Source organism: Malaya genurostris, chromosome 3 (genome assembly GCF_030247185.1).
Source record: "Malaya genurostris strain Urasoe2022 chromosome 3, Malgen_1.1, whole genome shotgun sequence".
Classification (NCBI taxonomy): domain Eukaryota; kingdom Metazoa; phylum Arthropoda; class Insecta; order Diptera; family Culicidae; genus Malaya; species Malaya genurostris.
This window is the reverse complement of record NC_080572.1, coordinates 116,242,669-116,299,031: the sequence shown is the minus strand read 5'-3', so window position 1 is coordinate 116,299,031 and position 56,363 is coordinate 116,242,669. Positions and strand designations below refer to the sequence as shown.

At 40.1% G+C, this 56,363-nt stretch overlaps 4 protein-coding genes across 7 annotated transcripts in view; 1 reads left to right on the top strand and 3 right to left on the bottom strand.

Moving 5' to 3' along the window:
* The window catches only part of LOC131436660 (G patch domain-containing protein 1 homolog), a 2,824-nt gene extending 1,332 nt beyond the window's left edge, over positions 1-1,492 (bottom strand). Inside the window, exons 1-2 of the mRNA XM_058605512.1 lie at positions 1,241-1,492; positions 1-1,177 (exon numbers count right to left, since the gene is read on the bottom strand). The exon at positions 1-1,177 is cut by the window's left edge and continues 1,332 nt beyond it. Coding sequence (XP_058461495.1) covers positions 1-1,177; positions 1,241-1,301 — 1,238 coding nt within the window. The 5' untranslated portion in view covers positions 1,302-1,492. The remainder of the gene's footprint in view (positions 1,178-1,240) is intronic.
* A 15,375-nt stretch (positions 1,493-16,867) lies between these two features.
* Positions 16,868-28,543, top strand: LOC131435183 (polycomb protein suz12-B). 3 transcript variants are annotated; one of them, XM_058602808.1, is made up of 7 exons: positions 16,868-17,014; positions 17,073-17,379; positions 25,017-25,063; positions 25,124-26,736; positions 26,804-27,161; positions 27,228-27,510; positions 27,642-28,543. In XM_058602808.1, the coding sequence occupies exons 2-7, from the start codon at positions 17,280-17,282 to the stop codon at positions 27,905-27,907; spliced, it is 2,667 nt and encodes an 888-aa protein (XP_058458791.1). In that variant the 5' UTR covers positions 16,868-17,014; positions 17,073-17,279; the 3' UTR covers positions 27,908-28,543. The 3 variants fall into 3 exon arrangements, with proteins under 3 accessions (XP_058458791.1, XP_058458793.1, XP_058458792.1); XM_058602809.1 differs by having other exon boundaries at positions 16,888-17,014; positions 17,119-17,379; XM_058602810.1 differs by having other exon boundaries at positions 16,882-17,379; positions 27,781-28,543.
* Positions 28,544-32,657: 4,114 nt separating this feature from the next.
* Positions 32,658-34,705, bottom strand: LOC131435184 (RNA-binding protein 28). Of its 2 annotated transcripts, none has more exons than XM_058602811.1 (2): positions 34,605-34,705; positions 32,658-34,555 (listed from the first exon to the last, which is right to left on the bottom strand). In XM_058602811.1, exon 2 carries the CDS (start codon positions 34,520-34,522, stop codon positions 32,681-32,683), a length of 1,842 nt encoding a protein of 613 aa, XP_058458794.1. In that variant the 5' UTR covers positions 34,523-34,555; positions 34,605-34,705; the 3' UTR covers positions 32,658-32,680. The 2 variants fall into 2 exon arrangements, with proteins under 2 accessions (XP_058458794.1, XP_058458795.1); XM_058602812.1 differs by having other exon boundaries at positions 32,658-34,546; positions 34,605-34,682.
* Positions 34,706-38,205: 3,500 nt separating this feature from the next.
* LOC131433948 (uncharacterized) lies at positions 38,206-43,566 on the bottom strand. The gene has a single exon (XM_058600567.1). It carries the CDS (start codon positions 43,564-43,566, stop codon positions 38,206-38,208), a length of 5,361 nt encoding a protein of 1,786 aa, XP_058456550.1.
* Between the last annotated feature and the right edge of the window lie 12,797 nt (positions 43,567-56,363).

Sequence of the window (56,363 nt, the reverse complement as noted above, 5' to 3'; positions counted from 1 at the left end):
GATCGATGGTTTATCATGTCTGTTATTGAGCTTGTAGAGGAATGGGATAGTGAGTTTGAACTTTCATCTAAGATCTGTCCGCGTTTCTTCGGATCCAAATCATGTCGCCCAAGCCCTTGAATTTTATAGTGTGATTCTGTCAACAAACACTGAGCTCGTGTTTTCTCCAAAGGTTCAAACCGACTAATTCTTTGTCCTAAATGACGAGGAGAGTAATTATCCGGTAAATCGACTTGAAACACTTTCTTATTTTGTTTGCCAATTTTCTTAGATAAACAAAACCCTTCCAGACACGCACTTTTGTTTACTGATTTGATGGTTACAGGTTTTTTTGGCTTGTCGTCCAAAGAGTAATCATACCTGGACATGTCATCTCTAGCATAAATATCCTCGTCGTCATCTTCTAAAGCACCAACTCCAAATGCCTGACCCCGAATTGAAAGTTTTTTGTTGTTCCTATCTACGACTTCCAACGTGTTGGGAATGTTCACATATGATCCCGATTGCCTTTCTAATCCGGAATATCCTAGACCAAATGTATTATTTTTAATAGCAGCAACCAGCGGATCGAAATCATCAGGAGCAAACGTAATTTCGTAGTCTGATATATCGCTTTCTGATCCAGAACTATCTGAAGCTGCTTTTTCTGTGGGTAGTTCACATCCGTACATCTTCATTACGTACTCTTCCTTTCTGTTACGTGCGTTTGCCTTCTTTTTTTCGACTTTACTTTGTCGATCTCCTATGCCTTGTCCTTCTCGCCAACCCATGTTTTTAAGTATCAATAATGCAGTTTTTTCTTTTGCTGGTTCGAGTAATGCTTTGAGGACCGGTTGTCCAGGAATTGGACTTGACCAATTAGCCGTTGTTATTCGACGCTTTGAAGATTTACTGGACTGTGCGAAGTCTTCTTTTGTGTGAACTCTTTGAGGCGCTATTCCGAATTCTCCCAGATCTTCTTCATCCATGAAATCCATTGGATTTAAGGGTTTGAAGGACGACTTTTCCTTACGTGAACTTTTGAATTCCGTGGGTTTCCATCCTTCTTCTGAGCCGACAGTATTCCAGTATCCGGCAGAAAATCCTCCTGTGAATGCCCCATGAAAGCGTCGCTTTCCGTTAACATCTAAAACAATTTGATCCTCTACCGAGACAGGTTTTTTGGCCGGAATTTCATCTTAAGTAGAGAAATCAAAACAAATATTATATACACGATAATTAATAAGATTTTTCTTTAAACCTTCTTCATATGCTGGTAAAGGGTTGCCGTATCTACACAATGTTTCCTCGTCTTCGCTCATGGCTCCGATTGTTTAACATACAAATAAGTTAATAGGTTTAATTAGAGTGACTATGGTTATAGGCACTCTAGGTTTAATGATATAATTTTGAATATTTTGATTGAAATTTGTTTTTTTCTGTTCTTTTGACTGATATCTCTTCTTTTTCTTCATTGAATCTTGATGTCAACACGAGATATCGGAACACGATGTAGAATGAACACTGGTGGCGAGATAGGGCGGTTTTTTTGGTGTTTGTAATTGTCTCCCAAAATAAGGTTTTGCGCCGAGATCCTGTAAACATCGGAACAAAACTTGGCTCAACATTCTATTTCAGAGCTAATATGTGGTATTGGTAAATATGAAATAATTTTTTTCTCGGTTCTAGCAACTGGATCTGATACGACGGTGATCCTAAAACGCTCAATGATTAAACTTATCTTCCCCATATCTTCTTGTTTTCCCCAAAAAAAAGACAACCGCACTCGCGCATAGAAAAAAACTCGCCACCTGTCCATTCACCATCACGATTTCGGAACAAAACTGTTGTCAATTTCATTTATTTGATATTGTTAAAATTCTAATCTAGTACTACAAACACATTCATTGAATGCACGACGTAAAATACACTGGTGGCGTGATAAGACAGTTTTGGTTGTGTTGGTAATTTTCTCACGAAAATAAGTATGGCGCGCCGGGATTCAAGCATGTAAACATAAACAAACGACCATTTCAGATCGGGATTTCACTTCTAAGTTACTCCAGTTGTCGCGCAGCCTGGCGAATCTTTGGCACTAATTGAAAATCTGGACATTTTTTCTTCAAGGGCTTGCAAAGGTTACGTCGAAATATAGAAAATTGTACACACATCCGATTCTGTTCATTTCGTTGGAGGAAGGATTTGGCGGATCGCACTGTGGTATCTATTACAGTTATTGTGGATAATGGAGTGATTGTACTGTGGGTGGCATTTCAAATGCAGGTGATGAAAACGATTGAAACATCCCGGAACAAAACACCGCATTTCACTGTCAATATTTTCGCAAACAGAACCAATTCTAAATAATTTCATAAAAGCAACTCCCGGAACGTCATTTGTTTATGTTTTTTGTTATTCACGTCTCTCTGTTATTCCAAAATAAAATGACAACCGCACTAACACATAGAAAAACGTGATCACCAGGGTATTTTACATCGTGCATTGAATGTAAATCGAAAATGAGTGGCACGGCACATCACTTATGGCGTTTTCGTTTTTAATTTGCACTACACCGGTGCAGTGCTACACTGAGGCATGAATAAACGAACAAAAATGACGAAAACATAAACAGTAACCATTGACTACAATAAACGATTCCATTTCACAGAGCTACACCAAACTTTTGATGAGTGCTACACCAGTGGTATCGGTGCAGAAAAAGTGTAGCACTGGTGTAATACAATTGGTAAAAACGAACGGTTTCAGTGCAGCTTTCGCTACACCAGTGTAGTGCAATTTAAAAACGAAAACGACATTAATTTAATTGAAAGTGCACGTAGGGTAAAACAGGTATTTTGGTCCACTTTAGGCTGTGAAGAGCTGCCCTTACACGAGACAATATTATTGTCAATACAAGGAGTATTGACAATACTTTTGATCGTGTTGTGGAAACTTTATTGGATTGACGAAAACATTGTCCAAAAATCAAAACGGCTCATCAATCCTACAATACTTTCTCTCCAGAGAGGAAACAGATAAATATGTACAATGACATTTCTCTCGATGTTTCAATATTCAGTTGCAATATTTAAAACTCCAAACGCTTGATTTTTTCGAAAAACGCGGACTCAAGTTACCAAGCCAATTGGATTGACGGTATTGACAATACTTTGGATTGACAATAATATTGTCACGTGTAAGGGCCGCTAACCATTTCGCGGTCAATTTTAACTTTTGGTTGAAATCTGATGTTGTCAAAAATAACCCTGCTTGAAAGCATGGTTATTTTTGACAGATCGATGGTTATTTTCCGACAAATCTTGCTAATATCAATTCATTGGCTAAAATTATTTACAGTGCAAAATAAACCCAAATAACTTTCCATCCGTCAAATTTTGAAATGAGCCGCAGTTTTAGTTAAATTTAGCTACTCGACACAAATAACCACTTAAGTGTCAGATTTCAACCAAAAGTTAGAATTAATCGCGAAATGATTCACACATAATACTATAGAGATTGTGTTTGTAATTGTCAATTCCAAATGTGATGTTTATTTTCGCCACCCCAATTGTATTTTGGCCCATGACGAAAATATATTTTGGCCAGAGCAAATATGGATCAACAATATTTTTACCCACTTTTTAAAATGTTGTTTTTACTTAATATAAATAAAATAGGTCACTTTGAAATTCACCTATAGTTAGATCGACGACACGACCAGACACTCTGAATAAATATTGAAATTAAAAGTGTTTCTTAACGGATCATACCGAATATTGAATGACCCCTTGTTAATGAACAAAAATAATTTCTCGAGCAACACTGTTTTGGTTGCTATACAAAGTAGTCGTCAGGTTACCGCAGCAAAACAAACAAACAGATCCATTGGTATATCAATTAAAATACGGAATTTATTTTAAAAATTTCGCTAGATTAAGAAGTATTTAAAATAAATAACAGAAAAAACCGCTAAAAGGAATGAAGAATCATTCGTCAAATAGTTTGGAATAATTCTTGTAATACTTATTTGTCTTTACTACAAAACCATAGTTTTCGTTGCGGCCTTATTTGAAAAAGAAAATATTGGGGACATATCTACTTCCATGTTTAACATATTGCTACAGTGTTCCTGATATTCAGGTACCATGATGGTATCAATCGAAAATTCACCATGGATGATACTTTGGAGTTTTTGAAAAAAAGTTAGCTTGTTGGATTCTCATAATATGGAACGGTAAAAATACATTTCAATTACTGATTGTTGCTGACTTTGATATACGATTTAAATATTACAGACAAATTTCTCTGGAAGCATTTTGTGGTCTGCTCTCCAAAACAACCCGTTCTGACAATGAAAATATCAAATCACCCCAGGTTATCACGGCTTCTAATGGCTTGTAGGGAAAGTTACATCGCAGATATTATTACTATGATGCCCACCATCTGCCGCATGGTAATGTGGTAAGCAATATCGTCTAACAAACAGCGTTCAAGAACGATTTTCTTACAAAAACTACCTGCAGCCGTACGAACACAACGAAAGTAGTTTTCATCAATCTATATTTCTGCATATAATTAGGATTAACAAATGATATTGAAAATTATATTGCTTGTTAACATAACTCCCCCGGAAATGAATAATCGATTAGTTCCAATATTGTTTTGTTTTAAAGTTTATGAGAAACCAATAATTTATGATCTAAGGTACACAACATGTAAAAAATAGTAAAAACACAAAATATGTATAGATTCGTCTCATTTTCAAAGCAGTGACGGATTGAATATTGTGGGAATTTCATGTACTTTAAAAGTTATAACTGTAGCGGCACACCATAAACATTCGAGGTCGGAAGCATTCACATGAGCGTTGCGACGAGAGACCACGAGATTTTTCTGCCCACTGAGTATCACACCGTATCCTGTTTAAGAGGTCGTACGCGATATGGAGAGATGCTTTGACAGGCTGAGGAACAACGTAATGTACATCGAAGCAATATTCAGCGTTGAATCGAGCAAAGCAGCAATAGAACAGCAGGTCGGCCAATCACCATTAGGACCTAGAACGACTGTTCTTTACCGGTAACAAGATAAATAAATGTAACTAGGGTTACGGAGCTGTTGTTCCGAAAACAACAATTCTTCAGACTGAGTTGCCAGTTTATACCATTTTTAAAAGATTTCATTTTGACATTTCGAGTTACTGAGGGGTAGTAAAATTTACGATACAGTTTTGAGTAGCGAGTGGCACGTCGTGTCGTCGGTTAGATTGCAAAGCTATTCTAGCTATCAATAGAAGAATGTCATCTCTAATTCAAATTCAAATTAGTTTGCTCAAAGCGCAATTTTTCAATCTGTCTTCTTAAATGCAAAAAGTTATCGCTATATGATTTTGCAATTTACGACGTGAAGTAAAAACAACTGGACTCGATGTTAAAAACGTCTTTTCTACTGTTCTATGTGGCGTTTCCGGTGACGTTAAAAATAGAAAATGTTCAATGTGGCAAAACACCCACCGGTGGATTCCATTGGCCGCACAAGTAAACAAAGCTGTTATCTGATGGCCATACCGAAAACTGAATATAAAAAATGTTTCGAGGATTGGATCAAGCTGTTATAAGTGTGTTGCAGTAGATAGGGAGTACTTTTATGGGGACAATATCGATTTTGATGAATATTTTTGTATTTTGAATTTTCTGAATGAATTCCGGGAACTTTTTAATCAAGGTAGTATATATTTTTTATTCTCCACGTCTAGAAATCACCTTACACAATATCAAAAGCCTTATGGCGAAAACGTAATTTTTCTTAAAATATGGAGGGTATTTTGGACATGACGTAATTGTTAATTAAACAAGATTGTTTGCTGTTTATTTTCATAGTCCTTGTTTCAAATAGCTCGTAATTATTGACCTACTTCTTTACAAACAACAAAACACGTCGTTTTTGAGATGCAATATCTTTTGAAAATTGAGATGTAATATCTTTTGAAAAATTAACCTTCTCTTAATTTTTCGTCATCCGTAGGTATCAACTGACTGCCATGTTTGAAAAAAATATTTTTTTGTAAAAATATCTACCAAATATTATAATAACATTTAAAAATCTTTCCGCAACAGGTTATTTAATGTGATAAGCTTCAAATTGATGCGACATGAGTTAATTAACATCGGCTCAATCCTAAAGTTTGTTATGTGGGCTAAAATATATGAAGTGGCCAAAATACCTCTGTTCAGGAATCAGGAATCAGAACAAATTGGCTCAAATGGCACGTTCCCCTTGATATTTGGAGATTTGTGCCTTGCCATCAATTTGTTTTTAGCATCATTTTCCCGATATATAAGAGGGAAGGATTGAAAGGAAATGGTAAGGGTTGGACTAGGAGGATGGGAAAAATTGACGACACAAAAACACATAAAAGCAGAAGTAAATTCTGCACCCCTAAGGGATGCTGAACAATCTGCTGAGGATCACATTTAGTGGAAGCAGAAGGAAATTCTGAACCTCTACGAGGTCCCGAACAGTCTGCTGTTAATAAAACCTCCAACCCCCGAGAGGATTTAGAGATCTTACAAAAGCGACACCATTCTGCACTCCCGGAAGAATGCAGAACGACTCGCAGTATGTACGAGCAGAAGTAAATTCGGTACCCCCCAAAGGATACCAAACAATCTGCCAAACCCTATTTAAGGTGAATACAGAAGGGATTCATTCACTCCAGGAAGAACGATGAACCCTTCTGTCTATAGCTCCTTACCACATTGGGTGAGAAACGAGAGAATATCTTTCAATTTTAGCTCCGCATACACAGACTCAACCATGTATGGAGAACCAAAAACCCGGATACGTAGCTGCGTCAATGCGGGACAGTTACATATCAGATGATATGAAGTACCATAATCGCATTCACACAAATCACACGAATAATACTCAGCACGTTGAATAGTAGCCATGTGATAATTGAGTTTGCAATGTCCAGTCAGAGCTCTGACCAGAATACTTCAATGATACTTGGTAAAATGCAGTAGACACTTTGACATTTTTAGATTTAAATCTGGTAGAAATGCTTTTGTCTGAGCGCAAGTTTGCAAGCTGCGTCAGTAGCTGGCATGTTTGGATGCAGCCCAAGAACGTATCTTGTGCTTTATCCAACTAGTTGAAAGTGGTAAAGCTGGTTCAGGACCAACGAAATCATTCGTTGCACCAGCTCTAGCCAACTCATCAGCCCATTCATTTCCAGTAATACCAGAATGGCCGGGTGCCCATACGAAGTAAACAGCATTTGAAATGCTGAGGTCTTCAATTTGAGTTCGACATGCGATCACTAGATTCGACCGTGAGTCATTCGAACTGAGTGCTTTTAAGGCTGCCTGACAGTCGGAACAAAAATAAATACGTTTACCACAGATCCTCTGCTGAAGTGCCGATTGTACTCCACACAGAATTGCGTAGATTTCTGCTTGGAACACAGTACAGTATCTACCAAGTGAATGAGACTGCTCCAGCCTCATTTCACGACAGTAGACACCAGCACCAGCACGACCATTCAACAGAGAACCGTCCGTATAACAAACTATGTGTTCATCAAGTTGTCGTTCCAGACAACCATTTCTAACGAAGAGGATAGCTCACATTGAATGTTTTAAAAGGAAAACTGCATGTGAGAGTTAGGTCACTAGGAGCGAGTAAATACTCATCCCACGTAACCATTTGAGACCACAAGCGAGTGTGACTGGTAGCATAATCTAATGGGTTACTGTTCCAAAGCCCTGCAACCCTAAGACGGTATGCACAAGATAATGCTTCTTGTTTTAGGAACACATGTAGTGGTTTAATGCACAGTAGCGCCTCTAGAGCAGCAGTAGGAGTTGTCGTGAATGCTCCTGTCATCGCCATTAGGACCATCCTTTGGAGATGATTTAGCTTTGACTGTCGCGACTTCTCCTTTCTGCCACCATACAAGACATCCATATGCTAAAATTGGTCTAACGATAGTTGTGTAGATCCAATGAATATATCTGGGTTTGAGTCCCCATGATTTTCCAAAAGCTCGTCTGCATTGGCCGAAAGCCATGCAAGCTCTTTCAATCCTGAAATCAATGTGAGCAGACCAATTCAGTTTTGAGTCAAGAATAACCCCGACGTATTTAACTTGATCGACCACAGTGACCTCTGAACCAAAGAACTGCAACGGACGAGCTCCTGTAATTATCCTACGATGAGTGAAAAGCACAATTGATGTTTTACCCGGATTTACAGATAATCCAACCTGACAACACCATTTTTCAACAGATCGCAGGGCTTGCTGCATTAAATCAAAGAGAGTGTTAATGCTTATACCGGTCATCAATATATGATAATCGTCGGCAAAACCATAAGTCGGAAATCCAAGGTTATTAAGTTTCCTTAACAAACTATCAGCGACTAGGTTCCATAAAAGTGGGGATAGTACACCACCTTGAGGACACCCACAGACACTCAGCTTTCTAATCTCTGGCCTGTCGAAGCGATGATCAAAGAAGTTGATTGCTAAGCATTGCGTGTATCCAGTAAGGGAAAACCCCAAGATATTCCGTTCACGACTGCATTGTTTAACCTCCTGCAGCCATTCAGCCATCGGCACGGATATACACCTTGACTTAGGAGTTCCTATTTTTGTGGCCTTTTACGACATGGAACAGGAAACCAGTGGATCAATTCTTGGTAAAAAATAATTCCGCCGGATGCCACACGGCTTACCTGTTTGGTGGACTTATACCACCGGTACAGGTGGACCGTAGCGTTATTCTTAGCCAGTTGGGAAACCGCTACCGACACTACACGGCTATCTAGGCTGCTCAGAGAGGGAAGTTAAACATTGATGGTCAACTTCCATAGATGGCCGAGCAGCCGTGTCGAAAAAATATTTTTTTGTAAAAATATCTACCAAATATTATAATAACATTTAAAAATCTTTCCGCAACAGGTTATTTAATGTGATAAGCTTCAAATTGATGCGACATGAGTTAATTAACATCGGCTCAATCCTAAAGTTTGTTATGTGGGCTAAAATATATGAAGTGGCCAAAATACCTCTGTTACCCTATAATCGAATCAGGAATTTAAAAAAATCATTTATTCGAAATTTGAGTGACTTTTACTTAAAATATGAGTTCTTTGCACTCAAATAAAAATATCTTTTCACTTACGTTTATATACATGAAATATCCAATTGCTTTTTTTTCTAATAAGAACATCAAAAAGATTAAAAATTGTTCACTTTTTGTTCCATACAGGTCCCGTAATAGATAAAAATCCAAGTAAAAATTAAACGGTTTTGAAACACTTATATTGGATTTCTCAATTGGCATAATCGAATTCATAAATTATGAAAACTATTGAAGTAATTAATGATTGATATATGATAGCTTTAAAAACAGGATCTAGACATTGCAGTGGAAAACGATATGTTCTTGAATTTTTAAGTTTGATAGAAAAATATGTCGGGAATGAGAATGTATCGAACAGCACGACAAGGTTGAAGTTTTATTTTTACTCAAAAGTTTGAACGCTCAACGCTTACCCAAGTAACCACAACGCTTTATATACCTACATTACTACCACCTTATATAAATTCAGTGCGACTCTGTATAAATGCCTTAAAACTAAGAACTTGTATAATGTGAATATAAAGTGGAAATTGGCAATTATACGTCTAATAAAAGATAACATCTGTGTACAGCCGGAATTCGCTAGTTGGAATATTTTGCATTCCATCTAGCGATGTTGAACGCGGGTACTTAATACGTGAAACCGAAATTAGGTAAATCACATTTTCCTTCTATTTTAAAAAGCAAATTCTGAATAAGTACCGGCGAGTATTTTTTATATGGATGGAAATAGAAATAACATCGACTTCTTTTACTTATATCGATTTCGCTTGAGAAAACTGAAACTGACCAAGGGTTGTTTCATCAAACAAACACTTTTCACGAAACTGTTTTGATTTCGCACTTATCAACGGGGTTTCAGTAAAGCTGATACAAAAACCAGGTTCGAAACTGACTTGATTTTTAGTTCATCAACGTTGAAACAAGGTTCGAAAATGGCGCAAACAAATGGTTTGAAAGTATTTAGAGTGGAAACTGGGGTTAAGTTTGGCATCAAGCGATAACGACATTAGTGAGTATTTGCCAGCGTTACCAGGTCATTTTTCCAAAAATCTGTATTCGGCGCAAAAATTTATCTGTACCAAGAGGCAAATCACTCTAAACTCTAGACAATCTCATACTAATAAACTCATGTCATTCCAAAACAATTTTCTCTAATCTCTTTTAATCCCAACTAGTCTAGATAAATTTGGGTAATTTAAAATTAATCCAACCTAGTTCTGCCTAATCTTGTTTGAAGTGTATCTGTCATTCGAGCTCCTACGCAGAGATGCCATTTATACAGATTTATCTGTATTATACAGATTTTTACATGCGCTTACAGATTTAATACAGACACTCAGGCAAATTGAGTAGTGAAAATCATAAGGCAAATCTTATGATGCATCAAAAATCACTAAAATCACCATTTCAGAAGATTAATATGAAAAATATACCTCTGCAGTATACATCTCATCTATCACTATTATAGTTTTCATACGAACAACTTATGAATTCAACAGTATATGAGAGAAGTTATGTTTGTCATAGAAATTTCGCACAATGTTCCTAAAATTTTCGTATGAATTTCATAAGGCGTTTTATTGGAATTCCAATTTTCGTGACTTCATAAGGCAATCTTATGATTCGTATACAATATTCTTGTGGCTAAAAACCATACGAAATCATTATGAAATTCCATATATTTTTTGCCTGAGTGGAGTACAGATTTTATACAAATTTCTCAAATTAAATACAGATTTATACAGATACCACAAAAAGTAAGAAAGAAATAATGAGACTTTTCCGTCTGAGCGTGTTTGATTACCCATATTCAAATGAAATTTTTTTCGTGCAGCGTCATGAAACTTTATTGTCAGACTGAAAAGTTGTATGACCGAACTTGACGTTGCGTAATGGGCGTTTGAATTCCATGTTTGAATTCCAAGTCATCATTTTCAAACGAAAAAAGTATATGGATTTACAATTCAATTGTGGTTGATAACAAAAACAATTAAATTTCGTCGTTGAATGTTCATGTCCGTGCGGCAAGGACTTACGATATAAAGGAATGCTCTTTGCATCTGCCATTCTATAATAATAATCTAATGGAATAACATCTTCAAACATCATTTTATTTTCGAATTTTCCTTTCTGAATACAGATAAATACAGATTTTTTATTCAAAACAATACAGGTTTTCTATGAAAAATATCTGGCATCTCTGCTCCCACGTTCACAGCTTCTTATGTCAAAATAATGCTTTTCCAGATCTCGGCTAAACTTCTCTAATCCCATTATAATCCAGCGAGATCCCTGCTAAACTTTTTTACTCCCGGTAAAACTTGTTTGAGTTCAGACAAAGTTTAGAGTGATTTGCCCCTTGATCTGTACCATATCGGTACAAGAATCTCTTCCACATAAGTACCAGGAAAATGTCACCAAAGCTCATTATGGTGAGTAAAAATAGGTCCCATCACAACCTTTTCTCATGTCTATCCAAGCTAAAAACCAAAATTGGTATTTATCTGTATGAGTCGTGAATTATGGGTGTTTTTTGAGTCCATATCTGTATTGCGGTATAGAGGTCAAAAATCTGTATAAATACCGAGAAATCGGTATACCTGGCAACGTCGGTTTCTTCTCATAGTAACAGACCGGCGAATACTTCTTGGGGAACCAAATTCCTATGCTAGAGCATGGTTCGTTTGGCTCCCTAAGAGCTGTAGAGAGAGAGAGTCTGAGTATTTTTTATATGGATGGAAATAGAAATAACATCGACTTCTTTTACTTATATCGATTTCGCTTGAGAAAACTGAAACTGACCCAGGGTTGTTTCATCAAACAAACACTTTTCACGAAACTGTTTTGATTTCGCACTTATCAACGGGGTTTCAGTAAAGCTGATACAAAAACCAGGTTCGAAACTGACTTGATTTTTAGTTCATCAACGTTGAAACTAGGTTCGAAAATGGCGCAAACAAATGTTTTGAAAGTATTTAGAGTGGAAACTGGGGTTAAGTTTGGCATCAAGCGATAACGACATTAGTGAGTATTTGCCAGCGTTACCAGGTCATTTTTCCAAAAATCTGTATTCGGCGCAAAAATCTATCTGTACCAAGAGGCAAATCACTCTAAACTCTAGACAATCTCATACTAATAAACTCATGTCATTCCAAAACAATTTTCTCTAATCTCTTTTAATCCCAACTAGTCTAGATAAATTTGGGTAATTTAAAATTAATCCAACCTAGTTTTGCCTAATCTTGTTTGAAGTGTATCTGTCATTCGAGCTCCTACGCAGAGATGCCATTTATACAGATTTATCTGTATTATACAGATTTTTACATGCGCTTACAGATTTAATACAGAGTACAGATTTTATACAAATTTCTCAAATTAAATACAGATTTATACAGATACCACAAAAAGTAAGAAAGAAATAATGAGACTTTTCCGTCTGAGCGTGTTTGATTACCCATATTCAAATGAAATTTTTTTCGTGCAGCGTCATGAAACTTTATTGTCAGACTGAAAAGTTGTATGACCTGACTTGACGTTGCGTAATGGGCGTTTGAATTCCATGTTTGAATTCCAAGTCATCATTTTCAAACGAAAAAAGTATATGGATTTACAATTCAATTGTGGTTGATAACAAAAACAATTAAATTTCGTCGTTGAATGTTCATGTCCGTGCGGCAAGGACTTACGATATAAAGGAATGCTCTTTGCATCTGCCATTCTATAATAATAATCTAATGGAATAACATCTTCAAACATCATTTTATTTTCGAATTTTCCTTTCTGAATACAGATAAATACAGATTTTTTATTCAAAACAATACAGGTTTTCTATGAAAAATATCTGGCATCTCTGCTCCCACGTTCACAGCTTCTTATGTCAAAATAATGCTTTTCCAGATCTCGGCTAAACTTCTCTAATCCCATTATAATCCAGCGAGATCCCTGCTAAACTTTTTTACTCCCGGTAAAACTTGTTTGAGTTCAGACAAAGTTTAGAGTGATTTGCCCCTTGATCTGTACCATATCGGTACCAGAATCTCTTCCACATAAGTACCAGGAAAATGTCACCAAAGCTCATTATGGTGAGTAAAAATAGGTCCCATCACAACCTTTTCTCATGTCTATCCAAGCTAAAAACCAAAATTGGTATTTATCTGTATGAGTCGTGAATTATGGGTGTTTTTTGAGTACATATCTGTATTGCGGTATAGAGGTCAAAAATCTGTATAAATACCGAGAAATCGGTATACCTGGCAACGTCGGTTTCTTCTCATAGTAACAGACCGGCGAATACTTCTTGGGGAACCAAATTCCTATGCTAGAGCATGGTTCGTTTGGCTCCCTAAGAGCTGTAGAGAGAGAGTCTGTTCCAACCCATACACAACCTGACAGAAATGAGCCTGTTTCATATGTGTTCCACTGAATTCAAGACGGCGCTAGTATACCTATTACGTTATTTACGGTTACTGTGTATGGCTCCAGCAATATATTTAAAAGGAGAGTTGTTTCGTATTGTGACTCACGCAAAAACTCCTGAATGAAATGAAAATATTGCGTTTTTTTTTTCTAACAGCGCTGCATAGCAACAAACTCATCCATAACATCCGTCATAAATCTACAAACATGCGTATTCTGTAATTTTTCTATCTTTTAATTCACTCTGCCCAACGTTTTCTTTTTGTTCTGAAAAGATAACTGTTGATAGTAATTGATAAAATTTATTTTACTTCTTTAAAAATAAAAATTTAAACCGCAGATTATCGAAAAACAGATACGTTATTTCCAAATGTTATTCCATTTACGACGCCATTGTAGAACTAGAGAACCAAAACTTTTACTTATATTCTGGATGTATGAGAGTTGTCAAGTTGTTCACGGGTTGGTTTGTACTACAGACTCTCATAGTAACAGACTGTCGAATACCTCTTAGGGAACCAAACGAACCGTTAAACTCCCATGCTCTAGCATAGGAATTTGACGGTTCGTTTGGCTCCCAAAGAAGTATTCGCCGGTCAGTTACTATGAGAGTCTCCCACTTGTACGCGGCGGGCAGATTTCCCCCCAGACGGCTGGCTATGTCTGGCAACCATTTTTGCCCGAATTCTGCCAGAATTCCGGCAAAAGTCTGGCAATAATGCAACAACCGTTTCCGGCAGAGAATTTCGTCTAACGGTTATTAACTGTTCTGTTTCTGTCGGATTCTTGCCATACAAGATTGGCAGAACCGTTTTGAATCGGTTCTACATTTTTAGTATCTTGGTTTTATTTTTTCAATAAAAAATACATACACTGAGAAAAGAACCATAGTAACCGCAAACTGTTTTTCATTGTCATTTCTACTATACGCTAAAATAGTAGCAAAGAGCATGATATATGACTATTCACCATCTGTATTGCATAAATTACTAGACAACAAAGACTACGACTTGACTAAACTATTTGTATTTATGACTTTTCTGGCATGGTCATACTGACAATGGTAGTCATCTCAAATATAAGAACAAATAGTTAAACTCACAATTTCTAGTAAGGTGAAATTGCTCTTGAGCCTTGATATATGAGAAGCGAAATAGTTATTGCTACCATGTGAATATGTTCACAGTATAATAATGTTACCATAAATAGATACATGGTTTGATAGACGATTATGAAGTTTGAAAACACTATTCATGTAGTCCATATCAACAGAATTTATGTAGTAATCACATTATCGTGTATTTTTTGTTTTTTAACCGACTATGTATTTCATTTGTGCTGACTATACAAATTGTCAATAAATGAATGTTCTATGTTATTGTCACATAAAGTTACAATATAACAGCAAATTTCGTACGTGGGTAACACATCAGTGATTGATATGAAAAAAATATTTTATATGATGACTTTGTGTAATTTGGTAGGTCTTGCAGGTGAGTAAAGTTTGTAGCCTTAATAGTTTCCGTCATTGAAATTCAATTTTTCAACCATTTTTCCGGCAACGGCTACGTTTTCCAGTGAAATCAACGTCTCGTATACGATTTATTATTCATTATCGGTCGCTGTAGCAATAACATCCAACATATCGCAGGTGGGTAACGAGGTTTACATCTGGACTTGGCTATTAATTTCTTTCATGCTGCTCATTCCTGCTTCAGGAAAAAATCCACCGGACATCAGAGCCTTTGACCAACTGCTGCTACCAAACAATGCTCCTCAGTGTCCACGTTGCTATTCAACATTTCACTAGGCATGTCATCATTTAATATGATGTGAAAATAAAATAAAATTCCATGAAACTATTTTGTTGTTCTTGTTCTAGAATTCAAATTCATAAAACTTTTTAACATTAGCTCATGTTCTGCTGATCTTCAGCATTGTTGAATCAACCACTGCCTTTAGTTTCGAAATAACTAGAAGTGAAATGTTAAAAATACCATGGCTCTGGTTATAGCGAAAACTACAATGTAAATAAAGATTCGGTCATGGTTAGCCTAACCATCTCAATCGTATTAGTTATTCATACAATATACTGTTCAATATTACTATTCTAGAGCCGATAACATTTATAGTAAACATGAACTTGACTATTGTTGAAATCATCTGATTTAATGGTCGGCTGAAAACCACTATACTGGCATGGTCAGGTTGACCCTCTATATAGTAACTGTTACCATAATATTTTTCTGAGTGTATGAAAGGCCATAAGTTATGCCCTTTATATATACTAATTATTGAAAATGTTATTACCAATAACATTGTTTTATAACTACCATGCATACCCATATTTCAATCTAATTTACCTCGTCGCAAGATTCGTTTTTTGTATGTACATGCGGGATTGACGAATATCAAATGAAGTCGAATAAAAAAAAAAGAAGAAAGAGAGAATCAAACAATACACGTACGGCGAGACGTAATTTCGCCTGGACAATTTTGTCAGCAGCCGGAATGTAGCCATCCTTCTGACGATTGCCAGAATTCCTCACAAGCGGGCTGTAGTCTGTACTCGCAACCCCTCTATTGAAGAATCCAACCAACTCTTGTGCGATCGTTGCGCTGTCCGAGTGGCGAGCTTTGAACTAAGCGATGGTGGTAATTTTCAGATTTTACTTGAAGATTCGAACAAAATGCAGGGTTTTAATTTTTTTTCTTATGAATCGAATACTAACATACAAAAACGTTTGAAAATTTGGTAAAAAAATCGATCAGTAATGATTGAGTAACTTTTCGTGGTATGTTTGATTGATATTTATGGAGAAATCGTAACATGAAATACCAAATTCGAAGAAGTGAGGTTGGATACTGTTTTCATATCTGGGATATTCTTTGTTTCTTGGGTTGGATTTTGAGATTACTTGATAAATTATGATCAAAAGTTTTATGACTAGTCTATTTACTCATGTTTTATCATCTAAATCAAATCTGTATGTTAACTGAAAATTTCAAATTTCATCCGAGATTGTCAAGAGTATAGTACAATTTGAAATTATTTGTTTGATGACAACACGTGAATATTCGTTTTTGTTACCCATATTTGTAAGGTTTTGCCATCTGCATTCTTTCAAACTCAAGTAAATTGAAAAATTCGTCAAAATTTTTACTAAATATATGGGATATGTCAAAATAATCACCATGACGCTATCTCGTGGTGACCACGCAAATTGGATTGTTCAATTGGGTTGGAAGTACTTAAACTTATGTATTTTTTAGCGGCGTGTATAATTATGACAAATGTACTAGATTAACCGAGCGACCGAGCGTCATGTCAAACGTCTACTCACCTTTTGAGCGGGTTTTACTTTCTGGATTCCTTCTTGCAAAACGAAGCATTCGTTTTACTGTAGTGAAAAAAGTGTTTTTTGTCAATTTGTGCCCAAAAAAAACAGAGAAAACTAGTTAGTCTAAATGTAATGACCCTGATGCATATCTGAGATTAGACAGTTGGTTCAAATTAATCGTTTATAGTTTATTTTTCAACAAATTCTTGCGCGTGGGATCGATCAAAGAACAGTAGGCTCATACTAGGAAACCACCACCTTCCCCTCGTCATTGCAGTAGCTAATAATCAGAATATCACCTACACTGATCAAACTGGAAGGAAAAGACCCAAAAAGCTGCAATAGCAGCAGTGGTGGTGGCGGTAACGGAAATACCAACTCCAGAAACCGGAAGATGGCACCGAAAAAACGGGAGAAGGATATTGAAGTGCTCAAACAACCGAAAATTGACCATCTTCAGACAGACCACGAACTTTTTATGCAGGCTTTTGAAAGTAAGTAGTTTTTGTTTGGATTGCATTTGAAACGCAGCAGACATTGCATTTTTGTGTATGTTGTTCGTGGAGATGAAATTAAGGGGGAGTAATGATTATAATTAAATAGTGAAGAGGTCATATTTTCCGATATGCATCGAACATAAATAATATAATAATAGGTATGTAATGGCAGAATCCATGTTTTATAGATCTGTTTTCATGTTTTACTAAGAAGGTTGACATATTATGGACCATATCGGAGTACTATTTTCCTTTTAAAATAACATGATATATTAATTTGTGAGCATTGCGATCAAAAAGATTCTAAATGTAGTTTACAAAATGTTAATAATGTATTCATGATTACAGTTTTTCTTTTTTGTATCGTATATACCTAGTCGATTCATATGATATAAAAAACAGCATATGTTTGGCGCAACAGTATTTGGCGTAATGGGCAGTATCAATCCTGTCCAATTTCAGTAGTGTAGTAGTGCGGTTGTCAAGTTTTTGGCAAAATGAAAAAAATGAAAAATGCGCGTAAATAAAATTATTACATCTCGTCGCTGGGGCATTCTAATACAAGTTTTTAAATTTTTAAAATAATATCTTATACTGTAATTTGAATGAAATGTGATCTGTCAAATCGTGTAACAATGGGAAAAATTTAGAATGTTATGACGTCATACCGTTTTTACTTCTGTTTTGCACTACCACAACCAACACTCAACCTTTTTCGCAGGATGAAGAGGAAATGATAGGGTCATAAGTTGTTTTTGGTTATGGTAGTGCACGACAGGTGAGATAAAAACGATATAACGTCACGAGGAACACACTGTCTAACACTACTCATTTAATCTAAATAGTTTACAATATTGTAAAAATTCAGAAATGTTTTTTTTAAATGCGCTTGTGACATGAGATATGTAAATATTTTGCTACAAAATCGACAACCACATCCTTACATTCTCTAATTCTTGAACGGTTTAAAATTTTTGATACAACTTTGTAATTCCGGAATCGGAGGTTGGTTAAGCCATCACTACTATAGCCGAAGTCGGGTCGTTTGACCGTTTGATTAGAATTGATTTGAACCTAATTATAAAAAAAATCCATGTTCTGGATCACCGCTTTACATAACTATTTAAAATTTTCAACACTTCAATCTGTTGTATTGACCGTAAAACTTTTCATTTTGATCTAAGTTTTTAAAAATCGATCCAGGCATCTCCGAGAGATATGAGTGCACAGAAATGTTACACACGCAGAGACATTTGACGATCTCGACGAACTGATTCCAATGGTATATGGCTTTGTTAAAAAAAACTGGTTTTTACAATGATTGCAGACTTTCTATATGAGATTTGTAACAGGTTAAAAACGGCCCTTCTCAATAAGACTGAAAACAAATATAATATTGAATAATTTTAATGAAAATCAATCCAATAGTTTTGAGTAATCCTTTTAGTGAGGTAGTATAAAGTTATTTAAACTCCGTTATGGTTCCATACACTACTATTGAATTTCAACCCGATTCGACTTTCAGTTCCGCAATTACAGGGTAATATGTAAAAAAAAATTAAAAAATGTCAATTTTCTCAGAGACGGTTGACCGATTTTCACGAGATTCTTACGAAAGGCATTATGGTCCCATAGCTTGCTATTGAATTTTAATTCTGAGCACTCTTTTTCCCACCACGGGGTGGGAGGAAGGATGTTAGCTTTCGCGTCGGGTACTCGTTTCGTCTGAGCGGGTTGTTGATCTGGCTTGAGTTGCGGTGTCGAAAATCAAGCTAGATAAAAACGTGTACTCTTCTTCCGGAGGAAGTTCAGTTCTTTCAAGTTTCTTAGATATCGCGATCGCATAGCTATTCCAATCAATATTTCGTGTGAGCTTCAAAAATGTTTTAACTGTAGGTATGATAGCCATTTATTTATTTATTTATTTATTTATTTATTTGAATCAACAGACATAATTTAGTCCAAATGATTATTTCTAAGTATATATAAAAAATTAGATCGTATGGCACGGCGTGGCAGATGGAAATCAAATCCTGATGAAACTCTGTTGAAGAACCGCTGCATTCCTGTAATAGCACCGTTAATTCCATAATTAGTGTGGAAGGAGCCATTAACAGACTTTTAAGAGGATCAGAAATGTTGATGGTGTACATGATCCTGTCCAGTTTTTTTTTGTCATCACTTCCAGTTGTTTTAATTTTTTGAGACCCACCAGAAGACACATTTGAACCCTTACTAGGCAGCTTATGAGAGGCTTTATTTCTTCTCTTTCTGAAGTTATGAGGGACTGCCGAAGAGGGTATCATCAGCATCGCTCTCGCCAGTTGACAAACAACCAGAAAAATCAACTGGAGGTGTAGCACTCATCAAAATTCCAGCAAACGAAGGCTTGGAATGCTGCTTTAGTGAACGCCTCATCTTATCTTTGCGCAATTTATACGCGGGCATGCTTAGAGATCATGCGTCTTCTCCTTACAGTAGAGACACTTTTCAATGTCTGCATCGCAGGAGTTATCCGCATTACTCCTTCCACACTTGATACAACGAGATTTATTATAACAATCGGTGCAGTTCATGATCCCAGTAAAAAAAGTCGAACAGGTACGCGAACTCGGTCCAGAAGGACGTAGTTAGGCAAAGTCGAGCCAGCGAAAGTCACCCGATACGAGTCGGATGGGGTATATGATTTAATTCCATCTCCAGCGATCGATACTGAACGCAATTGCTTGCAATACAGTATCTTAACACCGCCTATCCCATGCTCAAGAACATCCAAACAAGCCAGACTCGGATCGATGATCACGCCGTCTATCTCGACTTCGCGAGCTTGATCATATACGCAATAATACCGCGTGACGAGTTTTCATTTAGTTTTTTTTTTGTTTTATAAATTTTATTTATACCCGGTTTTAACGAGTTTTCATTCATCTATATCATTAGCCTGTTTTGCACTGGATAACAAGAACCTAAGCCTCTCTAGGCGTACTTTTTCAATTTTTTGTATTGTAGAATATCGCAAGGTCAGGTCTAGTATTAGCAATAGAAACCGCACGTGTGTTGCTACTTCGTTATTGACCAGAATCAATTGAGCTTGCAAAAAGATTTTTCTGAAACAACTTGCTTGTGAATAACACATAGTTTTTACATTGTGTAAAAAGCATTGATACCTACATGTTGATCAATTTCGACGCCGGTCACGTCCGAATGCAGATCTACTTGAGAAAGAAGGATTGTTAGTCCAATGCATGTTACTACAAGAAATCGAGGAATCCTCTGCATTTCCACATGCATCACAGGAAGGGGTTGTTAGTAAATTTTGGTATGATATTATCATGTGTTTATTGCTCTGGCTAGCCGGTTACCGAGAATATTACCGAGCAATTTTATCGCGTTTTGTATTAATATGTGCTACCTACTAAAATACGAAATCTTATCCGAAATTCGTGGTACTCCGGACAGCCGGCTGCCGGGAAGTTCGCTATCAATTTACACATTTAGTTTATTGTGTTCTGTTTATTTTTTATTTTTGAATATACTGCCGTAATACTGGCAAGATATCACTCGATCACCATCAAACGATCAACAACGCCTTATACGATACGAAGTAATGTCGATGTCTACTCTCTAACCAAAATAATAATACTAGATGGATCCTCCTCGCAGTCTAAACTATATTTAAATACGTCATAGTTAAGCACGGTCGCAAGAAAAATTTGCACGGTTTTAAACTTCACGCGCGCGTCTTAAACTTAGCGGTTAACCCGAAACAAAATAGATCCATTGATCAAACGTTCCCCCAATAATCGACGGAGTTTTTTCCAGCCCGATTGTTAGTATGGAGAAATATAATAAGACATTGTAAATAAGCAAAATGTGAAATATCTCGTAAGTAACGATCTCACTGGTGTTCTGCTTCTCCTATTCGCATTGCTGTAAACAACGCGAGATGACATACCACTACTGAAAAAATAAAATAAAATAAAATAAAGACTCACGGATGGGCTTGTTCCAAACATTTAGATTTTCAGTTTGAATAACACGATTGTTTCATAAATTTGCACACATTCTATATAAATTCGATAATACCGACAATAATATGCAGGTGGTGCTTTGATCGGTTGACGTCGATTAATTTTGGGCGGTAAATTCGCACTATCCGTCGCTTGAACATTTTTTAGTTTCGCGAATCAGCATTATTCCATAAATAACACTTTTACCATAATTCGCTATTCAACAGACACACACACTTGCCACATCTGCACTATCGCTCAAAATAACTGTTTCGGTCAATTACTGTACTAGAGGTTGTTTGATACACATTGAAATTAGACTTTTTTTAGCAACACTTACACGAGAATTATTATTGTCACTAAGTAATGATATTCCAAATTAGCATGGAGAACTCGTCATTACTGCACCTTACACGTTCATTAAAATGACATTATTTTTTAGTAATGACACATTTTTTATTGATCGTGTAAGGTCCGCGTTAGGCACCGCATCGTACTTCCAGTGATCTGTAGATTATCGCAACGTCAGGTCTTTCGATAATCTAAAAATGTTCAATTTTTTTCCGTTCAATTTGGTCCGGATGTAAACCGCGTACGGTCCGGCCGAAAGTGCAAGCTCATGGGGATATTTTATTTCCATCAGAAGCTTCCATTTCATTCATTGGGTAATCGATCATGGTAGATATGCAAATTTACGCTCGATCGGTCCGATAGTTACAGTGGAACTGAATGTTTTTCTTATACCATTCATATTCTCATACGAGGCACACCCAGAAAATAAGTGTACTCAATTATGTATGGTGTTCAAAAACATTCATCAAAACAAAAATATACTTACACTATGTAAGCTATTTTTTAATATAGTCACCATCCCTCTCGATGCAAGTTGTGAGTGGTGGGATACATTTTTTGTTACCTGTCTCGAAAAAATCTCCCGCCAGCTCTTTCTCTCACGTCTCCTCCTCCCCCTCCACAGCCTCGACTGCTGAAAACTTGTTCCCACCCATGTGCAGCTCAACGAAAGTGAAGAAATGAAAATCTGAAGGAGCAGGTTCAAGGGAATACGGAGGGCGGTTCAAAACGTCCAAAAGCCAACAGAATCCAGGAGTTTCTTCGTGGTGTTGGCTGTGTTAGGTCTGGCATTGTCGTGCAGCAGGCAGACTCCCTTCGCCAGCATGCCCTTCCTTTCATTCTGAATGGCAATTTTCAATTTTTTTAACGTCTTAGAGTAGCTTTCTCCTTCACAGCGAGGTAGCGAAAGGCCCCGCAATGTTTGCACTTGATGGGAAGTATGTTCGTCATCTTTTACGAGAGATTATTTTGCGTCAAGAGTTTTCCACGCACTAACCGCGGCAGCGTTGCCAAAATGTCGCAAAAGTATTCCCTACAGCTGTGAGGTACCAGTTCACTTACTTTCTGGTCATGCATCGCATATAACAGCGTGGTATTCATCAAAATAATTTTCTTTGGTATTAGGAAGAAACCGATAAAAAGTTTGTTTGTGCATTAACTAGTATAATTAACAAAATAAAATAGCTCTCTGATTCGTTAACCCATTTCTGAGAAAATGAAGTGAGTTCTACTAGTTCAGATGATTCCTGGACCAGAATCCGGGAACCAGTACAGTTTCATTGGACTAACATAACTTACAAATTGGACTAGTTGCGAGTCAAATTTATGATTCTATGAGCGTAAGACTGCGAACAACAGCGAGAACAAAACGGAAACTTACAATTTGACAACAACAATACCACCGATGTGGCAATGGATGACGAGACGAGCCACGAACACAAAGTGCACATTAATCCTCGCTGAATGGAAATGGAAGCTCCTCTCCTCTCCTTCTGTAGGCACACTGTTTAAGTTCTAAAATTCCGAGGGCAGCATCTCACCATTAGAATCGTTAAAAGCGGCAAGACTAATAACGTTATTTCCATATACCAATCCGAAGTACGAAAATGTGCCGCAGAAAATAAAGCACACTGCGTTGAGCATAAAAATGACAAGTCTAACATATCGAAAAAGTCCGACGAGATGTAGCCAATGATGAACAAAGTGAAGCTGGGAAGTCCGCCATTTTTAGTCCACGCGATTAAAACGGGAAATCCACCAGTGCCGAGATTTAAACAAATAACCGCGTTAAACACCATTAGTTTTTACTGAATTTCACACCAATTTACGGATAGTGCCCCACTGCATACCCGAGGATAGAGGAATCACTTTTATCTTGGCTCTAAATTACGAAATCTTGAATTTAATATAGCACCAGTGAAAAGTTGAGAGGCCGCCATTTTGCTGCGTCTACTCCGCTTCCGATGGTGCTGAGAATTACCACTGAAAATTTCCTAAATTTGACTTTCTAAAATCGTAAGCGATAACACCGAATAGAACAAGAACTCAATACCAGCGACAACGGCCCGAATACAGCCCCTTTCTCCCACCCCAGTACTAATACCTGCAGCTGTTCGACAAATCCTCTCAGGGCTACCGACTTCGAGCGATTGATTCACTGGCTAAGACAGGAATTCTTGGCTGAAGCAATACTCAATACATTGCCCCGATTAATTATATTTAGTCTACGCTTGACTTCTTCAAAGTCAATTTTATTGTATTCCGGCACTTCCTCATATTACAAGTTGTAGGGAAGGGATGCATTGTGTGAAAATAATGAATATTCAATTGCGGTGTGAAATGCTTCATTTTTCCATAATGGCTGGTTTGATGCACTCACACAAAAGTTTTCTGTGCAATTTGTGAAAAGAAGATCTAAATATGCATTTTGTCGATTTTTGCGGAGTTTACTTGATGCGTTTTCTCCTACGACTGGAAGTAATATGGATTTATTTTCAATGTCAGAAATGAAGGCCGCATGACGTTGGTTGAAGTCGCCAAAAATATGAAGCTTTACTTCAGGTTCCATATTCGAAATGACTGTGTCTAAAGATTGGAAGAATAATTCAAAAGATGATTTGTTTGAATTTGGGGGGGGGGGGGGGGGAGGCTAAGTAGCCGGAGCAGAAAATATGAACTTCACCCGATATTTAGGCTTAGGCCCATACATGTTCAAATTCTATAAATTTAGAAGTAATAATTTCTGCAGAAGTAAAGCAAGAGTTAATGGCTATGAGTACTCCACCTCCAGATTTTTTCTGACAAAGAGATAAATTTCGATCGTGCCGAAATACATTAAAGTTATTTCCAAATACTTCTTTGCTTCTGACACTTTCATCCCAGTTAGTTTCAGTTCCTAGAATTACTTCAAAAGAGAAGGCTATTAAATTTTGATGAATTTCTTTTATTTTGTCTGGGCTTGTCATGCGATTGAAATTTTGGCAATATACCAGAATTTCAGTCACAATCAAAGTGTGTAATGACAAAAACAATCTGTATAAAATTATTCGAGAAGTAAATTCATATTATTTTAGAAAATTTTTAATTTGTACACTGCAAAATAATAACATAATTCTGCGCAAAAAGAAAATTAAATGTTATTATTACCATTTCACGAAATGGCACTAGATCAAAAGCCGAAGATTTCATTTGCAGTTAGTGCTTTTGTTTAATTTAATAATAATATCTTCCGTAATTTAATATTTGAGAATTATTTATTTCCCTTTTTTTCAGAGCCTACTCAGATTTACCGCTACCTGCGAACGCGTAATATGATATCGGTAAGTGTGTGTTACCGAGTAAAAGTTCTTGCTAGTTAAACGATTCGTTTTCTTTCACAGCCTATTTTCCTAAATCGCAATTTATCCTACATGCGGCATCGAATGTCCCGATCACACAAATCGCGTAATACATTCAAAATCGACACCATGCTAGCTCAAAAAATGAATAAGATGCGCAACGACAAGGCGAGTGGAATTTCGCTAACAGGTGAATATCTGACCTTGCTGTTTTTAGGATTCTTCGACAAAACGCAGGATGACGATATAGCGAACGGCATCAAAAGCAAAATAGAACCCTCTGAAATTTGTTCAAAAACCGTACAAGTTGAAACGGTTCTTTTAAAGATCTCACACAACAAGCGCAAGGATATATCATCGGCACTGATGCAGGTCGCCATTGGAAAATCCGACGTGACTGTGAATCCCACCGAGATGCCTTCTGATGGAAAGGTACCGACTATAAGCATAGCAACTGAATCGTTTAGTTCTGTGGGAGTAAATCAGGTGACGGGACCACAGTTGTCTTTCCTTCTACTGTTCAGGGTACATATGCATACCAGTGGGGGCAATGGATATTGCGCTATTGCTAATAGTATCGATGCGTACGACAATGGTGGAAGCGACGAAGAACCTGCTGCCAAACGACAAAAAATCAGCGGCACAACCAAACTGTTTGGCACGGAGCTGATCATATTTGATAAGTATGGAAGATGCTTACTGAAGGAAGGCGATTATGAGCTTACAGTACAGGAGATTCTTCCGCAGCAACAGCAGCTGCAAAAATACAATTCACCTAAAAAGAATTCAACGTGGGAAACTATACAACCCATCTCCGGTGATAGGATGAGCGTAGATATATTGGATATATATAAGCAGAACAATGGAGTGGATGACCAGAATCCAGTTTTAGTGTTCAGCAAATCTCCTAGCTTGAAATTTCGCTTGCAATGGACCAAAGAGGCTCTACCGGGTCTAGTGGACAGACCACAACCTATTACAATCAACTTGAACAATAATGAAGGCAATGATAAGGAGAATCACAAACCTGAAAAATTGACTAGTTCGTCGTTCAAAAAGAACCTCAATATCAACATTAACAACAACAGCATTCTAACTCCTGCGGTAGTAAACGGACATACAAACAGTGGATGCTTGGTGGACGGTAACACTACTGCCATAGTATCCATTGGTGCATTGAACACTACTGCTAGTTCGTGCACTTCAACAACCGAGCTGAAGCGGTATGCTGACGAACCCAAAATTGATCATATAATTTATCAATTCGTGTACAACAATAACTCTCGACAGCAAACGGAAACTAAGTCCGATTTCCATTGTCCTTGGTGTAGCTTGGACTGTAGCTCACTTTATCCGTTACTGAAGCACCTTAAGCTCTGCCATGCACGTTTCATGTTCACCTACATTCCGATACCAAACGGAGCACGAATCGACGTTTCTATCAATGAACTGTACGATGGATCGTATAATGGATCTCCACACGATTTGCTCGATACTGTGAGCGCGTTCTCTCGTCGTGGTCCTGTAAGAAGAACCGTAGTCACGAATTTACTCGTATGTAGACCGCGTCGTCAGAAGCACAGCTTAGTTGAATTTATCGAATGTGACGAGAACGAATTTGATAGCCAGCGACCTTTCATTACAGGACATAACAGGTAAATCTTTGTAAACTTTAGTTATTTATTGATATTTTAATCAACAAAGAACACTATATGTAACTAGGATGTACCATCATACAATGACCTGCTTACCGGTCCACCCGAAGGAGTTGGATATAGATTCAGAAGGCGAAAGTGACCCACTATGGTTGCAATACAAGACCATGCAAATGATCGATGAGTTTACTGACGTGAACGAAGGGGAGAAAGAGCTTATGAAGATGTGGAATTTACATGTAATGAAGTATGGCTATGTTGGAGACTGTCAGATACCTGTGGCGTTGGAAATGTTTATCGAATTCCGTGGAAGAGAATTATTACGTAAGAATCTTTATCGCAATTTTGTATTGCATATGTCATCAATGTTCGATTTCGGCCTTGTTTCGCCAGAAGCAATGCAGAAAACGATCAGAAAACTACAGGTAAGATATGGAATATGTATAATAATAATAACACTACTAATAAAATCCAACGGTTCTATTTTAAAGAAAATGCTATTCGAAAATCCTGATCTGCAAAGGCAGGTAACTACGACGCGAAAGGAACAAATGGAATACTGGACCACGGTGACAGTTCATAAGCAAGTTCAACCAAAGACGGAAAAAAATGCGGATAAAGCCAGCGCGGGCGCTAGCGGAACTTCGTCTACAACACTGCACAAATCCAGTGCTAGTGGTTCTGGGGTTGAAAAGAAAGTAAAACCTACCATTACAGCCGCCAAGAACACAGGTCTTCACACGAGCACTGCTTCTTCGATAGGGGATAAAACTGGTAAGTATTCCATTCCATTCTGTTGAGTTGATGTTGTGTGTAGCTATTCTTAGTCCACGCGCTTCATTCCCATTCAACATACAACCATTTTGATGTTATCACAAGTTGACAGTTCATATAACAAATTACAGCCATTTCACTATCCCGTCGCAGAAGCGCTAGTGCAGCGCTTCATTCCAACTCATCATCAGCCAACAACACTGCCAGCAAAGACCCAATTCAATCATCCCACAACTCATCTCTATTGTGTCCTTCTATACACTCCACCAGAAGATCATCAATCGCCAATAGCTTGGCGGTTTCTAGCAGAAACAGTAGCCGAACGTCGACTATTACCACCAGAAGGAAATCACTTTCCGTAGGTACACACCAACAACGCAAACGGTCCATCAACTGACTTTCAGTCCGTCGATGGACAGGATGTTAACGGAGTCGGTGACGAAAACTGCCCGTGCTGTTATCACTAGACGGATTCCGTTTACCGTGGAGAGGGTTCTAGTGCTCGACAGAGAAGTTTCATGCGATATCAAAGAACAGTAATGATCGTGTGTTAATGTGATTCGGATTTGGAATATTGTATGTGAGTGAGTGATGTGCGCACTGTGAATGTATATTCAGGGACAAAAATTGTAATATCCGATAAGGGTGTGTATTCATTTTAGAATATAACTAGTAGAAACAAATCTTAGTAGGGTGGAATCGAAAACACTTCAGGAACGACAGATTTCTTTTTATAATGATTAACAATACAGAAACTCAGTTCTAAATGAACGTTCGCAATAAGTGAATCTGATTGAACTAAAACTGGATCTCAGGTCACTTGCGATGTAAAAGTTTTCTGTATTTCCCGACAGACATTTTAATGTAGAAAAAAGAAAGAAAAAAACGTCATTGAAAGTAAACGTGACACATACAAAGTCTCAGTGGTCTGTTGAGTTTTAATGAAAAGTTATTGTCCTTTGAATATCGTTTAAGTTACGTATATATGCTTTTTGGCGATAGATCGACAAATAAAACACATAGAAGAAATCTAGTTGTGAATGGTTGCTTGTTTTTGCACTTTTATTTTCTGTCACTTTTACTCTATGAAAATATTTTATCTAAATTTTGCATGTTTTATATAGGATATGCTTTCAATGTTCAAGCAAAACAATTCATTATTGCAATAAAATGGGAATAGTTCGTTTCATAATGAACCTTTGTACTGAAAGAATCATCATTGAAAATCTAACCTGTCCACGGAAACTGTCGAAGAGAATGTTGTGCAATGAAAATGAGCAATTCCAAAAATATGTTGCAGGTCATCAGACTTCGTATACTCCGATTTAAATAAAAGTGCACACGTTTTTTTTTAATATGACAAATCTTGGATCGAGAGAACAATCTGACTCAAGACTAACCTTTGAGACACGCAAATTTTTGTATGCACTTTTTTATCACTGTGGCCCGATTACTGCTAATTGTACAAAATTTATATCGAAGAAGTTCTAGGAAATCGATAGAGTACTTAAAAAAAAATAACGCATGTATTAATCACCCCTATTCTGTATTTCGATCGAATCGGATTTTGTCGAACGAATGTAAGAATTTGCATTCTCTAGTTCGATCGAGTGATGCTTTTGTATGGAAAACTCGAACTCGATCGAGCTACAGAATTTCGTATTCGATCGAAACAATCCTATTCGAACGAAATACAAAATCGGGTTGAATATGTTCCGGGACTAACTAAGAAAAACATATTTTTTCAGCAAAACTCAACTTCTATCAACTTAATTTCCTTCAAAACATGATCAGTTCAGCGCTTATCTAACACTTCAATACCTTTCGTGTACAACAAATTATTTTTGTCTCGGAGTAATTTCTTAAGGACTATTCACACATCCGGTTCAGTGCCGGTACGGCACCGTGCACGGATACTGATATTATTTCATTCGTTTTCTATGCGCGTATTTACACCTATCCGGCACCGTGCCGTTTCAGTGCAGCTCGCCGTCAGTGTAGCGTCCGTCCGGAAAACTCAAATTCGTCGTCACCGATATTTCTATTTTCACTGAAGTCGGTATGTTATTGCATTGGCTGTGCCGGAACGGAAACAGTACGGAAACGGAACGGAAGGGTTCCGATAAAAAAAGAACACTGACGGCGCACTCAAGGCACTTTCACTGAACCGTCACGGAACTGAAATGTGTGAATAGTCCTTTAAACAGTAAAATATGATTGTAAAAATAAAAAAAACAATGATTTTACACTAATCGACCTTCCTCCTAGAAGTAGCCGTTTTCGAGACATCGACATTCAAAGTACCTGGATTTTTTGATGAATTGCGGAGATTTTTTGAGCTACAGATAATTGTAATTTATACCATAAGTAATTTTATTGCTTTTTATGCGTATTCTGATGTTTAAATATCTGAAACTTATTTCAGCTGTAATTGTTTCACTTTTTTATTGACACTAATCAAATAAAGTTTTTAAGTTTAAGATTAAACACTAAGAATAAAAGAAAAATCAAAGAAACGTTTCGTAATCGCGGATTTATCAGGAAGTTCCTTCAGTAGTTTCAGAATCAATTCTTCGTGAAGGCTCTCCATCTCTCCAACCGTACAAAACAAATAGTGATGTGTGTACATTTTTTCCAAATCGGTGCAAGTCAATTTTGATTTTAAAATCTTCTCTGATGTTCAAATGGTCTACGATTTCAGTTCATCACAGAAATTTTTCTGCGAGAATGAAAATTTTCTCATCCAAATTTTCTGGTGTTAGAAAACACACATTCGACTGAGAAAAATATTTATTATCACTTATGAGAAAAAACGGTTTTCCTTTAATATGTAGTTTTTGATGCACAATGAAGTGGAGTAGCATTTCGAATACTTTTTGGAAGGATCACCGATAGCCAGGACGACGTGCGTTGGAGATCTTGGTGTTCTTCTCGACGCAACTTAAGATTTGTAATGAGCATGACTACACATTTTACAGACGTATACTGCTTAAAATTTCTTTACTGTTCGCTGCTCAGTCATCACTACTTAAACGATGCTCATAGCCCCGCCCTTCAGTGTTTACCGTGGAACAATACTCATCAACTACAAAGTAACGAAAGTCATGGGTTTCTGAATCGGTCTCGATACGTTACAATTTCTTCAACTTCCTTTAAGTTGAAATAGTATTTGGAATGTATACCATTCCAACTCAGATTAAACATTTCAACAGCATAATAGCCACCCCTGTCGAGCGCCACCATTTCCGTCATTTACAGGGAGGAATTGATGGATATGAAATAGAATACGTTAATGTCTACTTCACGGAAATACGAAGACTCACAAACTCGGTGGTATTACGGAGTTGATGATTTGTAAGTATAAAAGTCTGGGATCACTCTAAGCTATGAACATCGTTTGGCAGCTATCAGTGACATGTTCAGTCTATATACACCCTCATTCTTTTTTACGGCCGTATGCGATACGTTCGAAAGTATAGCAAATTCGTATTCCCGTTTACGTTCGAATCAATCACACTTTTAAACATCGTACATGCATAAAAACAACGCCCATCCAACTTTAAATTATCAGTTCTGGAACAGATTTGAGTTGTAAATAAAAATCTTTGATATCATCTGTTATTTGACTTATTTTTTCACTGATTTTGTATCATAGCAGTCCGATCAGTAGTATCTGCGAAAAATATGTTGCATTTTTCTTGCAATTTTGTCATGTTTTCGATAGCCTACATATTTATTTCATTGGTAAAATCATGCATTTAATATAAAATAATGCATGTTTACCCATGGCGTATTTTCCATAAAGTACTTAATAGAGGCAAAATTGATGCGTAAAAACTTTGAACCTCGCATATATTCAAAGGCTCTCCAGAAAAAACAGAATTTTACTATACTGCTACGCTTTCTAAATGATTTATGCAAAACACAAATTTATGATTTGATTACAAATCACCTTTAGATTCGAAAATAATTTTGTTAGAGATCGGTTAAACTTTTTTCAATGTGTTCGAACGATTAGCGGCCCTTACACGATCATTAAAAGTGTCATTACTAAAAAGGAATGGCACTTTTAATGATCGTGTAAGGTCTACGAGTTCAGTAATGATGGAATTGTGGATTTTCCATCATTACCAACATTATTTCTTCTTCTTATTTTTTTTGTGGAAGTGATGAATATCTTTAGAACTATACGCGAAAAAATGACAAAGTGTAGATTTAAATTGTTAATATTTCATTAACCTTAACGTTTCAATGGCAAATCAAATTTATTTTCAGCTAAACGAACGAATAAAAATATTGCTATTGCTGGAGTAGTTACAAATACTCATCATTAATAATGAACGTGTAATGCTAAAAAGTAATGATGTACAGTAATGCAGTAATGACGAGCGTTTGAGCAGAAGTGTCATTACTTAGTAATGACACTTTTAATGATCGTGTAAGGGCCGCTAATGATGTTCGAATACACGTTTCGTCTGAAACTAAAATGGCATACATTCTAGCGTTTCGCATATGGTTAATCACATGAATTGGACTGATTACATCAAGGCTTAGCATTTATTTTAAGAAGTTTACTGATATTTGAATATTTTGTGGCAAACGAGTCGCGTTCGAATTCATTCGAGTGAAAACAAGAATGGCTTATTCGTATTCGTTCGAAAGTACCCGTTCGTCGTATTGCGGATACGGACGTAAACAAGAATGAGGGTGATAATATATTCTATTCCACAGTATTCCATGGTACACAAACCGCCAATAAAGGTTAAAGATAAATTTAATTTGCCGTTCATCTGTTGAAACTCAATTGGGATACGTTCACTTCTCTTAACTTCAGCTTCATACTGGTAATAACGGCCGGTAGTATGAATATGAAACATAAAACAGCTCAGTTAAGCCCTACCGGCCACTCCTGTACCGAATGTTGGAGTGTAATGCAATCAACATCATATTGGAGTCGTTCCATATCTCATTCATTAAATTCAGTAATGAAACTTAAAGCTGTAACACATGTTTATATTAAATTGCAACGCTAATTGATTGTATCTGATGATGTTTGCAATACCCACCCACCAACCATGGGAGGGAGAAACCTTAAAAGGTTAATAGGAAAATTTTACAGTAATTAAAACACGTGTAAATTAGCTTTGTATATTATTTATAACAAATAAAATCAACCACTATACCATCTACTACGTTCACTATTTTTAACGGCATCATGGATGATTTGTTTATATCTCCCTACCGTTTGCTGAAAGTACTGGTCTTCCTGTTTCAGATCGGTTAAGTTAGTATGTTTTTGTTTTACACGTCGTTTTGCCTTTAATTGTCGGTTTTTCTCATGCTCTTTCTTGACCCGTTTTTTACGTGCTTGTTGTTTCTCAGATTTTATACGTTGCATATGTGCTTCAGCTTGCGCATTAATTTTCCTACTGGACCGGATTCCTATTCTGCCCTGACGTGAAATTTCCCCTGTAAATTCTTCCATATTTTCAAGTTTTCTTTTGCGTTCTTTTTTCGGCGTTTTGGTGCAATTTTTCAAATTACTAATGGCAACGTTGGGAACAATAGCAATTTTTTCGGTTATTGCTTTTGTTCGCTCTTTTCTTCGAAGAAACTTCTTCTCTTGAATTTTCTTTAACTTCTCCTGATAGGTAGGATTATTAAGCCGCGATTTAAGTAGACGTTGTTGCTTGATGTTGTGCACTTTGCGATCTTCTATGCTGAATGCTACTATTGGTCTACTGTTTTTCCCAAATACTTTTGGGTTGTTGTTGAGTTTTCTCAGGACTTCTAAGGAAATATTGTGGTTTTTGAATGACAGAAATCCATACCCACGCGATTTACCGGAGGGATTTCCGAACGATGGTGTATTTTCTCGCATAACTCGACATTCTATTGGAATGCAGCCAGTATGTTGATGGACTATTTTTCTTAGATCAGCACTAGTACAGTTTTCCGATAAATTGTGTATAGTAAGACGTTCGCGTGAAACGAACCGATTCAAATTCTTCAACATCTGAGCACACCGCTGCTCTAGTCTGAGCCGTTGTGCCATATCCGTCTTTGAAACGTTTTTAGCAGCTGGAGATCCTGCCATAATTAATCCTTCTTTTAAAAGATACAGATTACGTGAATCTTTTCCAGGCCGTTCATTGGCCTGGTTTTCTTTGTCACGAATATCTTTCCTTTTAAGAGCATCGACAATTTCAATGAATTGATTGTTAACCAGTATTTTTAAACTTTGCTTCTTACATATTTCGGCGGAATCTTTAAGCTTAAAAATAACAAAAGCAGTTCCTTTAGAATGACCCGAAACGCGCTCTCTATTAATAAAAACTTTATCAACTGTTCCAAACTGGCACATTGTATCTTTTAATATCGTTTCATTAGCATCATAGGGTACATTTTTTAAGAAAACCGTTCGACCTTCTTCAATTTCTTCGAGTTTTTTTTGCTGTAATGGTTTCGGCGGTTTTATGTCCTCAGCAAAAGAATCTTCATCCATTATATCTTTATCTGATTCCTCAATTTCAAAGTCATCCTTTTCACCTTTGTTTACTTCTCCGATACTGTTTTCATATTTGTTTCCTTCGTGTTTAATATCCTGCTTGGATTTCATCTTTGTATAAGTATCTTTTGGAAGAGCATAACATGCTTCAAGTTTTCTACCCATGACCATTTTACCATTAAGCATCTTAATAGCACGTTCTGACTGATCCGGATGTTCATATTGTAAGAAGACACATCCTACGAGTTTCCCATCAGTTCGTTTTAGGATATTGATATCCTTCAATACACCATACTGTTCAAACTCATCCCGCAACTTTTTTTGCGTTAGTTTATATGGTACATTTCTAATTATGATGCGACATTGTCGACGAGCAAACTCACGACTTCGCTTACGAGCTGCATTTCTGCTAAGTGCACGAACATCGTTGCAGTCCGCATCACAGCTTGGGCTAATGTACTTGTTTTTTGAAATTTGTTCCGGCTCAGATTTATCAGTACTCATAGTCAAATGATTGAAGTGAAAAGCCTGAAAAATCTACAAACTATTTAGTTGAAAACAATATGATTCAATGATGTTATTGTACCTTTTATATACGAAAAAAGTCGTTTCATTTGTTCCTAAGAATGAATGACAAAAGAAACGTGCTACACGATTAGCGTTGCCAATATTTCAGATTTATCTGCAAATCAGTGCTGTCAACTGTTTTTTCCAAAAATCTGTATTTGGCGGAAAAATCTATCTGTACAATATCCCACTTGTTCGCGGCGGGCAGATTTCCCCCCAGACGGCTGGCTATGTCTGCCAGCCATTATTGCCAGAATTCTGCCAGAGTTCCGGCAAAAGTCTGGCAACAATGCAACAACCGTTTCCGGCAGAGAATTTCGCCTAGCGGTTATTAACGGTTCATTTCTGTCGGATTCTTGCCATATAAGATTGGCAGAACCGTTTTGAATCGGTTCTACATTTTAGGCGTCTTAGTTTAATTTTTTCAATAAAAGATACATATGAAAGGCAATAAGTTATTGCCCTTCATATATACTAATCATGGAACATGTTATTGCCAATAACATTGCTTTCTCACTACCAAACATACCCATATTTAAATCTCATTTACCTCGTCTCAAGATTATTTTTTGTACGTACATGCGGGATTGACGAATATCAAATGAAGTCGAATAGAAAAAAGAGGAGGGAAATAAACAAGACACGAACGGCGAAATAATGACGCAATTTCGCCTGGACAATTTTGACAGCAGCCGGAATGCAGCCAGCCTTCTGACGGTTGCCAGAATTCCTCACAAGCGGGATCTTTCTCGAAAACTCAAACATCGATTTAGTGCGGAAACTGATTTTGCAACCAAAAAAAAAAGGTCGCTCGACTTGGTTTACCCCTATGGAATCCAACACAAAAACTGAAAATCGGTATTTATCTGTATGAAAATTGAAATATCGGTATTTTGAGAGAGCATATCTGTATTCCTGTATCGAGTCCAAAAATCGGTATAAATACTGAGAAATCGGTATAGTTGGCAGCGCTGCTGCAAATATCAGATTTTTCTCGCTTCGACAGTAGAGTGCCTATAACCAGAGTGACGACATCTCATCCGTAATGTTGGCAGCAATTCAAAACATTCCATTAACTTTACATTGAATTGACAGGTCGTTTGCTAGTTTGGAACTGGTAGCTGTCATTCCAAACGAACAGCTGTCGTCACTCTGATTATAGTCACTCTAGATGGAACTAGTGCATCACGGAAAATTATTTTTATAAGAATTTACTCATACTGTCATGTCTGTTAGTCTGTGGTATAGCGATAGGGCACTATTTATTTTGGATACTTCATTTGTTATTTCCAGGCATTTGAAGAATGCTATCAAACCAAGTTTAATGCTCTATTCTGAATAACCGGTAGATTTCGCACAATTAACTAAGATCAATATTACCACCTCAGAGTAAAAACTTTTTCTTCAACTTCTACTATGATTTTTCGAATTAATTTGCCCGTTTTCATAAGAAATCGTTGAAAAGGTGGAGTAATTAGAAATTATCCTACCGATTTGACAGCTCTTGTCTGAAAGTATCATCTCTAAACAAGCAGCTCCTCTACATTTCAGTATTGCGACAATAGTGATTTGCAACATTTTTATCGTTTATTTAAGAGTACAAATAGATATCAGCAATAAAACTACACTCGGAGTAGAAGAAAATCGATTTCAAAGTGATTACTACTACTTTATTTAGTGTAAACTACGATTAAACATGGAAAATCTTTAGAAATGCGTGAAATTGGGTAAGGTTAGGTTTTTTCGGATCAATATTTTTTTTTGAACAGAAACCAGTGTAATGTCGATTTCTCGAGTACTAGAATGTACAGTGGTCGAGTACTATTTATTTTGGATACTTTATTTGTTATCTCCAGGCATTTGAAAAATGATATCAAACCAAGTTTAATGCTCTATTTTGAATAAACGGCAGATTCCGCACAATGAACAAAGATCAACATTACCACCTCAGAGTAAAATAACTTTTTCTTAAGCTTCTACTACGATTTTTCAAATGAATTTGCCGTTTTTATATGAAATCATTGAAAAGGTGGAGTAATTAGAAATGTTACTACCGATTTGACAGCTCTTGCTGAAAGTATCATTTCTAAACAAGTAGCGCCTCTACATTTCAGTTTTGCGACAATATGCCAATATTCGTCAATCCCGCATGTACATACAAAAAAATCGAATCTTGAGACGAGGTAAATGCCCCTCCCTGCTATGGAAGCTGGTTCCTGAAACCGGCGCATTTGTTGTCAACAATATGTTAAGCTACGATCATACTATACAATCAAACCACACTGGTGTCAAAAGTTAATTTCTTCAAACCCAATATAAATATAACTCTAGTCTAGTATTCTTTTTCAAACAAGTTATTTGACCTCTTTTTGAATAAGAAAAAGAAATTGTGGTTTATTATAGTTTGATTAGAGTGCCTATAACCAGAGTGACGACTTCTCATCCGTAATGTTGGCAACAATTCAAAACATTCCATTAGCTTTACATTGAATTGACAGGTCGTTTGCTCGATTGGAACTGGTAGCTGTCATTCCAAACGAACAGCTGTCGCGCTCTGATTATAGTCACTCTAAGTTTGATTATTTTACATCGTTTTCTTATGTTGGTGCAACCGCATGAAGAAAAATGTGAACGTGTGAACACTGCTTAAACACAGCCCATTTGTACGCGGCGGGCAGATTTCCCCCTAGACGGCTGGCTATGTCTGCCAGACATTTTTGACGGAACAATGCAACAACCGTTCCTGGCAGAGAATTTCGCCTTGCAGTTATTAACGGTTCTTTTTCTGTCGGATTTTTGCCATACAAAATTGGTAGAACCGGTTTGAATCGGTTTTACATTATTGGCGTCTTGGTTTTATTTTTTCAATAAAAAGTGCATATGAAAGGCAATAAGTTATTGCTTTTCATATATAGTGGTGATGTCGCTTACCCTACGTTGTGATTATCTTCTTTTGCCACCAGAATTTCTCCGAACGGCACAAGCAGCAATAGGTACATTACCCTATTCGCCGTTCCACAGGTATGCTCACGGTGCACCGAAAAGCAGCAGCCAGCAGCAGAAAATCGCTTGGTAAGATGTACCAGTAGTGGATTCACACAATCGGGCAAGTAATTTTACCTTTCAGGTCAACAGAGAACTTCACACAGGTAAGTACTTCGGATCACTGCAGCACAGGTAAGTAATAAAGTCTCTTCCAGGTTAAACAGGTAAGTTGGTTTATTACAGCACATACGAATTACACTTGAACAACTTTGAACAACTTAAACTTGACTTTATTGCTTTTCTGCGGGACTATTCACAGTGCGATCTGCTCGCTTCACTAGTTTAATTTCTACTGACTGATCGGAGCGAGCGGGAGCGCTATATTATCGATCGTGATCACAAAACCTAGTTGCCAGAAGGGCCATAATTGTTATCTCACCGTCGCCCGTTAGCACCAATCTCATGTGAGAAATAATTATCACACGCAGTGCGGCCAAATTTAGTATACAAATCAACATACCCGCCGCCTTGAACAATTATGTTCAACATAGAAAATTTAAACACGTAACATAGACTTATAGCTAGTGTACAAATAAATTTATCTTTACATTTCAAGTGTTAAATTAGTATTTTACTTAAACTAAAGTTGTATCCGAACTCCTTTGGATAGTTGATGCATCGTTGTTGTTTACTGGTGATTTTTCGCTTGCAGGGACTGTCGTAGAATCAGGTAACATGCAGATTTTTGCGATGGGACGAGTGATGATTCCGCGAGCAGTGCGAAGTTGTACTACGCGAGTTAACTGATCTCTACCGGGCAAAATTGATTCGATGCGAGCAAGAGGCCATCGAATCGGCGGTTGAAGTTCGTCTACTACGATGACTAATTTACCTGGAATTATGTTGTCATTGCGCTGCCAGCCACGGGTGTCTTTTAGTAGCTCCTGTAAGTATTCCTTTTTCCAGTGTGTCCAAAAGCGCTGCACATGCACTTGCAGCTGCTGGTAGTGATCAAGTCGGTTTGCTGGTATACTTTGTAGATCTGGGTCGGGTAGGGCATGCAGTGACGAACCGATGAGAAAATGCGCTGGAGTTAATGCAGCCAAATCGTTGGGGTCTTCGGTGAGTGGAAGCAAAGGTCGGCTGTTCATGATTGCTTCAATTTGTGCGAGCACTGTGCACATATCTTCGAAGGTGAGGCGGGACGATCCGAGCTGACGATAGAGATGCTTTTTCGCTACCTTGATTGCTGCCTCCCACAAACCACCAAAGTGAGGGGCTTTGGGTGGTGTTAAATGCCAGGTGATACCTTGCTCAGCACAGGCAGAGATTATTTCGGCTTGTTCTGATCGGTTTTTAAATCTGGCGAATAATTCGATCAGTTCGTTTTTCGCTCCCTCAAAATTTTTACCGTTGTCTGAGTGTATGTGAGCAGGACAACCACGACGCGCGATGAAGCGTCGAAGAGAGCATAAAAAGGCTTGAGTAGAAAGATCGCTGACTAACTCAAGGTGTACTGCTTTGGTGGAAAAACATACGAAAAGGCACAAGTAAGTTTTTGCAGGTGAAGCACGTTTGTGTATCGGACGCAGATACAGCGGGCCGGCATAATCGACGCCTGTGATGCTGAATGGTCGGCTTGGAATGACGCGCTGTACAGGTAATTGACCAATTTGCTGTTGGGCAGGTATCGGATTGACGCGATTGCAACGAAAGCAATTTCTTACGATGCTGTGGACCAGTCTACGGCCGTTTGGGGGCCAGAATTCTTCGCGAATGGCACTGATCAGTAGCCGCCCGCCGCCGTGAAGTAATTTACGATGAAAATGTTCAGCAATTAGGCGAGTGAAAGGATGATTGTTAGGAATTAGGGATGGATGTTTTGCTTGGTAAGGCAATTGGGCTAGATTTAAGCGACCTCCCACCCTCAACACTCTCTCTTGGTCAATGAATGGGTTCATTTGGCGAATGTTAGATTGTTTCGATACAGAGTTTCCCTTTTCCAGCTGTTTGATTTCAGCAGCATATCCATCATGCTGAGCGAGTCGAGTGAGGACTGTTTTGGATTTGGCAAGTTCTGCAACAGTTAATGACTGGCCTAAGGACGAAAATGATTGTGAAGGCTGAGTTCGTGACTTCGAGCGAGTGTTGGCGATGAATCGCAAGCAGTATCCGATGACGTGAAGAAGCCGACTGTAGGAAGACCAGCGTAAAAACCATGGGTGAATAGTTGAAGTTGTTTGAGTTACGGCTACAGTAGTTTTTAACTCCAGGTCGTCCGCGGTCACGCCAAGTGGAATCGAAATTGGCCAATCTTGCGGTGGCGAAGGCAACCAACTTGGACCGCATTTCCATAAAGCACTTTTGAGGAAATCGTCGACCGACATACCACGGGAAACCAAATCGGCAGGATTTTCAATTCCGGAAACGTGCTTCCACTGGCAACCGTGCGTGAACTGTTGTATTTCCGAGACCCGATTGGCAACGAAGGTGGGCCAAACGTTCGGGGGTGATTGCAGAGTTACTGCCGAATCCGACCAGAAATAAGAAGTACAAACATTAACGTCAATAGCATTTTTAATACGGGCGTGTAAATGAGCCGCAAGTACGGCTGCGCATAGTTCCAAACGGGCGATGGTAATTCGTTTTAACGGGGCTACTCGGGATTTCGATGCCAGAAGCTGAATTCGAACTATTCCTTGGCTGTTCACACAGCGAGCGTACGTGCATGCTCCATATGCTGCTTGAGAAGCATCTGCGAAAGTATGCAATTGGATATCGGAACCGGGAAGTAGTGCATATCTGTCGATCCGATGTTTGCTTATTTTTGTCAATTCTCGGTGGTAATTTTCCCATTTTGATTTTATTGGTTCAGGAACTGGATCATCCCAACCACAGGACAGCAACCATAGCTCTTGCATTAAGATCTTTGCCCTTACAATGACGGGTGCGATGAGTCCGAGAGGATCAAACAACTTAGCGATGTCTGAAAGAATAGACCTTTTAGTTGGTAGAACAGGATTTGTTCGAATCTGCGAATCAAAGCGAAGGCAATCTGCTTCAGGCTCCCAACTTATTCCAAGCGCTTTGATGGTTTCGTGGGGACTAAAGTGCAATGTGGATTGCGTGCCAATCTGGTCATCGTTGAGACCTTTCAGGACTTCTAGCCGGTTAGATGTCCATTTCCGAAGTTCGAATCCTCCCTTTTGCAATAAATCATTCAATTCTGATCGTAGAAGAATAGCTTCTTCAACAGTTTCAGCTCCACCGATGAAATCGTCAACGTAGAAACCTTTTCTTAATGCCTGACTTCCAACAGAATGTTGGTCACCTTCATCATCTGCCAACTGGTGAAGAGTCCGGGTTGCTAGGAACGAGGATGGTCCTAAGCCGTAGGTAACAGTCAGGAGTTCGTAAGTCTGTACTGGACACTGTTTTGAGAATCGCCACAAAATACGCTGCAGCGGAGTGTCGTCCGAATGTACCAGTGCCTGTCTGTACATTTTAGCATTATCTCCGACGAGAGCGATAGGAAAAGTTCGAAACCGCAAGATGATGTTCAGCAAATCTTCCTGCACCACAGGGCCGACGCAAAGAGCTTCGTTGAGAGAGAAGCCGGTAGAAGTCTTCGCAGATCCGTCAAACACGACTCTGAGCTTAGTCGTAGAACTTGCTTCCTTAATTACGGGATGGTGAGGTAGATAGTAGACTTGAGAGTTTCGTTCGTCGTCCTTTACGACCAGTCGCATGTGGCCGAGGGCGAGATACTCTCGCATAAACTGATGATAATCGTCTCTTAGATGCGGATTTCGTTCCAAACGCTTTTCCAGGTACTCGAAACGTCGTTGAGCGTTGCTTCGGGATTCGCCTAACATTGCATCGAAATCGGGTTTCCGGGGGTAGCGAACTACATACCGGCCTTCGGGGTTCCTAGATACGGTAGACTGATACAATGACTCGCAATGCCGTTCTTCTACTGAATAACTATCGTTGTTTGCCAGTTCTTCGGTCTTCCAAAACTTTTCCAGACAATCTTCCAGTGAAATCATTGAAACAACGGCTGCATCGCACGAAGTGGATGAAGTAGTAATCTGATCGTTGGAATACGAGTTAGCAGAACCCGCAATGATCCAGCCAAAGACACTGTCAACCAAAAGCGGAAGGTTACTGTCAAGCTGAATGCGTGCAGCGCTGGGAAAGAATGAATAGAAGTGTCGAGCACCCAGAACCATATCGATCGGTTGACTTTTGTTGAAAGCGGGGTCTGCTAGAAACAGTTCCTTCGGTATCTTCCATCCCTCGGTCGAGATATTTTGCGAAGGGAGATTGGCCGTAACATTTTCCATCACTAGGAAATTCACACCACACGAGAAGTCTCCCTTTCTTGAAAATATTTGAGCGAAAACCGATTCACGTACTGGTTTGGACAGCTTACCGGCTCCCTGAACGGTGATGTTCACATGCTGTCTCCGTAAACGCAGAATTTGTGTCATACGATTCGTGATGAGATTCGGCTGAGACGCACTATCCAAAAGCGCACGAGCTAGATGTTCAACACCGAAAGCGTCAACGACCTTAACGACGACGGTTAGCAGAAAGACATCTTCTCGGGGATACTGAAGAGTAGAACTGACTTCGATCACTGGTGTATCTTCAGTAGCGGCAACAGTTAACTGTGTAGACAATTCACTCGTAGAAGGCCCACTAGATGGCGTACCAGAGGCGGTAGCACTTGCGCTAGACGAAATTCCTTCCCTATTGCTTCTTGGAGAACTGTCTGGCTGACCGAAATGCAGAAGCGTGTGATGACGACTGTTGCACTTACGACAGCTGAATTTGGAGGGACAATTGCGAACAAAATGACCAATTTTCAAGCAGTTGTGGCATAAGCGTTTCGAAATGACAAACTGTTGACGTTCATTTGTTGATAAACGAATAAATTTCTGGCATTTCACTAAGGAATGCGATTGGCTACAAGCAATGCACTTTTCCCCAGAACCAGCAGTAGAGGCACACGAAGTAAGGCGAAACTGTGAATGGAAATGGTTCCTTTTCAGTGTATGAGATGAACTGCCAGAACTTGAAGCTGATTCTGTTGAGTGGTGGTTGACGGAGATTGATTCCAGCACCCGAGCTCTTCGTTGCAGGAAATCAATGATGCAGGCGTAGTCCGGGTTCGCTACGGTCGACGCATGATCCTCCCACGCCTTCAACGTGTCGTCGTGTAAGCGCATACACAGTAGATGCTCCAGAATGCTGCTCCAAGTATCGGTAGGCTCTCCCAGTTGATGCAAAATCTTTGTATGCCGCTCGAACTCATCAACCAGCCCGTGTAACGAGGCAGCGGACTCCTTCTTCATGCGTGGGATGTCGAAGAGTGCCTGAAGATGACGTTTCCGTAAAAGGTAATCATTCGAATATCGATTTTCCAATGTTTGCCAAGCTAGCAGGTAGTTGGCAGAACTAATTCCAATGGATTCAATCAATTGAGCAGCTTCGCCCTTGATAGCCGCCCGCAGATAATGAAATTTCTGAATATCCGGGACATCCGGATTAGAATGGATAAGCGCCAAGAATGTATCGTGGAATGCAAGCCATTGCATATAATCTCCATCGAATTCGGGCAAAGAAATCGTTGGCAACTTGATACCAGAGAGAGTGGAAGAAACGTGAGGGGGTACAGGGCTACGATCAGTAGGAATAGGAGAAAGTTTTGACATTAGACTTGCTTTTATTGTAAAGAGACGTGGTTCAAATTCAGCTCGAACAGCTGCATGCTCTGTCCTACCTTCATCGGTAATCTCGATGTCCTCAAGCTGTGCCTGTACCGACTCGAGGTTGCTCCATACTCCGTTCAGGTATTCCAGCCTCAAGGATACCTGACCCTGATCACGATGTGCATCGTAAGCTGCATCAAAATCCTCTGCCCGACCCAGAGCAGCCAGAAGAGTTTCTCGTCGGTGAAGCAGCTGGTTTCTGGAATGCTCCTCCGCCATTGTATGAAGCAGAACGTTGAATATTGCACGTGTCCGAAAAGATGTCCGACCTGTCGATCAAAGACCACAAGTAGACCCACAAAAATGTAACAAAAGGCTTGGAAAGGTGCTCACCTGTTCCAAGGCAAGCAATGCCTTGTATTATATACAGCCAACTGGAACCTGCCACAACACCAACCGAGCCAAAATCCTCCGAAACTGCCGAATCACGCGCAACACTCAAGCAGGAATGAGCACAAAACCATAAAGGCAGAAATAGCTCCCAAAATCGTCCGATGGTAACTGGAATGGCCAACAAACAGGTACACCACAGCAACAATAGAAAACAGGCCACGTGTAACTGGAGTGATTCACGCCGCAGCTTGGGACGCCACGGGTAACAATGGTCCAATTGTTCAACAGCAAAATGGCGCTTCGAAGCAAGCCAAGCTCCGCAATGAATAGTAGCAATGGCCGAATCAGGAACAATTCGTATTGTTAAAGCATGCAAAGAAAAAAGAAAGCATCTAAAGGGGACTTGTGATACCCGCGGAGTGCATTGGACAGCTCTTTACCTGATGCCCAATAAATTGAGCCTTGTATAATGAATTATCAGCAATCGGGATCCAAAAACTTGGAGTATCGCTTTCAAACCAGCGTCCAAAATGGCGACGTCAAGAACAAACGGTCCGAGTAACGAAAAATCCTGGTCACGGCACCAAATTATGATGTCGCTTACCCTACGTTGTGATTATCTTCTTTTGCCACCAGAATTTCTCCGAACGGCACAAGCAGCAATAGGTACATTACCCTATTCGCCGTTCCACAGGTATGCTCAAGGGGCAGCAGGGACTATGTCTAAGGGCTTGACGACCCCTCCCCCGGCAACTGCGAGTTGTAGGGCTTGCCTAGGATGCGGTGGGGTTTGGCAGTGGGCTCTGCTAATCCTTTACAAAAAGCTGCATGTATCCGCAAGCAAGTCCTACCAAAGCGATCGTGTGCCGCTCAAAGTGCACAAGCCCAACGGGAGTGCCGACTCGGCACGTTAGGACTAACGCCAGTGAGATCCTAACTATGGTATACTGGCTACCACACCATCCATGGATACGATACGGTAGATCGGAATATATAGAGAAACTAGGGCTGACAGCTGCGGTATTCTACTCCTTCAGTAAAGCAGGGTGGAACCGGCTTGAAATGGCGAGTAGGCTAATGCCGCAGCTGCCTTCCGTCCCATAAAACCGTGGCAGGCCTTATGGCACGCCGTCTCACTTTCAGCCACCTGGTTGGGATGACTGGGTGGAAGTAGGTTCAGATGCCCTTTTCCTGATTTGCGCTGATCCGGCTCTGAGCGTAAAGCCAACCCTCGCATGGCCTCACTGCACCGCATAGGTAACCATGGGATCATGATAGCGACTACTTTCGGCTGGGTTTGACGGTAGCCATAAGGGGGACCCATATAAAACATGAGTTCAACACCATCAACATCGGCGTCGAGTGAGGAGGTAAACCCTTTCGCAAGAGGGGGTTTGAGGAGGTTTCCATCCAGAACGGGTGCGAGAAAGGAGAGCGAAGCAGTAGCTGAGGAGACGAGCGACAGCAATGTCCACGTCAAACCAGTGAACCAGCCTGAGTCCCAGGAGCAAGCGAAGGAAATAATCAAGCCGAGTATGACAGCGGTCATAGATCAACTCGACGCGATTATTGAATTCGCGCAGGAGAAATCCAACATCAGCAAGGAGCTGAAGGCGAACTTGCTGAAGCTACGTAAGGCCGTGAACGTAGCTAAAAGGGACCAAGAGGCGTTGATAGTGCGGCTAGAGGGTGGCGGAAAGTCGGAGAAGTGTTCTCAAACAGAGCCCTTCACCTTCGATACCGACAAAAAACAGGAGGCGGTCGACTATGCGCTCCGGCTCACGATTGAGCGGAATAAACAGCGCCGAAAACGCGCCAGGGATTCTCCAGGCAGTAAACGCCTGACTCCCAAGGCCAAAAGGAGCAAAGACCATGGCGGAAATGATGGGGCGAAGGAACGTGGCGAGGGGCTCAACCCAAACCTCGGCACTCGAACCCCGGATCCGATCCATGTAAGTGAACCCGGCGAGAATCCATGGGTGAAGGTCGCCAAAAAGAAAAAGGTCCCAAAAGAGGCCGGGCCCATTCCCACGAGGAAGGCTAGGGACAAAGGAGAGGCTTTGTTGGTTAAGGCCGACAAAGAAAAGTACGCCGATGTGCTCAAGGCCATGCGGAGCGAGGCAAAGCTTGCTGAGCTTGGCAAAGAGGTTCGCAGCATTCGTCGTACGAAGACGGGAGAGATGCTGCTCGAGCTTAAAAAGGGAGCTCAGGGCGGAACGGAGCTTGTTGCGCTTGCCCAACAAGTCCTGGGCGATACGGCCGAAGTTAGAGCCCTGCGTAACGAGGTTGCACTCCAGTGCAAACGGTTGGACGAAATCGCCACCGCAGAAGAACTTGCCATGGCCATCAAGGAGCAAGGAGGTGTGGATGTCTCACGGGAATCCATCCGCATGAGGAAAGGACCACAGGGCACCCAGATAGCTACATTTAAGCTATCGGCCACGGATGCCAATAAGGTCCTCAAAGTGGGCAGGCTAAAGGTCGGATGGTCGGTATGCCCAGTGACCGCTTACCAACCGCCGGTGGTCGACATGTGCTTCAGGTGTTTCGAACCTGGCCACAAGTCGTGGAATTGCAAAGGCCCAGACCGGAGCAACCTCTGCAAGCGTTGCGGCGGCGAGGGGCACAAGGCGTATGCATGCGAAAGAACGCCACGTTGCATGCTATGCGCGAGCAAGAAGAAGGCCACAAACCACGTCATGGGCGGACCTACTTGCTCAACAAGTGGAGGGAGTAAATCAGCATGCAAGTAGTACAGCTGAACCTTAATCACTGTGCAGCTGGCCAGCAATTGCTGCACCAGTCAGTGACGGAATGGGGCATTGATGTCGCGATTCTTTCGGATCCCTATCACACACCGGTAGATAACGGGAACTGGGTGTCTGACGAAGCCAAGACGGTGGCGATCTTGACGACTGGTCGATACCCAGTGCAAGAGGTGGTGAAAACACAAGCGGAGGGAGTAGCCATAGCTAAGGTAAACGGAGTTTACTATTGTAGCTGCTACGCTCCACCGAGATGGTCAATAGACCAGTTCACTCGGATGGTCGACATGTTGACCGCAGACCTGGTGAGTCGGAAGCCGGTGGTGATAGCCGGAGACTTCAACGCCTGGGCAACGGCTTGGGGCAGCCGCTTCACCAATAGGAGAGGACAGACGTTATTGGAGGCCCTCGCCAAGTTGGACGTCATGTTAGCGAATGATGGACTGAAAAGTACCTTCCAGCGGAACGGAGTCGAGTCGTTTATCGACCTGACTTTCTGTAGTCCCGGCCTAGCTGGAGATCTTAATTGGAGAGTTGATGATGGCTACACCCATAGCGACCATCTAGCCATTCGCTACACGATCGGCCAATTGGCGAGAAACACAAGGAGGAGTAATACTCCCAAAACTCTAGCGTGGAAGGTGGCTAACTTCGACCGCGAAACGTTTTGCGCTGCCCTTGAACTAGAGGAGCACAACGCGAACCTGAGAGGGGACGAGTTGGTCGCTATCTTGTCACGGGCGTGTGACGCGACCATGCCTAGAAAGGCTCAACCGAGGACCAATAGACCACCGGTCTACTGGTGGAACGAGCAAATTGCACGCCTTCGCGCATCCTGCCTCAGGGCTAGAAGAAGGATGCAAAGAGCTCGATCAGCGGAGATGAGGATGGAGAGGAACACGGCATTCAAAGCGGCGAAGTTAGCACTAAACAAGGCCATCTGCGCAAGTAAAAGAGCCTGTTTCGACAAGCTATGCGAGGGAGCCAACTCCAACCCATGGGGCGATGCCTACAGGATGGTGATGGCCAAAACGAGAGGGGCGCTAGCACCCCCTGAACGTAGTCCGGCGAGGTTGAAGGAAATCATAACGGTTCTCTTTCCCCACCACGACACGTCCCCCTGGCAGCCAGCTCCGCTACCAGCGAACGAAATCGTAAAGGTGACGAACGAGGAGTTGCTCACTGCGGCGAGATCACTCGATACAAAGAAAGCCCCGGGGCCAGACGGTATCCCGAACGTGGCTCTAAAGGCGGCTATAATGACAAAACCGGACATGTTCAGGGAGGTCATACAGAGATGTCTGGACGAGCGTATGTTCCCAGACATTTGGAAAAGACAAAGGTTGGTACTATTACCGAAACCTGGGAAACCCCCAGGGGATCCTTCGGCGTATAGACCAATCTGTCTGATAGACACTGTGGGTAAGCTCCTTGAGAAAATCATCCTCAACAGGCTAGCCCCCTTCATAGAGGAGGCAGGAGGACTGTCCGGTCAACAGTACGGGTTCCGCAGAGGCAGGTCGACGGTGGACGCCATAACATCGGTGGTAACCACGGCGGAGGTAGCTATACAGCGCAAACGACGAGGGATCCGCTACTGTGCGGTAGTAACGCTAGACGTCAAGAACGCGTTCAATAGTGCTTGCTGGGCAGACATTGCTGATTCCCTACTTCGACTAGGAGTACCGGAAGGGCTGTACAAGATTCTGGAAAGCTACTTCCAGAACCGAGTATTGCTCTATGAGACCGACGAAGGCACACGTAGCACTCCAATCACGGCTGGAGTACCACAGGGATCTATCTTGGGCCCGATCCTGTGGAATATAATGTACGATGGAGTACTGAGGTTGAGGCTCCCTCCGGGTGTCAAGATAGTCGGGTTCGCGGACGACGTCACGCTGACAGTCTACGGCGAATCCATCGAAGAGGTCGAACTGAGTGCATCACACTCAATCTGCTTGGTGGAGGACTGGCTGCGTAGCAGGAAACTGCAACTCGCGCACCACAAAACAGAAGTGACGGTGGTAAACAACCGCAAATCGGAACAGGAGGCGCTGGTACATGCCGGAGATTGCGTGATCCCCTCCAAGAGATCACTGAAGCAATTGGGTGTGATGCTTGACGACAAACTCAGTTTCAGCAAGCACGTTGAATACGCCTGCAAGCGCGCATCAACAGCGATCGCGGCGCTCTCTCGTTTGATGGCCAACAGCTCGCCTGTGCGCTCCAGTAAACGAAGGTTACTGGCAGGAGTGGCAGTTTCGATCCTCAGGTACGGCAGCCCGGTATGGGCGTCGGCACTGAATGTGGAACGCAACGCACAGATGCTGGAGAGTACGCATAGACTGATGTGTCTTCGCGTAATCAGTGCATACCGCACTGTATCGAGGGATGCGGCCTGCGTGGTTGCAAGCATGATGCCTATCAGTCTGATAGTGAAGGAAGACGCGGAGCGCTACAGCATGCGAGGAGACAGGAACGCCCGTAGGGCCTCCAAAGCCGCTTCTCTACGCAGATGGCAACAAGAGTGGGACAGCTCAACCAAGGGCAGGTGGACACATCGGCTCATACCTAGGGTCTCGAGCTGGTTAGATAGACCTCACGGAGAAGTGAACTTCGGCCTGACGCAATTCCTCACAGGCCACGGGTGCTTCAGATGGTACCTCCACAGGTTCGGCCACGCGACATCCCCTGTATGTCCTGGCTGCCCAGACGAGATCGAGACGGCTGAACACGTCTTGTTCGCATGTTCCCGTTTCGCGGCTCAAAGGAGTGAGCTACTGGAGGCATGCGGCAGGGACACCACACCGGAAAACCTGATCCAGAGAATGTGCCACTGCGTAGAGAACTGGAACGCAGTGTAGACCGCGGCATCCCAAATTGCGGGAATATTGCAGCGGAAATGGAGTGCGGATCAACAACAGGTCAGCCGTGTACCGTAGCAGGCTCAAGAGGGATCAGCGAATAAACGTCGGTCCGGGAGAACCTTCTTCGTCGGGAAGCTCTTCGTCGGAGTAGTCTAGATCCATCGACGGGGACTAGACGAGTAGTACGTAAAACTGTTAGGATCGTCGGGGCGCCAGTGAACCGGAAGCTTTCCTCCAACCGGAATCACTGGATCGACCCAGGCATCCTCTCGGTCGGGCGTTGACGGGTATCGAAGGCGTCGGTTTCGGGAGGGCCTCCTTCGTCGGGGAACTCTCCGTCGGTGTAGGCTAGATCCTTCGGCGGGGGCTAGTCGAGTAGCCGCCACAACACCGATTCGAGTCGTCGAGGCGCCAGCGAACCGGAAGCCATGCTCCAACCGGAATCGCGGGACCGACCTCGGCACTCCATCGGGTGTCCCGTGTGGTGTAAGAGACTCGGTGTCGGGAGATTCTCCTTCGCCGGGGAACTCTCCGTCGGAGTAGTCTAGATCCTTTGTCGGGGACTAGATGAGTAGATCATCGCGTGGTACCGATAGGATCGTCTGAGCGCCAGTGAACCGGAAGTCACGCTCCAACCGGAAACATTGGATCGACTTAGGCATCCTTTCGGTCGGGTCGTAGACGCGTACCGTAAGCGTCGGTTCGGGAGGACTTCCCTCGTCGGGGAACCCTCCGTCGGTGTAGACTAGATCTTTTGGCGGAGACTAGTCGAGTAGTTCCGCGACGTAGCATCAGTTTTGGGTCGTCGAGGCGCCAGTGAACCGGAAGTTACCCTCCAGCCGGCATCACTGGACCGACCTCGTCATCCAACTGGTCGATCCCTTGAGAGCAGGATGCTGATCTCCATTCGGCATAAATCTGGGGAGGGTGCTGTGAGCACCAATAGCCTTCCACCCCGAAGTAATACCTAGCGGTGGTGCCGGGGAGGTAGGGTTGGAGATCCAAGGTGTTTTAGTGGGTAGTTCCAATCAACAGTTGGGTAGTCCTGTGGAGAGTCCCACACTCCGTGCGTAAATGCATTTCACCTTGTAAAAAAAAAAAAAAAAAAAACAGGTATGCTCACGGTGCACCGAAAAGCAGCAGCCAGCAGCAGAAAATCGCTTGGTAAGATGTACCAGTAGTGGATTCACACAATCGGGCAAGTAATTTTACCTTTCAGGTCAACAGAGAACTTCACACAGGTAAGTACTTCGGATCACTGCAGCACAGGTAAGTAATAAAGTCTCTTCCAGGTTAAACAGGTAAGTTGGTTTATTACAGCACATACGAATTACACTTGAACAACTTTGAACAACTTAAACTTGACTTTATTGCTTTTCTGCGGGACTATTCACAGTGCGATCTGCTCGCTTCACTAGTTTAATTTCTACTGACTGATCGGAGCGAGCGGGAGCGCTATATTATCGATCGTGATCACAAAACCTAGTTGCCAGAAGGGCCATAATTGTTATCTCACCGTCGCCCGTTAGCAGAGATGCCAGGTAAAAATTTCAAATATCTGCAGACAGGGTCTGTAAATCTGAAAAAAAAATCTGCAGTCTGCAAGTATGTCTTGCTGGCAGCAATTTTTCTATAAAGTATGACACGCAAAACTGACTTGGCGAGCAAAAAAAAAAAAAAGGTCGCGGAAATTTCAAAAGTCTGTAAATATAGACTGCGAGAATTTCAAAAGTCTGTAAAAGTCTGCGAAAATTTCAAAAGTCTGCAAAAGTCTGCACAACAAAAAATGTCTGCAGCACTATACCCCAAATCTGCAGATTTACAGACAAATCTGCAGACCTGGCATCTCTGCCCGTTAGCACCAATCTCATGTGAGAAATAATTATCACACGCAGTGCGGCCAAATTTAGTATACAAATCAACAAGTGGTTTTCAGCTGGACATAGAATAGCGAAATAATGAGCGTCAGAACCAAAGATGCCAGGTTTGTAGATTGGTATGTAGATTTGCATTTTCGTTTGTTGGCGGGCTTTGCAATTAAGGAGACTTTTTTGTAGTTTTTTGAAGTTTTGATAAACAATCATCCAACTTAATGACTTTTGCTATTACTGTAGAGTTTTTGTTTGGTTTTTCTCGTCACAAATATTAAATATTGAGCTCGCACAGGAGCTTTTCTAGTACGCGGACGCCCAAAATTTTACCTGGCATCTCTGCCAGAATATTGATCAGTTGTTTTAACCCCTTCGCAGTCTGTTGTACTGAAATTAAATAGCATTAGAGCCACAAGAAAAATAATTGGCTGGTGGATTGAGGTCAATTGCAATTTCAACTGGTAAAATTATTCCTTAGCGATAAGTGTTATTTCATTGTTAATTGAAAGCATTAACAAATGTATATCTGTCAAAGACGACCAACTGTTTAGAGTGGACGATTTACGATTTTTTGTATTAGTTTATTTTTATAGGTGTTACGGCGCAACGATCCTACAGATTAATAACTGCCGCGCTGCAAGTGAGTTAGACATTGCCAGCCATCAGCTGCGCATGTGCGAAGCGGCTCAGTGATCAGCTGGACACGTGGAAGAAAAAGAGATAGTAGCGCAAAAACGTGCCGGTCGATAACGACGCACGCGCAAGAATGCTTGAAATAACGAGTAGGGATGTCGGAAATTTCGAATTACTCGATTATTCAGTAATCGAGTATAATTTTGAAACTAATCGATTGAAATTTATTCGAATGTCTGGGTTATTATTCGATTACTCGATTATTCATTCGATTATTACTATGGGATTTTTTTAATTATTCGATTAGCTCATTAATCGGATATAAGTTTTAGGATAATCGATTAAATATTACTCGATTATCTGGGTTATCAATCGATTACTCGATTATCCGATCGATATTACGACATCCCTAATAACGAGCATGCGCGTGCAGCATTTTTTAGAAGGATCTCTGCGAGAGGTCCAGATTTTCTAGACTAGGAGTTAGTATATAAGACCCAAAATTTGTAAATAAAATCAGAAGTTTTCGGAAAGTCAAATCGAATAGATGTTTGAGGCTGAAATTTCTCATCTCCTTGTCAAAAGTCTTTTCGCTAACACAATCGGTAATCCTCCGATTTAGAAGCATAGGTCTCCGCACAGAAGAGACAACTAGCCTTTTTCCGAGATTTAAGGTTGTGCTTAGTGCTAGAAACTGCTTTGAGCTGGTCAAAAACTATTCCACCACAGAAGCATAGGCTCTCATTACGCAAGAGCAACTAGCCTGCGGTTTTGAAGACGTTATTTCCCAGCTGAGAGCTTGTACGCTCGAAAGAAATCAAGGTCCCTGAACACAAGTTCTGAATCTCGTTTTCGTTTCCTTCGCACGAAAACAATAGGTAACATCTACAATGTTTCGAATAGAGCACAAGATTTTGGAGACCACGCCGTCGATTAATACAAAATATGAATGAGAAGGAAACATACTAAATAAAAAATAACCATTATGTCAAATAAATAGCACACGCTTTCAAAAATCCGTGCATGTTGTAGTCGATGGCAGATCACATACGCATTATCAAAATGAGTTCATTATGATTGAAGTTTACTTAATAATTATTCTGCTAATAGAAAATGTCATTGTAATGGTTAATTTGAAAAAATATTTTTTCTGGTTTGTGGTCTCGAAGAGGTTGAATCGATGCGAATGAAAGTTTCACTATCTTTGCGGCATTTTGTCGCTATCTTATATTGTCGCTGCAGCACTAATCTGCAATTCGCTGGACAGTCCAGCGCAGCGACGTTGCCGAGCGACGTCAGTTGAACTGCCATTTCCTATACATCAACTGATAGAACCATGTTACTTTACACATATTTTGTTGTCTTGTTTATGAACCACGTGCCTCAACATAAATGAATACATTGTCTTGCCTCCACTATCGAAGCACATAACGATGGAATATTACTTTCTGAATGCTCTTAAAGTTGATAATGTATGTTCGGGAATCAATGGGTTTGACACTGAACGTTACAAGGGAGTGAATTTTCGTACAATTATGAATGATTAAGATATCGCATGACAGTCTACATACCATTGGTGCACAGTGAACTTCGCTGGAGCAACATAATCAGGCGAGAGAGGCGTCGCTTCCGATTTTTATCTGCATGCACAATAGCATCGTAATTTTTTCAAGCCGACAGTGAAAATTACAATATACTAATTATGGGAAACGTAAACATTACTTTCTCACTACCAAACATACATATTTCAATCTCATTTACCTCGTCTCAAGATTTGTTTTCTGTATGTACATGCGGGATTGTCGAATATCAAATGAAGACGAATAAAAAAAGTAAAAAAGAAGGAAGAGAGGAATAAACAAGACACATACGGTGAGATAATGATGCGATTTCGCCTGGACAATTTTGACAGCCGTCGGAATGCAGCCAGTTTTCTGCCCACTTGTACGCAGCGGGCAGATTTCCCCCAGATGGCTGGCTATGTCTGCCAGCAATTTTTACCGGAATTTTGCGGCAAAAGTCTGGCAACAATGCAATAACCGCCTAGCGGTTATTAACGGTTCTTTTCTGTCGGATTCTTGCCATACAAAATTGGCAGAACCGTTTTGAATCGGTTCTACATATTAAGCGTCTTGGTTTTATTTTTTAAATAAAAGATACATATGAAAGGCAATAAGTTATTGTCTTCATATATACTAATCATGGAAAATGTTATTGCTAATAACATTGCTTTCTCACTTCCAAACAGATCCATATTTCAATCTCATTTACCTCGCCTCAAGATTCGTTTTTTGTACGTACATGCGGGATTGACGAATATCAAATGAATAAAAAAAAGAAAAAAGAGAGGAGAGAAATAAACAAGACACGTACGGCGAGATAATGACGTAATTTCACAGACTAACAGACATGACAGTATGAGTAAATTCTTATAAAAATTATTTTTCGTGATGCACTAGTTCCACCTATATTGTATTGCGCGAACTATTTACTACCTGTACACCCCTTGTGTTATGTAAAAGTTTTTTTACTAGTTGGTTTCCCCTCGTTTGTCAACACCGATCAGCTGCTCGCAGGGATGCCTGATTTCACCAAAATGTTTGAAAATGAATCGTCACAATAAATTATTGGATTACGTTGATAAAATATTTAACTTTTTCGCGATGTTGGAAGGTAACCATTTATTCGACTCAAAGTTGTTCATCTAGACTATTTTTTATTGTGTTGGTGGTAGTTTTCACCCGAAATTAAGTGGCGGCAGACCAGAAGCAAGTAAATATTGTAACAAAACGGGTTCGATTTTGTATTGCGTTGGAGGATGAGAAGTAGGCACAATTATGTATATAGTTTAGGCAATATGTATTAAATCTGTATCCTGCATGAAATTCGCATGGACGTATACAAATCAATACATCACAGGTAATTCTGTATGAATGGCAACTCTGTTGGAAAATGAAAAAAATAAACACAGTCTAGATGACAGACAGGATGTTTTGATAGGGTAACGTGGCGCCATCATGACACATGTGAGTACTGTCCCAAATAAAGGAATATTCGAAATGACCGTTAAAATGATTGAAGAATCTAATTTGAGTGTCCTGTCTGTCTGTCTGTGGTAATTTCGCCTGGACAATTTTGACAGAAGCCGGAATGCAGCCAGCCTTCTGACGGTTGCCAGAATTCCTCGCACAAGCGGATGACGGTTGCCAGAATTCCTCACAAGCGGGTGCATTTCGATAGTCCCACGACAAAAGGGCCTAACTGCAAATGAGAGCCTCTCTTTGTTTACTTTCTCTTTAGATTATAACGAAGCCATTATTGCAAATTCTCTAAAGTTTCCAATATAAATCGAAAGCTTGTAGTTTTACCTTGAAAGTTTTGCGAAGAGTGAAGCGTCAAAAATAAAATCTGTTCGGTGAAACGTGAAAGAAAAAGTAAACAAAGAGAAATTGTCATTTGCAGTTACGCCCTTTTGTCGTGAGACGGTCGATTTTATAGCGAACTAGAACCAAAGAACCAAAATTGTCGGCTTCAAAAAATTCGAAAAAATTCGCTGTTGATTTTTCAATAGGGCGTATAAGCAAGTGACAGTTTCTCTCCAATCACTCTCTTTCGATTATTGTGATGTGATTAAAGAGATTTTCTTTGATATCACTATTCTTTTTGAAAATCGAAAGTTTCGGGTATCATTTCATGCAAAGAGTTGAGTGATAAACGTGGAAACCGCTTGGTAATTAATAGAAGAGAAAGTAAACAAAGAGAAACTGTCACTTGCTTATACGCCCTTTTAAAAAATTAACCGAGAATTGTATGCAGATGACAATTGTGCCACAGGGGTGTTAAATTTACGGTACAGTTTTGTTAGACGAGTGGCAGGTCGTGTCGTCGGTGGGGCTATCAAATTGATAGCGGGTGATATTTCTCTAAGACAAGACCTGACAACTGGCTTCTTATTCTTCTTTCCGGATCATCCTTTTCGTCATTTTCGCCCTGTGGAATAAATTTAAGAAACCGGAAAAAGACAAGTTTGGATAGAAATGCTTAGTGTGACCACAGTGTGGAACACAACAGTTCATTCTTCTCGTAAAACTAAACACACTTTCAAGTTTACACTAATTCAACAAATCTTTTTTACTTACACTTTAATTCACTAGAAAAAAAAACGGCTTGGTGCTGATTTTAATTACACAGTGCTGCCACTACAATTTTATTGTCAATACAAAGAGTGTTGACAATACTTTTGATCGTGTAATGGAAACTTAATTGGATTGACGAAAATATTGTCAAAAAATCATTTATTTAAAGCACCAAACACTTGAATTTCTCGAAAAACTCGGACTCTAGTTATTAAACCAATTGGATTGATGGTATTGACAATACTTTGGATTGACAATAATATTGTCACGTGTAAGGGCAGCTTTAGAGATTTCTATGTGTGAATGCGGTTGTCATTTTTTGTAATAACAGAAAGATATTAGGCTCTCTGACAGCTCACTTACAACCACAAATGCAAATGAGATTAATTTGTTTTCATCAGGAAACGAATG

Excerpts from the sequence above, each read along its gene's own strand:
- LOC131435183 (XM_058602808.1), top strand. The coding sequence starts at position 17,280 with ATGGCACCGAAAAAACGGGAGAAGGATATTGAAGTGCTCAAACAACCG. Across the intron at positions 17,380-25,016 it reads TTTTATGCAGGCTTTTGAAA|AGCCTACTCAGATTTACCGC; the intron begins GTAAGTAGTTTT and ends CCTTTTTTTCAG. Across the intron at positions 26,737-26,803 it reads TTCATTACAGGACATAACAG|GATGTACCATCATACAATGA; the intron begins GTAAATCTTTGT and ends ATATGTAACTAG.
- LOC131435184 (XM_058602811.1), bottom strand. The coding sequence starts at position 34,522 with ATGAGTACTGATAAATCTGAGCCGGAACAAATTTCAAAAAACAAGTAC.
- LOC131433948 (XM_058600567.1), bottom strand. The coding sequence starts at position 43,566 with ATGGCGGAGGAGCATTCCAGAAACCAGCTGCTTCACCGACGAGAAACT.